This window comes from Rhinoderma darwinii, chromosome 9, assembly GCF_050947455.1.
Source record: "Rhinoderma darwinii isolate aRhiDar2 chromosome 9, aRhiDar2.hap1, whole genome shotgun sequence".
NCBI lineage: Eukaryota > Metazoa > Chordata > Amphibia > Anura > Rhinodermatidae > Rhinoderma > Rhinoderma darwinii.
This window is the reverse complement of record NC_134695.1, coordinates 78,904,280-78,976,368: the sequence shown is the minus strand read 5'-3', so window position 1 is coordinate 78,976,368 and position 72,089 is coordinate 78,904,280. Positions and strand designations below refer to the sequence as shown.

The following is a 72,089-nucleotide window of genomic DNA, read 5'->3' as shown; positions in this document are numbered from 1 at the left end:
GGTCAGCGGCTCTGCGGGGTCGGCTGTGGTGGGTGATCACGTGGTCGTGGCTCTGTGGGGGCGGCTGTGGTGGGTGGTCGTGGCTCTGCGGCGGCGGATGTGGTGGGTGATCACATGGTCAGCGGCTCTGCGGGGGTGGGTGGGTGATCACATGGTTAGCGACTCTGTGGGGTCGGCTGTGGTGGGTGATCACGTGGTCGTGGCTCTTCGGGGGCGGCTGTGGTGGGTGATCACGTGGTCGTGGCTCTGCGGGGGTGGCTGTGGTGGGTGATCGCAGGGTCGGCTGTAGTGGGTGGTCGTGGCTCTGCGGGGGCGGCTGTGGTGGGTGGTCGTGGCTCTGCGGCGGCGGATGTGGTGGGTGATCGCATGGTTAGCGGCTCTGCGGGGGTGGGTGGGTGATCACATGGTTAGCGACACTGTGGGGTCGGCTGTGGTGGGTGATCACGTGGTCGTGGCTCTGCGGGGGCGGCTGTGGTGGGTGGTCGTGGCTCTGCGGTGGTGGATGATCACATGGTCAGCGGCTCTGCGGGGGTTGGTGATCACATGGTTAGCGACTCTGTGGGGTCGGCTGTGGTGGGTGATCACGTGGTCGTGGCTCTGCGGGGGCGGCTGTGGTGGGTGATCACGTGGTCGTGGCTCTGCGGGGGTGGCTGTGGTGGGTGGTCGTGGCTCTGCGGAGGCGGATGTGGTGGGTGACCGCATGGTTAGCGGCTCTGCGGGGGTGGCTGGGCTGTGGTGGGTGATCGCATGGTTAGCGGCTCTGCGGGGGTGGCTGGGCTGTGATGGGTGATCACATGGTTTGCAGCGATCTCGTGATGTCACAGTAGCGTCTGCAGGTGATTGGTCAGTGTCCCTCTTGTCTCCTCAGCGCATTGGTTACTGGTTTAAGAAGGAGGAGATTGAATTTGTCATCTTACAGAGAATTCATGAGCTTTTTAGTCGCGCCACCAACAAATGGAAGGTGAGTGTTTCTGAGCGGAGGATGCTGGGAGTTGTAGTCTAGTTGGCGGGGTCCTGACACTCTGCCCTTGTCTTGTAGGAGGATCTCCAGCTGTGGATGTCTCATGTGGCTTTCTGTAAGAAGTGGGTGAGTGTCCTCCATCTTGGCGGCTGGTTTGGGGTCACCGCGTTCTAGGCTCTGAATGTGACGTTTCTCTTCTAGAACTGTAAACTGCAACTCAGCCGCATCTTCTCCTCCCTCTTGGCAGTGCAGCCGGATAAAGCAGGTATGACCCGGGGCCCCCGGTACTGCCTCCAGGGCCCGCGCTGCCTCTAAACTCTCTCTCTTCCCTTCCAGCCTTGTGGATAATGGCAGCTAAGTGGGAATTTGAGGATCAACTGTCGGCTGAGAGTGCAAGACTTCTCTTCCTGCGCGCCCTGCGCTTCCACCCGGACTCCGCCAAACTGTACCAGGAAGTGAGTCTGTGCCCCGGGGGGATATCACCCGCTAAAGAGCCAGCCCTCCCCTACTCAGTACATAGGGGGCAGTATTATAGTAGTTATATTCTTGTATATAGGGAGCAGTATTATAGTAGTTATATTCTGGTATATAGGGGGCAGTATTATAGTAATTATATTCTTGTATATAGGAGTAGTATTATAGTAGTTATATTATTGTATATAGGAGCAGTATTATAGTAGTTATATTCTTGTATATAGGAGGCAGTATTATAGTAGTTATATTCTTGTATATAGGGGCAGTATTATAGTAGTTATATTCTTGTATATAGGGAGCAGTATTATAGTAGTTATATTCTTGTATATAGGGAGCAGTATTATAGTAGTTATATTCCTGTATATAGGGAGCAGTATTATAGTAGTTATATTCTTGTATATAGGGGGCAGTATTATAGTAGTTATATTCTTGTATATAGGAGCAGTATTATAGTAGTTATATTCTTGTATATAGGGGCAGTATTATAGTAGTTATATTCTTGTATATAGGAGCAGTATTATAGTAGTTATATTCTTGTATGTAGGGGCAGTATTATAGTAGTTATATTCTTGTATGTAGGAGCAGTATTATAGTAGTTATATTCTTGTATATAGGGGGCAGTATTATAGTAGTCATATTCTTGTATATAGGGGGCAGTATTATAGTAGTTATATTCTTGTATATAGGGAGCAGTATTATAGTAGTTATATTCTTGTATATAGGGAGCAGTATTATAGTAGTTATATTCTTGTATATAGGGAGCAGTATTATAGTAGTTATATTCTTGTATATAGGGAGCAGTATTATAGTAGTTATGTTCTTGTATATAGGGGTCAGTATTATAGTAGTTATATTCTTGTATATAGGGAGCAGTATTATAGTAGTTATATTCTTGTATATAGGATGCAGTATTATAGTAGTTATATTCTTGTATATAGGGAGCAGTATTATAGTAGTTATATTCTTGTATATAGGAGGCAGTATTATAGTAGTTATATTCTTGTATATAGGGGCAGTATTATAGTAGTTATATTCTTGTATATAGGGGCAGTATTATAGTAGTTATATTCTTGTATATAGGAGGCAGTATTATAGTAGTTATATTCTTGTATATAGGGGCAGTATTATAGTAGTTATATTCTTGTATATAGGAGCAGTATTATAGTAGTTATATTCTTGTATATAGGAGCAGTATTATAGTAGTTATATTCTTGTATATAGGAGCAGTATTATAGTAGTTATATTCTTGTATATAGGGGACAGTATTATAGTAGTTATATTCTTGTATATAGGGGGCAGTATTATAGTAGCTATATTCTTGTATATAGGGGGCAGTATTATAGTAGTTATATTCTTGTATATAGGGGGCAGTATTATAGTAGTTATATTCTTGTATATAGGGGGCAGTATTCTAGTAGTTATATTCCTGTATATAGGGGCAGTATTATAGTAGATATATTCTTGTATATAGGGGGCAGTATTATAGTAGTTATATTCTTGTATATAGGGGCAGTATTATAGTAGTTATATTCCTGTATATAGAGGCAGTATTATAGTAGTTATATTCTTGTATATAGGGGCAGTATTATAGTAGTTATATTCTTGTATATAGGAGCAGTATTATAGTAGTTATATTCTTGTATATAGGAGCAGTATTATAGTAGTTATATTCTTGTATATAGGAGCAATATTATAGTAGTTATATTCTTGTATATAGGAGCAGTATTATAGTAGTTATATTCTTGTATATAGGGACAGTATTATAGTAGTTATATTCTTGTATATAGGAGGCAGTATTATAGTAGTTATATTCTTGTATATAGGAGCAGTATTATAGTAGTTATATTATTGTATATAGGGGCAGTATTATAGTAGTTATATTCTTGTATATAGGGACAGTATTATAGTAGTTATATTCTTGTATATAGGGAGCAGTATTATAGTAGTTATATTCTTGTATATAGGGGCAGTATTATAGTAGTTATATTATTGTATATAGCGGCAGTATTATAGTAGTTATATTCCTGTATATAGGGGCAGTATTATAGTAGTTATATTCTTGTATATAGGGAGCAGTATTATAGTAGTTATATTCTTGTACATAGGAGCAGTATTATAGTAGTTATATTCTTGTATATAGGAGGCAGTATTATAGTAGTTATATTCTTGTATATAGGAGCAGTATTATAGTAGTTATATTCTTGTATATAGGAGGCAGTATTATAGTAGTTATATTCTTGTATATAAGAGCAGTATTATAGTAGTTATATTCTTGTATATAGGAGGCAGTATTATAGTAGTTATATTCTTGTATATAGGGAGCAGTATTATAGTAGTTATATTCTTGTATATAGGAGCAGTATTATAGTAGTTATATTCTTGTATATAGGGGGCAGTATTATAGTAGTTATATTCTTGTATATAGGGGGCAGTATTATAGTAGTTATATTCCTGTATATAGGAGCAGTATTATAGTAGTTATATTCTTGTATATAGGGGGCAGTATTCTAGTAGTTATATTCTTGTATATAGGGGGCAGTATTATAGTAGTTATATTCCTGTATATAGGAGCAGTATTATAGTAGTTATATTCTTGTATATAGGGGGCAGTATTCTAGTACTGAGTCACTGCTGACCATGGCTGTTTCTCTGCAGTATTTCCGGATGGAGTTGATGAATGTTGAGAAGCAGAGAAGAGAGCGGGACGATTTAGAACAAGCCGAGATGGACATTGTAAGCTCCGCCTCCTTCTCGCTGTATCGGGACAGTAAAGCAGATGTCCAGTCCCTGATATAAGTTTTCCATATGGCGGCAGTGAGTGGCTGGCGGTCTTCGTACACACGGTCCGGTACTGACGCTCTGTCTCTTCACAGGGAGAGGTCTCGTATTGTGATGAGATTCTTGATGGCGGACTGGTCCGCGTGGTGTATAGAGCCGCCGTGCAGAAGATTAAAGGTGAGCGCCGTGCTGTCCGTCTGCGGCGGCGGCAGCGCAGGGAGCGTCATGTGACCGGTGTCTCCTCCTCATTACAGGGGCCGAGTTCCATCTTTCACTTCTCTCCATCGCTAAGAAGTTTTGTTTCGCTGGAGATTTGCAGAAGGAGATTTTGGCTGAGTGAGTTCCCGCTCTCCGGATTGTGACGTCGTCTGTGCGCAGGGCGATCACAGGGTTAATGTGCCGTTATCTTGGGGTGGGCGATGAGGGGTGAGGGTTTCTGGTAGACCATGCAGGGGATGGATCATCTCTTCTATCAGCACTACTGGTGGAGAAGGGTTTGTTGTAGATCTGATGATCGCTTTTAGGTATTTGTTGTAATATGAGGTTTTCGCCGCATGAATGATGGGAGGAGTTGTCCCCTTTACTATTAGATGATCCCATCACCGTTCATTCGAGATATCCCAATTATCGTTACTTATCAGAATGCCCCTGGGTGGAATCGGCAATGTTGTATAGAGTGGGGGCAGGGGATGATGATGATGTGTCTGGTTCAGCTTGCAGACCCTCCATGCGGCGGACCCTCTCACCTGGGACTTTTTAGCACGTCAGGAGTTGTCAGCCAAACCCCTACCGTCAGCCAAGTCCCCCTCCAAACAGACGAAGGCGCAAGAGGTGGCGCAGCAGGAGGAGCAGTGCAGCCGTGTGTATGAGAAGGCGCTGAGCTCTCTGCAGACAGGTGATGATGGGGGTAGTAGTTGTGTAACCTGGTCCAGTCACAGCCGTGTGTAACGCGCCACCTTCCCGTTTCAGAGTCCATGTGGGATCTGTATGTTTCCTTCTGTCTGGAGAGATACAAACGTCAAACTAACAGCAAAGCGATGAAGCAGCAGGTACGTCCTGGGGTCCCGGGGGCTAAAAATCCCCTCAAATGGCGTCTGTGTCGCTCCTCGAGCTCCAGGCCCCAATCAGGCGGGAAAGTCGCAGCCCATAGACGTGAGGGAGGGGACCGTGCCTGCAGTTAGGAGGGAGCGCGCGGCGCCCGCCATCTTTGGGGTGACCTCCCCCGGCGCGGTCACACGGCGGTGCGCCTGTCCACAGTGGTCCGGGGGCTTCTACGGGTTCATGTGTCAGGAAATTTGGGTAAAGACAAATAGGAGACGGGTCTGGATAAAGCAGGAGGTCTGAGTGTAAGTTCTTGTGGTTTCAGCGGCAGGACCGGCTGCGGTCAGCGCTACAGGCGGCTCATGACGCTCACCGATTACCACAAGCCAAATACCGCGACTGGGTGAGTAACGGGGTGTGGGGGAGGGGAGGCTGTCGTCCTGGGCAGGTGATTGTGACGTCTTGTGCTCCGTCAGGTGGCTCTTCTCCTGGAGCTGCGGCAGGTGGAGGTGGCAGCGCAGGTATTGGCGGCAGCTACAGAGCGGTTCAGCGGGTCCGTGGACGTGTGGAAGATGAGACTGGAGACTCTGATGACTCTGAAAGCCGAGAACTTGCAGCGGGTGTTTGAGGAGGCGCTGGCCCTGGTGAAGATGCAGGTACGGGGTCGGGCCGTGCCGCTGCGTCCCTCGCTGCGTCCCTCGCTGTGTCCCTCGCTGGCTGATGGCCTTTGTTCTCGTTTGCAGGACAGTTTGCCGTTGTGGACGTTGATGGTGGACTGGAGTGAGGAGGGGAACGAGGGGGCCACAGAGTCCCTATACCAGGTAAGTGCAGCCCCGCCACCTCCCGCCAGGAAAAGCTGCCAATTGTGACCTGTGACCCTCCACAGAAACTGGTCATCACCCCGGCTGCCACCAAGACCATGAAGGTGAAGTACCTGGACTGGGCCTACAGGACGCAGGGCTACAAGCGAGCGAGGAAGGTGTTCAGCAGGTGAGTGGGGGGCCGTGTCCCCCAGCTGCCCCCTCCTTCGTGACCCCCCCCCCCTCCTGTGTGACACGCCCCCCCTCACTCGCCTGTTCCCCTCTTTTAGCTTAGAAGAGAATCGGCCTTTCTCTGAGGATTTCTTCCAGAAGATGATTGAAATCGAGAAGACTCAGGTAGAATGATGATGTTTGTGGAGGTCTCGCGGCGCTGGGATTTCAGCTCTGGAGCGAGTTCTTCATCTTTTTCCTTTTTGCACGCAGGAGAAGAGCAAGATGGTGAATATAAGAGAATACTATGAGCGGGCGCTGCGGGAGTTTGGGGCTACACAGCCAGGTCAGTGCCTGATGATGTCACCGCAGGGGGTATATTGTGCCGCTAAACTTCCCACTTGTCAGAGGTTGTGATCTGTGAGCGTCTGAGCACAGGGACCCCCGGCGATCGCTAAAACGAGGCGGCGCACGGGCCCCCCAGAGATGCTGCTGCTGAGTTTCCGCTATCGCCGGGGCCCCTCGTTAGACACTTGTGCCGGGGTAACGCTGTTCTGAATGTTTAGATGGGGGGGGTCACCGGGTCCAGGCTGAGTTTGTCTTTTATCCTCAGATCTCTGGATCTCTTATATCAAAGAAGAGCTGAGCCATGTAGAGGGGAAACCGGAGAACTGTGGCGCCCTCCACTGGAGAGCCATGAAAGTGCTGCAGGGAGAGGACGTGGAGGAGTTTGTGAATAAATACACGCTGCTCCAGAGTGGCCACCTCTGACCCCCAAATAGGAGGCAGCGCTTACTGGACAATCATTACACTGTCACTGGTTCAAGATCTCTACTTGCTGCCAGTGAATGGAAAGGCTCATTGTTTATATTCAGAGGCTGTAAACGCCTCCTGGCCAAGACTTCCACAGCTGATGGTGTGTTACAATGTAGCCATTTAGATCTGGTCAGCCAAGCATAGCTGCGGCATAAGTCTCCATTTTAACAAGCTGTGGAAGACTAGTTCAGTGTGTCCAAGCTTGCAGTCAGTGAATAGAAGCATTCACTGGTTTCATTCAGAGATCTTGACAATGCCGAGGAGTTAAAACAATTTCTATTAGAAAGTTACAGAACAAGGATTAAAGGCCGGCCGCGTTCTCCCAGACACAGCACCACACCGGGCCGCAGGTTGTGTGTGGTACTGCAGCTCAGTCCATCACCTGAGAGATCCGGCATTACAGGTGCGGTCTCTAGGAGGAAGCGGCCATCATCATCATCATCATCATCTTCTTCTGTCAGGACGACCCTTTACGTGTTATTTCCGCATCTTGTTCCGGGGGGGAGAAGACACTGTAATTCCACCGCACCCCCTCCCGTTATGGTGGAAATGACTTTATAATAAAGAATCTATAAATCGGCGCTCCGGAACGTTTTTAACCCCTTCAGGACGCCGCCTAGTTTGGGCCTTAAGGCTCAGAGCCCATTTATCAAATCTGACATATTTCACTTTGTGTTAATAACTCCGGAATGCTTAAACCTCTCCAAGCGACTGTTTTCTTGTGACACATTGGGCTTCATGTTCGTGGTAAAATTTGGTCGACATATTCAGTGTTTATTGGTGAACAATTGCAAAATTTAGAGAATTTATAAAAAATAGCATTTTTCAGAATGGAAATGCATGTGCTTGTAAGACAGACGGTTCTACCCCCCACCATAGTCACTAGTTACCATCCCCCACATGTCTACTTTAGATTGGCAGCGTTTTTTGAACGTTCTCTTATTTTTCTTGGACGTTACGAGGCTTAGAACATAAACAGTATTAGAAGGTTTTGCAAATACTCTCACTTTTTATATTATACCAGTGAGTGTTGGAACCAAAAAGGTGTATACCACCAGTGTTATATAAATTTGTATTGAGGAAAGGACAAGTAGGACAAGAGTAATGGTTCCTTTGAAGAAATGTGAAAAATAAAAAAACTTTATTAGAGATTTTTAAAAATAAATAATTTTTAATATTAAAAAATATATTCCAATGTTGGTCTATTATGTTGTGGTGAGGATGACCCCTGTCAAACACCAAGGGCAAAATAAGCCTAAGAGTTAATTATCTATCGTATATTCCTGTAATACACTATTATAATCAGACTTGCTTGTAGTATATTACTTTATAACAAGCTTAATTGTTGCTCTATTTTGAGCTAGGTCTATTATATCAGAGTTAAGTAACCATAGGGCAGTGATTTTTCAGTATGCTGTATTCACATATTCTCAATGTATCAATGCTTTGTATTTGTATACTTTGAGTGTATCAATGTTGTGCTGTATTCACATGCACTGATTGTATCAATGTTGGCTGTGAGTAAGTGTCTTGTCGTTCTCACCATGTGAAGGATGACAGGCAAAACCGCAATAGATATATTGCTGGGAAATTTGAATTCACCGTTGGTTACACTTATTGTGATGTGCCAGTTGATCAGCCTGGCAATCTAGATCGAGATGATATAGGTCAATCACCAGCGCTATATTTTTCTGCCAGTGGTGAAGTGCACTATATGAGGTACACTTGTAGTTGGATGCTAATAGTAGGTTAGACACCAGTCAAGTGTCATGTGCATCGCTAACCATCGCTAGCACCTGCTTCTAGGATAAACAGTTTTAGTATAGTGCCCTACGTTAATATGCCTTGAATTTACTATGTCAGCGGCTAGAGCGTAAGCACCGCTGGATTCGGAGAGCGCAGGGCAGAATTGTCTAAAGTATTAGAACTGAGCAATCTCTGTGTGCCGTTATGATGTTACAGTGGACGCTAGCAGTGATTTCATCTGTCAGCGTTCGGCGAGATTGCCGGGTGAGCTGTCTCATGTACCGCTGTGAGAGCTATGTGGACGCCGCTGTCAGTGAATTAACTCGGCAGCGTTCGCCAGAAATCCTCGATCTCCCACTGGGACAGGCAAGAGAAAATAGCTGGGCTCAAAGTTAGATTGACTATTGGATTGTATTACAGATTAAGATAGATGCTAGACCTTATACATTGGTATCGTACATTCGTATGGCTAGACACCCGACGCGCGTTTCGCCGGCATTCCGGCTTCCTCTTGGGGTGTGACCCGCCGGTTTTGGCGCCCTTAAATACGGTAAGTGCTGATTGACAGCTAAAAGGGCCAGTAGTATTTTGAATTGTGACAGTGTGTAATTGACAGGTGGATTGATTCCAAATGTCTGTCAGAAATGCTCAGTGTTGTGTATTTTCAAAAAGACCATTTATCAAAAATCTTTTGTCAGAAATGATTATTATGCCTATTATATTATTGTTTAAACTAATCAATATCTATTTTTATTTTTATGTTTTTCGTATAGATTACATATACTATAGAGTTCCTATTTCACGAATTTGCAAAAATAGTCTCTTGTATATATTTCTCAAATGCACGAAAATACATAAACAAATGCACATATATTCTTTGTATTTTTCTTTGACAAGATATAGGGCAGAAAGGTGTTTGTAAATTATCCATGAACCTGTAATGGAATATCCAAGGGGGTGTTTTGACAAAATTCTTAATATTGAAGGACAGTTTATTAATAAAGAGAATGCTCTAGGTGGTAAATTCGAGTCTCTTTAAATGTACAGGGCGATTTCTTAAAATATTTTATGAAAATTTATTTCATTTGATAGGATATCCAAAGAGATCAAATAATTTTTGGTCTAATTTGTAGACTTCAGTTATATAAGGTATATCAGATTTCTTTCATGATGCAAAATATAAAGATATCTATAAAAAACAGCCAAAGTTGAAATTTTCATTTAGACCATGTGGATTGACAGAGTTCATTTGAAAAATCCACTGACTTTCTCTTTTCAAAAGGGCTTCATCAAGATTGCCCCCTCTGATGCCCAATTTCAGTTGACAGATTGCCCAACCTTTTAGGTTTGTCCAATCCAAATTGTGATATTCTTTATAGTGTTTTGCAATTGGGGTTGGGGTGAATGGCTTGTTCTGTGTCTGACTGTCTTCCTTATTTTTTTCATAGTTTAGGATGGAGCTGATATGTTCTCTAATTCTAACTCTCAGTTCTCTTTTAGTTTTGCCCACATATCTGAGACCACATGGGCACTCCAAACAATAAATCACGCCTACTGATGTACATTTGATATGTTCCCTGATAATATAGCTTTTACCCGAACCATCCAAAAAGGACTTAGTACTCTTGAGAATTCTGCATGCTTTGCATAGCTTGCATGGGTAAAATCCTGGTGTGGCAGTTTTTTGTTTATTGTTTGTGCGGGAGAAATGACTTGAGACAAGCAAATTGGAGATGCTTTTACCTTTACGGTAACCTGAGGGAATTTTATCTCCTAAGATTTTTCTTAAATCAGTGTCTGTTTTTAGAACATGCCAGTGTTTATTTAAAATGTCCAACATTATATTCCAATCCTCATGGTAATCCGTGATGAATCTTGGTTGAAGAGGAAAGACAGTTTCTTTTTTCTTTTTTGGGGTTAGGAGATCAGTTCTGTTCGTTCTCAGCGCTATATTGTAGCCTTCTTTTATACTCCTATTCGAGTAGTTTCTCATCTGCAGTCTTGATTTTAATTCTGCAGCTCTCTGTTTGAAAATTCCAAAAGTTGAACAATTTCGTCTTAGACGTAGGAATTCTCCTCTTGGAATTCCCCTAATGGTACCATGAGAGTGTGCACTCTCAGCATCCAGTAGGCTGTTGGTGGCTGTTTCTTTCCTAAATAGATCTGTATTGAGTTCTCCATCTTCATCCTTGTATATTTTAATATCCAAAAATGAAATTGAGCTATAACTAAAATCTAGTGTCAGTCTAAGATTGAAATCATTGTCATTAAGTTGGCGTATGAATTCCTGAAGGTTAGACTCAGTATCACTCCAAACTATCAAAATGTCGTCTATAAATCGCCGCCATAGACTGACATGATTGGTAAATTCACTCATCTTATCATCAAAAACAATCATTTCTTCCCACCAACCCAAATAGATGTTCGCAAAGGTTGGAGCAACTGCCGCTCCCATTGCAGTTCCACGTACCTGCAGGTAGAAACGATCGTCAAACAGAAAGTAATTCCGTGTTAGAATAAATTTGAGGGCGCGAAGGACAAAGTTCTTCCGTATAGGGTTATAGTTAGAGTCTTTTGAAAGGAAAAATTCTACCGCTCTACATCCCCTGGAGTGGTCTATGCTCGTGTAAAGGCTTTCCACATCACAGGTCACTAGGATTTCATCTGGGTTTAAATTTATCCCTTCTATTTCCTTCAAAACCTGCATTGTGTCTCTGGTGTAGGAAGGCAACTGATATACAATTTCTCTAAGTTCATTATCTAACCAGATACTACATTTTTCAGTTAGGAAGACCTATTGTCTCTGGTGTGGGAAATTTAACTGAAAAATGTAGTATCTGGTTAGATAATGAACTTAGAGAAATTGTATATCAGTTGCCTTCCTACACCAGAGACACAATGCAGGTTTTGAAGGAAATAGAAGGGATAAATTTAAACCCAGATGAAATCCTAGTGACCTGTGATGTGGAAAGCCTTTACACGAGCATAGACCACTCCAGGGGATGTAGAGCGGTAGAATTTTTCCTTTCAAAAGACTCTAACTATAACCCTATACGGAAGAACTTTGTCCTTCGCGCCCTCAAATTTATTCTAACACGGAATTACTTTCTGTTTGACGATCGTTTCTACCTGCAGGTACGTGGAACTGCAATGGGAGCGGCAGTTGCTCCAACCTTTGCGAACATCTATTTGGGTTGGTGGGAAGAAATGATTGTTTTTGATGATAAGATGAGTGAATTTACCAATCATGTCAGTCTATGGCGGCGATTTATAGACGACATTTTGATAGTTTGGAGTGATACTGAGTCTAACCTTCAGGAATTCATACGCCAACTTAATGACAATGATTTCAATCTTAGACTGACACTAGATTTTAGTTATAGCTCAATTTCATTTTTGGATATTAAAATATACAAGGATGAAGATGGAGAACTCAATACAGATCTATTTAGGAAAGAAACAGCCACCAACAGCCTACTGGATGCTGAGAGTGCACACTCTCATGGTACCATTAGGGGAATTCCAAGAGGAGAATTCCTACGTCTAAGACGAAATTGTTCAACTTTTGGAATTTTCAAACAGAGAGCTGCAGAATTAAAATCAAGACTGCAGATGAGAAACTACTCGAATAGGAGTATAAAAGAAGGCTACAATATAGCGCTGAGAACGAACAGAACTGATCTCCTAACCCCAAAAAAGAAAAAAGAAACTGTCTTTCCTCTTCAACCAAGATTCATCACGGATTACCATGAGGATTGGAATATAATGTTGGACATTTTAAATAAACACTGGCATGTTCTAAAAACAGACACTGATTTAAGAAAAATCTTAGGAGATAAAATTCCCTCAGGTTACCGTAAAGGTAAAAGCATCTCCAATTTGCTTGTCTCAAGTCATTTCTCCCGCACAAACAATAAACAAAAAACTGCCACACCAGGATTTTACCCATGCAAGCTATGCAAAGCATGCAGAATTCTCAAGAGTACTAAGTCCTTTTTGGATGGTTCGGGTAAAAGCTATATTATCAGGGAACATATCAAATGTACATCAGTAGGCGTGATTTATTGTTTGGAGTGCCCATGTGGTCTCAGATATGTGGGCAAAACTAAAAGAGAACTGAGAGTTAGAATTAGAGAACATATCAGCTCCATCCTAAACTATGAAAAAAATAAGGAAGACAGTCAGACACAGAACAAGCCATTCACCCCAACCCCAATTGCAAAACACTATAAAGAATATCACAATTTGGATTGGACAAACCTAAAAGGTTGGGCAATCTGTCAACTGAAATTGGGCATCAGAGGGGGCAATCTTGATGAAGCCCTTTTGAAAAGAGAAAGTCAGTGGATTTTTCAAATGAACTCTGTCAATCCACATGGTCTAAATGAAAATTTCAACTTTGGCTGTTTTTTATAGATATCTTTATATTTTGCATCATGAAAGAAATCTGATATACCTTATATAACTGAAGTCTACAAATTAGACCAAAAATTATTTGATCTCTTTGGATATCCTATCAAATGAAATAAATTTTCATAAAATATTTTAAGAAATTGCCCTGTACATTTAAAGAGACTCGAATTTACCACCTAGAGCATTCTCTTTATTAATAAACTGTCCTTCAATATTAAGAATTTTGTCAAAACACCCCCTTGGATATTCCATTACAGGTTCATGGATAATTTACAAACACCTTTCTGCCCTATATCTTGTCAAAGAAAAATACAAAGAATATATGTGCATTTGTTTATGTATTTTCGTGCATTTGAGAAATATATACAAGAGACTATTTTTGCAAATTCGTGAAATAGGAACTCTATAGTATATGTAATCTATACGAAAAACATAAAAATAAAAATAGATATTGATTAGTTTAAACAATAATATAATAGGCATAATAATCATTTCTGACAAAAGATTTTTGATAAATGGTCTTTTTGAAAATACACAACACTGAGCATTTCTGACAGACATTTGGAATCAATCCACCTGTCAATTACACACTGTCACAATTCAAAATACTACTGGCCCTTTTAGCTGTCAATCAGCACTTACCGTATTTAAGGGCGCCAAAACCGGCGGGTCACACCCCAAGAGGAAGCCGGAATGCCGGCGAAACGCGCGTCGGGTGTCTAGCCATACGAATGTACGATACCAATGTATAAGGTCTAGCATCTATCTTAATCTGTAATACAATCCAATAGTCAATCTAACTTTGAGCCCAGCTATTTTCTCTTGCCTGTCCCAGTGGGAGATCGAGGATTTCTGGCGAACGCTGCCGAGTTAATTCACTGACAGCGGCGTCCACATAGCTCTCACAGCGGTACATGAGACAGCTCACCCGGCAATCTCGCCGAACGCTGACAGATGAAATCACTGCTAGCGTCCACTGTAACATCATAACGGCACACAGAGATTGCTCAGTTCTAATACTTTAGACAATTCTGCCCTGCGCTCTCCGAATCCAGCGGTGCTTACGCTCTAGCCGCTGACATAGTAAATTCAAGGCATATTAACGTAGGGCACTATACTAAAACTGTTTATCCTAGAAGCAGGTGCTAGCGATGGTTAGCGATGCACATGACACTTGACTGGTGTCTAACCTACTATTAGCATCCAACTACAAGTGTACCTCATATAGTGCACTTCACCACTGGCAGAAAAATATAGCGCTGGTGATTGACCTATATCATCTCGATCTAGATTGCCAGGCTGATCAACTGGCACATCACAATAAGTGTAACCAACGGTGAATTCAAATTTCCCAGCAATATATCTATTGCGGTTTTGCCTGTCATCCTTCACATGGTGAGAACGACAAGACACTTACTCACAGCCAACATTGATACAATCAGTGCATGTGAATACAGCACAACATTGATACACTCAAAGTATACAAATACAAAGCATTGATACATTGAGAATATGTGAATACAGCATACTGAAAAATCACTGCCCTATGGTTACTTAACTCTGATATAATAGACCTAGCTCAAAATAGAGCAACAATTAAGCTTGTTATAAAGTAATATACTACAAGCAAGTCTGATTATAATAGTGTATTACAGGAATATACGATAGATAATTAACTCTTAGGCTTATTTTGCCCTTGGTGTTTGACAGGGGTCATCCTCACCACAACATAATAGACCAACATTGGAATATATTTTTTAATATTAAAAATTATTTATTTTTAAAAATCTCTAATAAAGTTTTTTTATTTTTCACATTTCTTCAAAGGAACCATTACTCTTGTCCTTTCCTCAATACAAATTTAGAACATAAACAGCAATTTCTCATATTTGTAAGAAAATTTCAAGCCTTTTTTTTTTGAAGGTGCCAGTTCAGTTCTGACGTGGCTTTGAGGGGCCTATGTATTAGAAACCCCCATAAAACACCCCATTTTAAAAACTAGACCCCTCAAAGTATTCAAAACAGCAGTTAGAAAGTTTTTTTTAACCCTTCAGGCATTTCACAGGAATTAAAGCAAAGTGGAGGTGAAATTTGCACATTTCCTTTTTCTTGCTGAATTTCTATTTTATTCATTTTTTTTTTCTGTAACAAAGAAGGTTTTACCAGAGAAACAACTATATATGTATTGTCCAGATTCTGCAGCGTTTAGAAATGTCCCACATGTGGCCCTACTGCGCTCGTGGACTAAAACACAAGCCCCAGAAGCAAAGAAGTACCCGGTGCATTGTGGGGGCCACTTTTTTATTAGAATATATTTTCGGCACAGGCCGGGTGTAAAGAGGTGTTGAGGTGACAAAACAGTGGGAATCCCCCAATAGTGACCCCATTTCTGCGCCCCTCAAGGAATTCATTTATTGTTGTTGTGACCATTTTGACGGCAGTTTTTTCACGGCACGTATTTGAATTGGGCTCCGAAATGAAAAAAATATTATTTTTTTTTAATAAGATGTCATGTTTGATAACAAGTTCTTATTTTCACAAGACATAAAATCCCCCATTCTGTTGCCCCATTTGTGGTGATAAACTGCGGTTTGGGCCCATGGGGGGCTCAGAAGGGAAAGACCACCATTTGGCCTACTGGGGATTTTCTGGCATGAAGTCATGTGTGCAGAAGCCCCTGAGGTACCAGAAGTGACCCCGTTTTAAAAACGACACCCTTAAGGCATTCATCTAGAGGTGTAGGGAGCATTGTAACCGGAGACATTCACCCCATAAACTGTAATGTGGGGTCTCCCGGGTACGGCAATCCCCTCCATGTGGCTGTTATCAGTGGCCCGGGCACACGGCAGGGCTCAGAGGGGGAGAAGCTGTGCGGGGGGCATCAGGGTAAGTGACTGGGGAGATTATAAACCAAGGGCTGTCTGATACATTTTGAAGCTCTTTCACGCGGAGTCTTAGTTTTTCGGGACACGGGTCTCATCGGTATATCGTGTCCTCCCTTATCCCCCTCTTATAGCAGACGCTGCACCTCTTTTGACTTTTTCCCTTCTTGCCAGTTTGGGGAACTTCTCCTGGAAAGTGTTATCTGGTACGATGTGTGTGGGCTCGCCTTCAGAAGTACTGGGTGTCCCGCCGTCCTGGTCCCTAAAAATTAGTTCCCGTCTGGCCTGCACATGGACGTAGCGCGTACACATTGTATAATGCCATCTGTATGAGGTGCCCGGCCGGCTTCTTATGGCGCTGACAAGTCCACGCCTCCCATGTACCTAGTGTAGTCCAGGATGCAGTCCGGTGTGGGGGGTCCCTGTACAGGTACTGTTGGGACATCTCTCTTGTCTTGTACGTGACACACAATATGTTGCTGCTGGATTGTGCCCGGCTCTCACCCCTGCAGAGTCTTAGGGAGGCCTCTCAGATTTCTTCTAGCGGCGCCGCAGGACTCCTTCATATAACCTGTAGGTACCCGGATGCCCCCTCGCAGCTCATACATCTTCACGCCACACCTTGCCCCCTTACCCGGCAGGTACTCGCGGAATTGAACCCTCCCTTTAAAATGTACCAAGGACTCATCAATAGAAATACACTTCTCGGGGGTGAATGCTGGGAAAACCGGGCACTGGAACGGTCTAATAGGGGTCTCCGTTTATACAAACGGTCAAAACTGGGGTCACCTCGGGGGGGGGGGGGGCACTTCTCGGGGTGAGGGGTTGGGGCACTTCTCGGGGGGGGGGGGGGGCGCGGCGGCACGGCTCATCTGTATAATGGAAGAAGCCAAGTATTGCCTCATTTAGTTATTTTTTCAGTTCTGAAGTTGCTTTGAGGGGCCCAGATATTAGACACCCCCATCAAACACCCCATTTTAGAAACTAAACCCCTCAAAGTATTCACACCAGCGAGTAGAAAGTTTATTAACCCTTTAGGAGTTCCACAGGAATTTAGAGCGAAGACGAGGTGAAATTTACAGATTTATTTTTGTCAGAAAATCCTTTTTATACCATTTTTTTTTATAACACAAAAGGATTTATCAGAGAAACGCAACGTCATACGTATCGCCCGGACCCTGCGGATCTGAGAAATATCCCCCACGTGGCCCTCGCGGGCGGTGATGACTGAAGCGGAGGAGCACCTGGGGAGGGGGGTGATGAGGCCTCATTATTAGGCCCCATGTCCGGTCTGAAGAGTCTTGTGGGGCCAAAACAGTGGAAACCCCCAAAAGTGACAGCGTTGTGGAAACGACCCCTGGAGGAATCCATTGCCGTTTTCTTGGGGTGCAGGCGGTTCTGATCAGCGTCCCCGTGCGCTATAAATGACATTCACGTTACTCTGCGGGCGATACGATTACGGCGATACCGGAGGTTTATAGGTTTTTTTGTCTTTGGCGTTTGCAGAATAAAATACGTTTTGTAATAAATCGCTCGCTTTTTGCGTTACTTTTCTTCTAAGCGCCAGAACTTTGTTATTTTTCCATCAATAACGCCGTGCGAGGACTTGTTTTTTGCGTAACGAGCGGCAGTTTCCATCGGGACCATTTTCCGGTACACGCGACTTTCTGATCTCTTTATTCCATTTTTTGGGCGGTGAAGTGACAAACAATTGTGATTCTGGGGCGGTTTGTTATTTTCTTTTACGGCGTTCACCGCGCGGGAGAAATAATTTTCTAGTTCAGGCCGTTCCGGACGCGGCGACAGAAAATGATGTAAAGTTTATTTCTTTTTATTAATAATAAAGGACTGATGAGGGAAAAGGGGGATTTTTACTTTTATTTTCTTATTTTTACACAACGAGGGGGGGGGAGGGGCCCGGGCCATGACCCGCCGTTAGCAGAAGGAGCGCTACTATTCCTGATAATGTGGGGTCTTCGGGGATCGGCTGTTTCTCTGGAGCGGTGAATATAAGGAGGTCACTGGATACAATCACTGGACGCGTCTGCGGTGAACACACGTCTAATGTATGGGGGAGGGGCAGCTCCTCACCAACGCTGGTTCAGTCCCGTCAGGTTCTTTAACTGGAAAAGAGGGAAATAATGTGATCAGTGGTGAGGTGAGCCGTCGTCCCCCCACATTATCCCTGCCCTCCACACGTCCCGTCCTCCCCCCCCCCCCCCATTACCCCTGCCCTCCACACGTCCCGTCCTTCCCCCCCCCCCCCCCCCCATTACCCCTGCCCTCCACACGTCCCGTCCTCCCCCCCATTACCCCTGCCCTCCACACGTCCCGTCCTCCCCCCCATTACCCCTGCCCTCCACACGTCCCACACGCCCCCCCCCCCCATTACCCCTGCCCTCCACACGTCCCACACGCCCCCCCCCCCCCATTACCCCTGCCCTCCACACGCGCCCCCCCCATTACCCCTGCCCTCCACACGTCCCGTCCCCCCCCATTACCCCTGCCCTCCACACGTCCCGTCCCGTCCCCCCCCATTACCCCTGCCCTCCACACGTCCCGTCCCGTCCCCCCCATTACCCCTGCCCTCCACACGTCCCGTCCCGTCCCCCCCCATTACCCCTGCCCTCCACACGTCCCGTCCCGTCCCCATTATCCCTGCCCTCCACACGTCCCGTCCCCCCCCATTACCCCTGCCCTCCACACGTCCCGTCCCCCCCCATTACCCCTGCCCTCCACACGTCCCGTCCCCCCCCCCATTACCCCTGCCCTCCACACGTCCCGTCCCCCCCCCCATTACCCCTGCCCTCCACACGTCCCGTCCCCCCCCCATTACCCCTGCCCTCCACACGTCCCGTCCCCCCCCCATTACCCCTGCCCTCCACACGTCCCGTCCCCCCCCCCCCATTACCCCTGCCCTCCACACGTCCCGTCCCCCCCCCCCCATTACCCCTGCCCTCCACACGTCCCGTCCCCCCCCCCCATTACCCCTGCCCTCCACACGTCCCGTCCCCCCCCCCCATTACCCCTGCCCTCCACACGTCCCGTCCTCCCCCCCCCCCATTACCCCTGCCCTCCACACGTCCCGTCCTCCCCCCCCCCCCCATTACCCCTGCCCTCCACATGCCCCGTCGCCCCCCCCCCATTACCCCTCCACACGTCCCGTCCCCCCCCATTACCCCTGCCCTCCACACGTCCCGTCCCCCCCCATTACCCCTGCCCTCCACACGTCCCGTCCCCCCCCATTACCCCTGCCCTCCACACGTCCCGTCCCCCCCCATTACCCCTGCCCTCCACACGTCCCGTCCCCCCCCATTACCCCTGCCCTCCACACGTCCCGTCCCCCCCCATTACCCCTGCCCTCCACACGTCCCGTCCCCCCCCCCATTATCCCTGCCCTCCACACGTCCCGTCCCCCCCCCCCATTACCCCTGCCCTCCACACGTCCCGTCCCCCCCCCCCATTACCCCTGCCCTCCACACGTCCCGTCCTCCCCCCCCCATTACCCCTGCCCTCCACACGTCCCGTCCCCCCCCCCATTACCCCTGCCCTCCACACGTCCCGTCCCCCCCCCCCATTATCCCTGCCCTCCACACGTCCCGTCCCCCCCCCCCATTACCCCTGCCCTCCACACGTCCCGTCCTCCCCCCCCCATTACCCCTGCCCTCCACACGTCCCGTCCTCCCCCCCCCCCCCCCCATTACCCCTGCCCTCCACACGTCCCGTCCTCCCCCCCCCCCCCCCCCATTACCCCTGCCCTCCACACGTCCCGTCCTCCCCCCCCCCCCCCATTACCCCTGCCCTCCACACGTCCCGTCCTCCCCCCCCCCCCCCCCATTACCCCTGCCCTCCACACGTCCCGTCCTCCCCCCCCCCCCCCATTACCCCTGCCCTCCACACGTCCCGTCCCCCCCATTACCCCGTCGCCCCCCCCCCCCATTACCCCTCCACACGTCCCGTCCCCCTCCATTACCCCCTATCCTCCACACGTCCCATCCCCCCCATTACCACTGCCCTCCACACGCCCCATCCCGTCCCCCATTACCCCTCCACACGTCCCGTCCCCCTCCATTACCGCTGTCCTCCACGTCCCGTCCCCCCCATTACCCGTCCTCCACACGTCCCATCCCCCCCATTACCGCTGTCCTCCACACGTGTCTCCCCCCCCCCCCCCCCCCATTACCGCTGTCCTCCACACGTCCCCCCCCCATTACCGCTGTCCTCCACACGTCCCATCCCCCCCATTACCCCTGTCCTCCACACGTCGTCGTCCGTCTCCCCCCATCCTCCACACGTTTCTCCCCCCCCCCCATTACCCGTCGGGGTGGATACTCACAGTAACTGCCGCCCCCATCAGGCCATGGATCACGGCTTCTCCAGTGGCGGTCGCCTATGAGAGAGACAACGTGTAAAGGTTGAATGTTCCCGGGGTTCAGCGGCGGCTCGGAGGGGTCTGTACCTGCGTCACAGAATCTCCCAACGTCGTGGCCTCTGAGATCCGATTGTGCAGGAAGTTCCAGGTGTCCTCAAAGTCTGGGGACTGGTCCTGCATCATGACGAGCTCGGTGGTGTTATAAATCCCCGCCAGCACTGCCCTCCGCGTGTACCAACCGACCTGCAGACATGACAGAAGATCAGACTCCAGCCGCCACCACCAGAGGGCGCTGTCCCGGCACACACTCACATCTGTAGACCGATCATGGCCGTGATGCCAGATGTCATCCACCAACTCCGACAGAAGATTCAGGCTGGAGGGAAGATTAGGCGGCAAAAGAAGAATCCCCATCGCCTGGAAGAAAACAAAGTTACTATAATAAGTCAGAGCTGAGCGCTGGAGCTATAATTACACCGCCGAGTCACCGGCGCCTCATACCCAGACTAAGGGCCTGTTCACATCAGCGTTGGCTTTCCGTTCCGGGGTTCCATCGGGTGAACCCCGCAACGGAGAGTCAAACTGAAGCCACAGCTTCCGTTTCTGTCACCATTAATATCAATGACGAAAACATCGCTAATGGTTTCCATTTGTCACCGTTCCGGCAGATTTACGACACAATCAATAGTGGAGTCGCCTTGGCTAAACAGGAAAAGTAAGAGAGAGTGTGTGGTTTTTTTTGTTCGTTTGTGGAGGTTATATCTGGAGAGTAGTGACATCACCGCCCTCCAGATATCAGTTATACAGCAGTGACATCACCGCCCTCCAGATATCAGTTATACAGCAGTGACATCACCGCCCTCCAGATATATTATACAGCAGTGACATCACCGCTCTCCAGATATAAGTTATATTATACAGCAGTGACATCACCACTCTCCAGATATCAGTTATATTATACAGCAGTGACATCACCGCTCTCCAGATATCAGTTATATTATACAGCAGTGACATCACCGCTCTCCAGATATCAGTTATATTATACAGCAGTGACATCACCGCTCTCCAGATATCAGTTATATTATACAGCAGTGACATCACCGCTCTCCAGATATATAATATTATACAGCAGTGACATCACCGCCCTCCAGATATCAGTTATATTATACAGCAGTGACATCACCGCTCTCCAGATATCAGTTATATTATACAGCAGTGACATCACCGCCCTCCAGATATCAGTTATATTATACAGCAGTGACATCACCGCTCTCCAGATATCAGTTATATTATACAGCAGTGACATCACCGCTCTCCAGATATATTATATTATACAGCAGTGAAATCACCGCCCTCCAGAAATATATTATACAGCAGTGACATCACCGCCCTCCAGATATATATTATATTATACAGCAGTGACATCACCGCTCTCCAGATATCAGTTATATTATACAGCAGTGACATCACCGCTCTCCAGATATATTATATTATACAGCAGTGACATCACCGCCCTCCAGATATATATTATATTATACAGCAGTGACATCACCGCCCTCCAGATATATATTATATTATACAGCAGTGACATCACCGCCCTCCAGATATCAGTTATATTATACAGCAGTGACATCACCGCCCTCCAGATATAAGTTATATTATACAGCAGTGACATCACCACTCTCCAGATATCAGTTATATTATACAGCAGTGACATCACCACTCTCCAGATATCAGTTATATTATACAGCAGTGACATCACCGCTCTCCAGATATCAGTTATATTATACAGCAGTGACATCACCGCTCTCCAGATATCAGTTATATTATACAGCAGTGACATCACCGCTCTCCAGATATATTATATTATACAGCAGTGACATCACCGCTCTCCAGATATCAGTTCTATTATACAGCAGTGACATCACCACTCTCCAGATATCAGTTCTATTATACAGCAGTGACATCACCGCTCTCCAGATTTCAGTTATATTATACAGCAGTGACATCACCGCTCTCCAGATATCAGTTATATTATACAGCAGTGACATCACCGCTCTCCAGATATATTATACAGCAGTGACATCACCGCTCTCCAGATATCAGTTATATTATACAGCAGTGACATCACCGCTCTCCAGATATCAGTTATATTATACAGCAGTGACATCACCACTCTCCAGATATATTATACAGCAGTGACATCACCGCTCTCCAGATATCAGTTATATTATACAGCAGTGACATCACCGCTCTCCAGATATCAGTTATATTATACAGCAGTGACATTACCGCTCTCCAGATATCAGTTATATTATACAGCAGTGACATCACCGCCCTCCAGATATATTATATTATACAGCAGTGACATCACCGCTCTCCAGATATCAGTTATATTATACAGCAGTGACATCACCGCTCTCCAGATATCAGTTATATTATACAGCAGTGACATCACCGCTCTCCAGATATCAGTTATATTATACAGCAGTGACATCACCACCCTCCAGATATCAGTTATATTATACAGCAGTGACATCACCGCTCTCCAGATATCAGTTATATTATACAGCAGTGACATCACCTCTCTCCAGATATCAGTTATATTATACAGCAGTGACATCACCGCTCTCCAGATATAAGATATATTATACAGCAGTGACATCACCGCTCTCCAGATATATTATATTATACAGCAGTGACATCACCGCTCTCCAGATATCAGTTATATTATACAGCAGTGACATCACCGCTCTTCAGATATAATACAGTTCATTCAGTAGCCTCTACATCTGGCTAGTACAGTCATGCTGCGGCTACCTGTGGCCACTGTCCAATGTACGGGACGAGCATCCTCAGCCGAGCCTCCACTGCATCTCTTAGGAACTGCGCCGTCGGTTTCTTCCTGCCATAAAACACAGAGTTTATGAGTGAATCTAATAATGTCCTCTTTTCCGCAACAACATGACTGCCCCAGCGCCTGCCATTATGCGGAGGACGGCGCCCCCTGCCATTATACGGAGGACGGCGCCCCCTGCCATTATGCGGAGGACGGCGCCCCCTGCCATTATGCGGAGGACGGCGCCCCCTGCCATTATGCGGAGGACGGCGCCCCGGTACTCACTCGGAGCTGCCCACTTGCACCAGTTTCTGCTCTTGCTCCAACAGTTCAGTCAAGTTCCTGTTACACTGAGAGACAAAGTGCAGGACGAGCTCGCTGCCGCCGTTCTCCACCATTCCTGCTGCGGCCGCAGACAGATCCAGAGACTGCGGAGAAAGGAAAGCGGTGACAACGCCAGCCCCAGCCCTGGGACTAACCGCACCGAACCAGAACCTACCCGTGCCCCTGCAGCAATGGCCTCGGAGCTCCAGCCGTACTCCGGCACAAACGGCAGGGCAGCGGAGAGGATGCGGTGCTGGAGCTGCTCCTCGCTCTCGTAGCCCTCGGACTCATCTCCTCCCTGGTCCGTGTACCTGCGGCCACAGCTCTGATCAGACCGGGACTCCAGGAACGGGCAACGTGACAGTGAAGAGCTCCGTCCTACCTGGGGGGTGAAGCCACTCGCTCCTCTGGCGGGTCGGACCGGCTCACATCTATGAAAGGTGGGGGGGGTTTCTGATCTCCAGATCTCACAGGGGAGGTCACCCACAAGGCTCGAGCAGAGCACCAGGCCGGACGCGTCAGCGCTGAAAACAAAGAAGAGGCCGGATGACCCTGTACTGACCCTATGGAAAAGGGGAAAACTGCACCAGGACCCCCGAAAAGTAAAGCTGCGCAACCCTCCCCCCCCCTCCACCGACAAGCGAGGTCACCGGAAGGTCATATCCGATTACATGGGGGCATATCGGGGGTCCAGAATCCACACCCGTTACATTGACCCCCAACTCAGCAGTCACACACCAGTGATAACCCGCCATACATTAATGATGTCACACACCTGTGATAATCCGTCATACATTAGTGATGTCACACACCAGTGATAATCCGTCATACATTAGTGATGTCACACACCAGTGATAATCCGCCATACATTAGTGATGTCACACACCAGTGATAATCCGTCATACATTAGTGATGTCACACACCGGTGATAATACGTCATACATTAGTGATGTCACACACCGGTGATAATCCGCCATACATTAGTGATGTCACACACCAGTGATAATCCGCCATACATTAGTGATGTCACACACCGGTGATAATCCGTCATACATTAGTGAAGTCACACACCGGTGATAATCCACCATACATTAGTGATGTCACACTCCAGTGATAATCCGTCATACATTAGTGATGTCACACACCGGTGATAATACGTCATACATTAATGATGTCACACACCTGTGATAATCCGTCATACATTAGTGATGTCACACACCAGTGATAATCCGTCATACATTAGTGATGTCACACACCAGTGATAATCCGCCATACATTAGTGATGTCACACACCAGTGATAATCCGCCATACATTAGTGATGTCACACACCAGTGATAATCCGTCATACATTAGTGATGTCACACACCGGTGATAATCCGTCATACATTAGTGATGTCACACACCGGTGATAATCCGTCATACATTAGTGATGTCACACACCAGTGATAACCCGCCATACATTAATGATGTCACACACAGGTGATAATACGTCATAGATTAGAGATGTCACACACCGGTGATAATACGTCATACATTAGTGATGTCACACACCGGTGATAATCCGCCATACATTAGTGATGTCACACACCAGTGATAATCCGCCATACATTAGTGATGTCACACACCGGTGATAATCCGTCATACATTAGTGAAGTCACACACCGGTGATAATCCACCATACATTAGTGATGTCACACTCCAGTGATAATCCGTCATACATTAGTGATGTCACACTCCAGTGATAATCCGTCATACATTAATGATGTCACACACCTGTGATAATCCGTCATACATTAGTGATGTCACACACCAGTGATAACCCGCCATACATTAATGATGTCACACACCTGTGATAATCCGTCATACATTAGTGATGTCACACACCAGTGATAATCCGCCATACATTAGTGATGTCACACACCAGTGATAATCCGCCATACATTAGTGATGTCACACACCAGTGATAATCCGTCATACATTAGTGATGTCACACACCAGTGATAATCCGTCATACATTAGTGATGTCACACACCGGTGATAATACGTCATACATTAGTGATGTCACACACCGGTGATAATCCGTCATACATTAGTGATGTCACACACCGGTGATAATACGTCATACAGTAGTGATGTCACACACCGGTGATAATACGTCATACATTAGTGATGTCACACACCAGTGATAATACGTCATACATTAGTGATGTCACACACCGGTGATAATACGTCATACATTAGTGATGTCACACACCGGTGATAATCCGTCATACATTAGTGATGTCACACACCGGTGATAATCCGTCATACATTAGTGATGTCACACACCAGTGATAATACGTCATACATTAGTGATGTCACACACCGGTGATAATCCGCCATACATTAGTGATGTCACACACCAGTGATAACCCGTCATACATTAGTGATGTCACACACCGGTGATAATCCGCCATACATTAGTGATGTCACACACCAGTGATAACCCGTCATACATTAGTGATGTCACACACCGGTGATAATCCGTCATACATTAGTGATGTCACACACCAGTGATAATACGTCATACATTAGTGATGTCACACACCAGTGATAATACGTCATACATTAGTGATGTCACACACCGGTGATAATACGACATACATTAGTGATGTCACACACCGGTGATAATACGTCATACATTAGTGATGTCACACACCGGTGATAATCCGTCATACATTAGTGAAGTCACACACCGGTGATAAGCCGTCATACATTAGTGATGTCACACACCAGTGATAACCCGTCATACATTAGTGATGTCACACACCAGTGATAATACGTCATACATTAGTGATGTCACACACCGGTGATAATACGACATACATTAGTGATGTCACACACCGGTGATAATACGTCATACATTAGTGATGTCACACACCGGTAATCCGTCATACATTAGTGATGTCACACACCGGTGATAATACGACATACATTAGTGATGTCACACACCGGTGATAATACGTCATACATTAGTGATGTCACACACCGGTAATCCGTCATACATTAGTGATGTCACACACCGGTGATAATACGTCATACATTAGTGATGTCACACACCGGTGATAATCCGTCATACATTAGTGATGTCACACACCGGTGATAATCCGTCATACATTAGTGATGTCACACACCAGTGATAATCCGCCATACATTAGAGATGTCACACACCGGTAATCCGTCATACATTAGTGATGTCACACACCGGTGATAATCCACCATACATTAGTGATGTCACACACCAGTGATAATCCGCCATACATTAGTGATGTCACACCGGTGATAATCCGCCATACATTAGTGATGTCACACACCGGTAATACGTCATACAGTAGTGATATATCGCAGGTGTGACATCACTAATATATGACGGTTTATACGTCGGGGTGACAGCGGAGTTGGATGACCTTGGCCGTGCCCACACCCTCTCCAGCGCCCGCACCGCGCCGCCTTCTTACCGGCCTGCCGGCGCCCACACAGCAGAAATAACCTTCGCCCGCCCGCAGACACCAGACCTCTCACCGCGGCGGCCGCCATCTCCGAAGTTGGAGGCAGAGACCGGGCAAAAGTAATCTGCCAGGGAGTGGGCGTGCTCTTCCGGTCATAAATTACGGCACTTCCGGGGATAATTTGCGGAAGTGGGAAGCAAAGAGAAGCAGCACTAGCACCGGGGAGAGCGGGTAACGACAAGAACCGGCGGTGAAAGTGGCGTGATATAATAGACTGTGACGTCATATAATGGGGTGTAATATAATAGCCTGTGACGTCATATAATGGGGTGTCATATAATAGTCTGTGATGTCATATAATGGGGTGTAATATAATAGCCTGTGATGTCATATAATGGGGTGTAATATAATAGCCTGTGATGTCATATAATGGGGTGTAATATAATAGCCTGTGATGTCATATAATGGGGTGTCATATAATAGCCTGTGACGTCATATAATGGGGTGTCATATAATAGCCTGTGACGTCATATAATGGGGTGTCATATAATAGTCTGTGATGTCATATAATGGGGTGTAATATAATAGCCTGTGATGTCATATAATGGGGTGTAATATAATAGCCTGTGATGTCATATAATGGGGTGTAATATAATAGCCTGTGATGTCATATAATGGGGTGTCATATAATAGCCTGTGACGTCATATAATGGGGTGTCATATAATAGCCTGTGACGTCATATAATGGGGTGTAATATAATAGCCTGTGACGTCATATAATGGGGTGTGATGTCATATAATGGGGTGTAATATAATAGCCTGTGATGTCATATAATGGGGTGTAATATAATAGACTGTGATGTCATATAATGGGGTGTAATATAATAGACTGTGATGTCATATAATGGGGTGTAATATAATAGACTGTGATGTCATATAATGGGGTGTCATATAATAGTCTGTGACGTCATATAATGGGGTGTAATATAATAGTCTGTGATGTCATATAATGAGGTGTAATATAATGGCCTGTGACGTCATATAATGGGGTGTAATATAATAGCCTGTGACGTCATATAATGGGGTGTAATATAATAGTCTGTGATGTCATATAATGGGGTGTAATATAATAGCCTGTGATGTCATATAATGGGGTGTAATATAATAGACTGTGATGTCATATAATGGGGTGTAATATAATAGCCTGTGACGTCATATAATGGGGTGTAATATAATAGCCTGTGACGTCATATAATGGGGTGTCATATAATAGTCTGTGATGTCATATAATGGGGTGTGATGTCATATAATGGGGTGTAATATAATAGCCTGTGATGTCATATAATGGGGTGTAATATAATAGACTGTGATGTCATATAATGGGGTGTCATATAATAGTCTGTGACGTCATATAATGGGGTGTAATATAATAGACTGTGACGTCATATAATGGGGTGTAATATAATAGTCTGTGATGTCATATAATGGGGTGTAATATAATAGTCTGTGATGTCATATAATGGGGTGTAATATAATAGTCTGTGATGTCATATAATGGGGTGTAATATAATAGACTGTGATGTCATATAATGGGGTGTAATATAATAGCCTGTGACGTCATATAATGGGGTGTCATATAATAGTCTGTGATGTCATATAATGGGGTGTGATGTCATATAATGGGGTGTAATATAATAGCCTGTGATGTCATATAATGGGGTGTAATATAATAGACTGTGATGTCATATAATGGGGTGTCATATAATAGTCTGTGACGTCATATAATGGGGTGTAATATAATAGACTGTGACGTCATATAATGGGGTGTAATATAATAGTCTGTGATGTCATATAATGGGGTGTAATATAATAGTCTGTGATGTCATATAATGGGGTGTAATATAATAGTCTGTGATGTCATATAATGGGGTGTAATATAATAGTCTGTGATGTCATATAATGGGGTGTAATATAATAGCCTGTGATGTCATATAATGGGGTGTAATATAATAGCCTGTGATGTCATATAATGGGGTGTCATATAATAGTCTGTGATGTCATATAATGGGGTGTAATATAATAGCCTGTGACGTCATATAATGGGGTGTAATATAATAGCCTGTGATGTCATATAATGGGGTGTAATATAATAGCCTGTGATGTCATATAATGGGGTGTAATATAATAGCCTGTGATGTCATATAATGGGGTGTAATATAATAGCCTGTGATGTCATATAATGAGGTGTAATATAATAGCCTGTGATGTCATATAATGGGGTTTCATATAATAGCCTGTGACGTCATATAATGGGGTGTAATATAATAGACTGTGACGTCATATAATGGGGTGTCATATAATAGTCTGTGATGTCATATAATGGGGTGTAATATAATAGTCTGTGATGTCATATAATGGGGTGTAATATAATAGACTGTGACGTCATATAATGGGGTGTAATATAATAGACTGTGACGTCATATAATGGGGTGTAATATAATAGTCTGTGATGTCATATAATGGGGTGTAATATAATAGACTGTGATGTCATATAATGGGGTGTCATATAATAGTCTGTGACGTCATATAATGGGGTGTAATATAATAGTCTGTGATGTCATATAATGAGGTGTAATATAATGGCCTGTGACGTCATATAATGGGGTGTAATATAATAGCCTGTGACGTCATATAATGGGGTGTAATATAATAGTCTGTGATGTCATATAATGGGGTGTAATATAATAGCCTGTGATGTCATATAATGGGGTGTAATATAATAGACTGTGATGTCATATAATGGGGTGTAATATAATAGCCTGTGACGTCATATAATGGGGTGTAATATAATAGCCTGTGACGTCATATAATGGGGTGTCATATAATAGTCTGTGATGTCATATAATGGGGTGTGATGTCATATAATGGGGTGTAATATAATAGCCTGTGATGTCATATAATGGGGTGTAATATAATAGACTGTGATGTCATATAATGGGGTGTAATATAATAGACTGTGATGTCATATAATGGGGTGTAATATAATAGCCTGTGACGTCATATAATGGGGTGTCATATAATAGTCTGTGATGTCATATAATGGGGTGTGATGTCATATAATGGGGTGTAATATAATAGCCTGTGATGTCATATAATGGGGTGTAATATAATAGACTGTGATGTCATATAATGGGGTGTAATATAATAGACTGTGATGTCATATAATGGGGTGTAATATAATAGACTGTGATGTCATATAATGGGGTGTCATATAATAGTCTGTGACGTCATATAATGGGGTGTAATATAATAGACTGTGACGTCATATAATGGGGTGTAATATAATAGTCTGTGATGTCATATAATGGGGTGTAATATAATAGTCTGTGATGTCATATAATGGGGTGTAATATAATAGTCTGGGGTGTAATATAATAGTCTGTGATGTCATATAATGGGGTGTAATATAATAGCCTGTGATGTCATATAATGGGGTGTAATATAATAGCCTGTGATGTCATATAATGGGGTGTCATATAATAGTCTGTGATGTCATATAATGGGGTGTAATATAATAGCCTGTGACGTCATATAATGGGGTGTAATATAATAGCCTGTGATGTCATATAATGGGGTGTAATATAATAGCCTGTGATGTCATATAATGGGGTGTAATATAATAGCCTGTGATGTCATATAATGGGGTGTAATATAATAGCCTGTGATGTCATATAATGAGGTGTAATATAATAGCCTGTGATGTCATATAATGGGGTGTCATATAATAGCCTGTGACGTCATATAATGGGGTGTAATATAATAGACTGTGACGTCATATAATGGGGTGTAATATAATAGTCTGTGATGTCATATAATGGGGTGTAATATAATAGTCTGTGATGTCATATAATGGGGTGTAATATAATAGACTGTGACGTCATATAATGGGGTGTAATATAATAGACTGTGACGTCATATAATGGGGTGTAATATAATAGTCTGTGATGTCATATAATGGGGTGTCATATAATAGCCTGTGACGTCATATAATGGGGTGTAATATAATGGCCTGTGATGTCATATAATGGGGTATAATATAATAGTCTGTGACGTCATATAATGGGGTGTAATATAATGGCCTGTGATGTCATATAATGGGGTGTAATATAATGGCCTGTGATGTCATATAATGAGGTGTAATATAATAGCCTGTGATGTCATATAATGGGGTGTCATATAATAGACTGTGACGTCATATAATGGGGTGTAATATAATGGCCTGTGACGTCATATAATGGGGTGTAATATAATAGACTGTGACGTCATATAATGGGGTGTAATATAATAGTCTGTGATGTCATATAATGGGGTGTAATATAATAGACTGTGACGTCATATAATGGGGTGTCATATAATAGCCTGTGACGTCATATAATGAGGTGTAATATAATAGTCTGTGATGTCATATAATGGGGTGTAATATAATAGACTGTGACGTCATATAATGGGGTGTCATATAATAGCCTGTGACGTCATATAATGAGGTGTAATATAATGGCCTGTGATGTCATATAATGGGGTGTAATATAATGGCCTGTGATGTCATATAATGGGGTGTAATATAATAGCCTGTGATGTCATATAATGGGGTGTAATATAATAGCCTGTGATGTCATATAATGGGGTGTAATATAATGGCCTGTGACGTCATATAATGGCCTGTGACGTCATATAATGGGGTGTCATATAATAGACTGTGATGTCATATAATGGGGTGTCATATAATGGGGTGTAATATAATAGCCTGTGATGTCATATAATGGGGTGTAATATAATAGTCTGTGACGTCATATAATGGGGTGTAATATAATGGCCTGTGATGTCATATAATGAGGTGTCATATAATAGACTGTGACGTCATATAATGGGGTGTAATATAATGGCCTGTGACGTCATATAATGGGGTGTAATATAATAGACTGTGACGTCATATAATGGGGTGTAATATAATAGTCTGTGATGTCATATAATGGGGTGTAATATAATAGACTGTGACGTCATATAATGGGGTGTAATATAATAGCCTGTGACGTCATATAATGGGGTGTAATATAATGGCCTGTGACGTCATATAATGGGGTGTAATATAATGGCCTGTGATGTCATATAATGGGGTGTAATATAATGGCCTGTGATGTCATATAATGGGGTGTAATATAATAGACTGTGACGTCATATAATGGGGTGTAATATAATAGACTGTGACGTCATATAATGGGGTGTAATATAATAGCCTGTGACGTCATATAATGGGGTGTAATATAATGGCCTGTGACGTCATATAATGGGGTGTAATATAATGGCCTGTGATGTCATATAATGGGGTGTAATATAATGGCCTGTGATGTCATATAATGGGGTGTAATATAATAGACTGTGACGTCATATAATGGGGTGTAATATAATAGACTGTGACGTCATATAATGGGGTGTAATATAATAGACTGTGACGTCATATAATGGGGTGTGATATAATAGTCTGTGATGTCATATAATGGGGTGTGATATAATAGACTGTGACGTCATATAATGGGGTGTAATATAATAGACTGTGACGTCATATAATGGGGTGTAATATAATAGACTGTGACGTCATATAATGGGGTGTGATATAATAGTCTGTGATGTCATATAATGGGGTGTGATATAATAGCCTGTGATGTCATATAATGGGGTGTGATATAATAGCCTGTGATGTCATATAATGGGGTTTGATATAATAGTCTGTGATGTCATATAATGGGGTGTAATATAATAGCCTGTGATGTCATATAATGGGGTGTAATATAATAGACTGTGACGTCATATAATGGGGTGTAATATAATAGCCTGTGATGTCATATAATGGGGTGTGATATAATAGCCTGTGATGTCATATAATGGGGTGTCATATAATAGCCTGTGATGTCATATAATGGGGTGTAATATAATAGCCTGTGATGTCATATAATGAGGTGTAATATAATAGCCTGTGATGTCATATAATGAGGTGTCATATAATAGCCTGTGATGTCATATAATGAGGTGTAATATAATAGCCTGTGATGTCATATAATGAGGTGTAATATAATAGCCTGTGATGTCATATAATGGGGTGTCATAGCCTGTGATGTCATATAATGAGGTGTAATATAATAGCCTGTGATGTCATATAATGAGGTGTCATATAATAGCCTGTGATGTCATATAATGGGGTGTAATATAATAGCCTGTGATGTCATATAATGGGGTGTCATATAATAGTCTGTGATGTCATATAATGGGGTGTAATATAATAGACTGTGACGTCATATAATGGGGTGTAATATAATAGTCTGTGATGTCATATAATGGGGTGTAATATAATAGCCTGTGATGTCATATAATGGGGTGTAATATAATAGCCTGTGATGTCATATAATGGGGTGTCATATAATGGGGTGTAATATAATAGCCTGTGACGTCATATAATGGGGTGTAATATAATAGCCTGTGATGTCATATAATGGGGTGTAATATAATAGCCTGTGATGTCATATAATGGGGTGTAATATAATAGACTGTGATGTCATATAATGGGGTGTCATATAATAGCCTGTGACGTCATATAATGGGGTGTAATATAATGGCCTGTGATGTCATATAATGGGGTATAATATAATAGTCTGTGACGTCATATAATGGGGTGTAATATAATGGCCTGTGATGTCATATAATGGGGTGTAATATAATGGCCTGTGATGTCATATAATGAGGTGTAATATAATAGCCTGTGATGTCATATAATGGGGTGTCATATAATAGACTGTGACGTCATATAATGGGGTGTAATATAATGGCCTGTGACGTCATATAATGGGGTGTAATATAATAGACTGTGACGTCATATAATGGGGTGTAATATAATAGTCTGTGATGTCATATAATGGGGTGTAATATAATAGACTGTGACGTCATATAATGGGGTGTCATATAATAGCCTGTGACGTCATATAATGAGGTGTAATATAATGGCCTGTGATGTCATATAATGGGGTGTAATATAATAGCCTGTGATGTCATATAATGGGGTGTAATATAATAGCCTGTGATGTCATATAATGGGGTGTAATATAATAGCCTGTGACGTCATATAATGGGGTGTAATATAATAGCCTGTGACGTCATATAATGGGGTGTAATATAATGGCCTGTGATGTCATATAATGAGGTGTAATATAATAGCCTGTGATGTCATATAATGGGGTGTAATATAATAGCCTGTGATGTCATATAATGGGGTGTAATATAATGGCCTGTGACGTCATATAATGGGGTGCAATATAATAGCCTGTGACGTCATATAATGGGGTGTAATATAATAGCCTGTGATGTCATATAATGGGGTGTAATATAATAGTCTGTGATGTCATATAATGGGGTGTAATATAATAGACTGTGACGTCATATAATGGGGTGTAATATAATAGTCTGTGACGTCATATAATGGGGTGTAATATAATAGTCTGTGATGTCATATAATGGGGTGTAATATAATAGACTGTCATATAATGGGGTGTAATATAATAGTCTGTGATGTCATATAATGGGGTATAATATAATAGTCTGTGATGTCATATAATGGGGTGTAATATAATAGCCTGTGATGTCATATAATGGGGTGTCATATAATAGCCTGTGATGTCATATAATGGGGTGTAATATAATAGACTGTGACGTCATATAATGGGGTGTAATATAATAGCCTGTGACGTCATATAATGGGGTGTAATATAATAGCCTGTGATGTCATATAATGGGGTGTCATATAATAGCCTGTGATGTCATATAATGGGGTGTAATATAATGGGGTGTAATATAATGGGGTGTAATATAATAGACTGTCATATAATGGGGTGTAATATAATAGTCTGTGATGTCATATAATGAGGTGTAATATAATAGCCTGTGATGTCATATAATGGGGTGTCATATAATAGCCTGTGATGTCATATAATGGGGTGTCATATAATAGCCTGTGATGTCATATAATGGGGTGTAATATAATGGGGTGTGATGTCATATAATGGGGTGTAATATAATAGTCTGTGATGTCATATAATGGGGTGTCATATAATAGCCTGTGATGTCATATAATGGGGTGTAATATAATAGTCTGTGATGTCATATAATGGGGTGTCATATAATAGCCTGTGACGTCATATAATGAGGTGTAATATAATAGCCTGTGACGTCATATAATGGGGTGTAATATAATAGCCTGTGATGTCATATAATGGGGTGTAATATAATAGACTGTGACGTCATATAATGGGGTGTCATATAATAGTCTGTGATGTCATATAATGGGGTGTAATATAATAGCCTGTGATGTCATATAATGGGGTGTAATATAATGGGGTGTGATGTCATATAATGGGGTGTAATATAATAGACTGTGACGTCATATAATGGGGTGTCATATAATAGTCTGTGATGTCATATAATGGGGTGTAATATAAAAGCCTGTGACGTCATATAATGGGGTGTAATATAATAGCCTGTGATGTCATATAATGAGGTGTAATATAATGGCCTGTGATGTCATGTAATGGGGTGTAATATAATGGCCTGTAATGTCATATAATGGGGTGTAATATAATAGCCTGTGATGTCATATAATGAGGTGTAATATAATAGCCTGTGATGTCATATGAGGTGTAATATAATAGCCTGTGATGTCATATGATGGGGTGTAATATAATAGCCTGTGATGTCATATAATGAGGTGTAATATAATGGCCTGTGATGTCATATAATGGGGTGTCATATAATAGTCTGTGACGTCATATAATGGGGTGTAATATAATAGCCTGTGATGTCATATAATGGGGTGTAATATAATGGCCTGTGATGTCATATAATGGGGTGTAATATAATAGCCTGTGATGTCATATGATGGGGTGTAATATAATGGCCTGTGATGTCATATAATGGGGTGTCATATAATAGCCTGTGATGTCATATAATGGGGTGTAATATAATAGCCTGTGATGTCATATAATGGGGTGTAATATAATAGCCTGTGATGTCATATAATGGGGTGTAATATAATGGCCTGTGATGTCATATAATGGGGTGTCATATAATAGTCTGTGATGTCATATAATGGGGTGTAATATAATAGCCTGTGATGTCATATAATGGGGTGTCATATAATAGTCTGTGATGTCATATAATGAGGTGTAATATAATAGTCTGTGATGTCATATAATGGGGTGTAATATAATAGCCTGTGACGTCATATAATGAGGTGTAATATAATAGCCTGTGATGTCATATAATGGGGTGTAATATAATAGCCTGTGATGTCATATAATGGGGTGTAATATAATAGTCTGTGATGTCATATAATGGGGTGTAATATAATAGACTGTCATATAATGGGGTGTAATATAATGGGGTGTAATATAATGGGGTGTAATATAATGGGGTGTAATATCATCTTGGAGATGAGAAGAGTTGGTCTTAGAACACCCTGAATGACCCCGGCATTAGGGACCCCCATCTTGTAGCATGTTGGACCTGCTTTGGTCTTCAGAACGGCGTTTTTCGTAGACTCCACCCGGTGATGTTTTGCGCGTGGACGCGATCGCTTCTTGTAGTAAAGGGTCTTCTACTGTCGGGCGAACAGTCGCCATGAAGGGGGGAACGAGGTCGGACACAACGCTTAGGTAAACCCGACTGTCCAGAGGCCCGGCTACAGGTGTTAGAGGTGTCGGGAAAAGACCCCTCCCCCACGGTCGCTGCCCCTCCCCCACGGTCGCTGCCCCTCCCCCACGGTCGCTGCCCCTCCCCCACGGTCGCTGCCCCTCCCCCACGGTCGCTGCCCCACCCCCACGGTCGTGTCCACCCCACTCATACACGAGAGTCATTATACACAGTCCCGATACCTCACTGACCTACGTAACGTCACCGGCCCATACACGAGAGTCATTATACACAGTCCCGATACCTCACTGACCTACGTAACGACATCGGCTCATACACGAGAGTCACTATACACAGTCCTGATACATCACTGACCTAGGTAACGACACCGGCTCATACACGAGAGTCACTATACACAGTCCTGATACCTCACTGACCTACGTAACGACACCGGCTCATACACGAGAGTCACTATACACAGTCCTGATACCTCACTGACCTACGTAACGTCACCGGCTCATACACGAGAGTCATTATACACAGTCCTGATACCTCACTGACCTACGTAACGTCACCGGCTCATACACGAGAGTCATTATACACAGTCCTGATACCTCACTGACCTACGTAACGACACCGGCCCATACACGAGAGTCATTATACACAGTCCTGATACCTCACTGACCTACGTAACGTCACCGGCTCATACACGAGAGTCATTATACACAGTCCTGATACCTCACTGACCTACGTAACGTCACCGGCTCATACACGAGAGTCATTATACACAGTCCCGATACCTCACTGACCTACGTAACGTCACCGGCTCATACACGAGAGTCACTATACACAGTCCCGATACCTCACTGACCTACGTAACGTCACCGGCTCATACACGAGAGTCATTATACACAGTCCTGATACCTCACTGACCTACGTAACGTCACCGGCTCATACACGAGAGTCATTATACAGTCCTGATACCTCACTGACCTACGTAACGACACCGGCTCATACACGAGAGTCATTATACAGTCCTGATACCTCACTGACCTACGTAACGTCACCGGCCCATACACGAGAGTCATTATACACAGTCCTGATACCTCACTGACCTACGTAACGTCACCGGCCCATACACGAGAGTCATTATACACAGTCCTGATACCTCACTGACCTACGTAACGTCACCGGCTCATACACGAGAGTCATTATACACAGTCCCGATACCTCACTGACCTACGTAACGTCACCGGCTCATACACGAGAGTCACTATACACAGTCCCGATACCTCACTGACCTACGTAACGTCACCGGCTCATACACGAGAGTCATTATACAGTCCTGATACCTCACTGACCTACGTAACGTCACCGGCTCATACACAAGAGTCATTATACAGTCCTGATACCTCACTGACCTACGTAACGACACCGACTCATACACGAGAGTCATTATACACAGTCCTGATACTTCACTGACCTACGTAAAGACACCGACTCATACACGAGAGTCATTATACAGTCCCGATACCTCACTGACCTACGTAACGTCACCGGCTCATACACGAGAGTCATTATACACAGTCCCGATACCTCACTGACCTACGTAACGTCACCGGCTCATACACGAGAGTCATTATACACAGTCCTGATACCTCACTGACCTACGTAACGTCACCGACTCATACACGAGAGTCATTATACACAGTCCCGATACATCACTGACCTACGTAACGTCACCGGCTCATACACGAGAGTCATTATACACAGTCCTGATACCTCACTGACCTACGTAACGACACCGGCTCATACACGAGAGTCATTATACACAGTCCCGATACATCACTGACCTACGTAATGACAGCGGCTCATACACGTGTCATTATACACAGTCCTGATACCTCACTGACCTACGTAACGACACCGGCTCATACACGAGAGTCATTATACACAGTCCTGATACCTCACTGACCTACGTAACGACACCGGCTCATACACGAGAGTCATTATACACAGTCCTGATACCTCACTGACCTACATTACGACACCGGCTCATACACGAGAGTCATTATACACAGTCCTGATACCTCACTGACCTACGTAACGTCACCGGCTCATACACGAGAGTCATTATACACAGTCCTGATACCTCACTGACCTACGTAACGTCACCGGCTCATACACGAGAGTCATTATACACAGTCCTGATACCTCACTGACCTACGTAACGTCATCGGCTCATACACGAGAGTCATTATACACAGTCCTGATACCTCAGTGACCTACGTAACGACACCGGCTCATACACGAGAGTCATTATACACAGTCTTGATACCTCACTGACCTACGTAACGACACCGGCTCATACACGAGAGTCATTATACACAGTCCTGATACCTCACTGACCTACGTAACGTCACCGGCTCATACACGTGTCATCATACACAGTCCTGATACCTCACTGACCTACGTAACGACACCGGCTCATACACGAGAGTCATTATACACAGTCCTGATACCTCACTGACCTACGTAACGACACCGGCTCATACACGAGAGTCATTATACACAGTCCTGATACCTCACTGACCTACATTACGACACCGGCTCATACACGAGAGTCATTATACACAGTCCTGATACCTCACTGACCTACATTACGACACCGGCTCATACACGAGAGTCATTATACACAGTCCTGATACCTCACTGACCTACGTAACGTCACCGGCTCATACACGAGAGTCATTATACACAGTCCTGATACCTCACTGACCTACGTAACATCACCGGCTCATACACGAGAGTCATTATACACAGTCCTGATACCTCACTGACCTACGTAACGCCACCGGCTCATACACGAGAGTCATTATACACGGTCCTGATACCTCACTGACCTACGTAACGCCACCGGCTCATACACGAGAGTCATTATACACAGTCCCGATACCTCACTGACCTACGTAACGACACCGGCTCATACACGAGAGTCATTATACACAGTCCTGATACCTCACTGACCTACGTAACGTCACCGGCTCATACACGTGTCATTATACACAGTCCTGATACCTCACTGACCTACGTAACGACACCGGCTCATACACGAGAGTCATTATACACAGTCCTGATACCTCACTGACCTACGTAACGTCACCGGCTCATACACGAGAGTCATTATACACAGTCCTGATACCTCACTGACCTACGTAACGTCACCGGCTCATACACGAGAGTCACTATACACAGTCCTGATACCTCACTGACCTACATAACGACACCGGCTCATACACGAGAGTCATTATACACAGTCCTGATACCTCACTGACCTACGTAACGACACCGACTCATACACGAGAGTCATTATACACAGTCCTGATACCTCACTGACCTACGTAACGTCACCGGCTCATACACGAGAGTCATTATACACAGTCCTGATACCTCACTGACCTACGTAACGTCACCGGCTCATACACGAGAGTCATTATACACAGTCCTGATACATCACTGACCTACGTAACGACAGCGGCTCATACACGTGTCATTATACACAGTCCTGATACCTCACTGACCTACGTAACGTCACCGGCTCATACACAAGAGTCATTATACACAGTCCTGATACATCACTGACCTACGTAACGTCACCGGCTCATACACGTGTCATTATACACAGTCCTGATACCTCACTGACCTACGTAACGACACCGGCTCATACACGAGAGTCATTATACACAGTCCTGATACCTCACTGACCTACGTAACGTCACCGGCTCATACACGAGAGTCATTATACACAGTCCTGATACCTCACTGACCTACGTAACGTCACCGGCTCATACACGAGAGTCATTATACACAGTCCTGATACATCACTGACCTACGTAATGACAGCGGCTCATACACGTGTCATTATACACAGTCCTGATACCTCACTGACCTACGTAACGTCACCGGCTCATACACAAGAGTCATTATACACAGTCCTGATACCTCACTGACCTACGTAACGTCACCGGCTCATACACGTGTCATTATACACAGTCCTGATACCTCACTGACCTACGTAACGACACCGGCTCATACACGAGAGTCATTATACACGGTCCTGATACCTCACTGACCTACGTAACATCACCGGCTCATACACGAGAGTCATTATACACAGTCCTGATACCTCACTGACCTACGTAACATCACCGGCTCATACACGAGAGTCATTATACACAGTCCTGATACCTCACTGACCTACGTAACGACATCGGCTCATACACGAGAGTCATTATACACAGTCCTGATACCTCACTGACCTACGTAACGTCACCGGCTCATACACGTGTCATTATACACAGTCCTGATACCTCACTGACCTACGTAACGACACCGGCTCATACACGAGAGCCATTATACACAGTCCTGATACCTCACTGACCTACGTAACGTCACCGGCTCATACACTAGTCATTATACACAGTCCTGATACCTCACTGACCTACGTAACGACACCGGCTCATACACGAGAGTCATTATACACAGTTCTGATACCTCACTGACCTACGTAACGTCACCGGCTCATACACGAGAGTCATTATACAGTCCTGATACCTCACTGACCTACGTAACGTCACCGGCTCATACACGAGAGTCATTATACACAGTCCTGATACCTCAGTGACCTACGTAACGACACCGGCTCATACACGAGAGTCATTATACACAGTCCTGATACCTCACTGACCTACGTAACATCACCGGCTCATACACTAGTCATTATACACAGTCCTGATACCTCACTGACCTACGTAACGTCACCGGCTCATACACGAGAGTCATTATACACAGTCCTGGTACCTCACTGACCTACGTAACGTCACCGGCTCATACACGAGAGTCATTATACACAGTCCTGATACCTCACTGACCTACGTAACGTCACCGGCTCATACACGAGAGTCATTATACACAGTCCTGATACCTCACTGACCTACGTAACGTCACCGGCTCATACACGAGAGTCATTATACACAGTCCTGATACCTCACTGACCTACGTAACGTCACCGGCTCATACACGAGAGTCATTATACACAGTCCTGATACCTCACTGACCTACGTAACGCCACCGGCTCATACACGAGTCATTATACACAGTCCTGATACCTCACTGACCTACGTAACGTCACCGGCTCATACACTAGTCATTATACACAGTCCTGATACCTCACTGACCTACGTAACGACACCGGCTCATACACGAGAGTCATTATACACAGTCCTGATACCTCACTGACCTACGTAACGTCACCGGCTCATACACGAGAGTCATTATACACAGTCCTGATACCTCACTGACCTACGTAACGTCACCGGCTCATACACGAGAGTCATTATACACAGTCCTGATACCTCACTGACCTACGTAACGTCACCGGCTCATACACGAGTGTCATTATACACAGTCCTGATACCTCACTGACCTACGTAACGACACCGGCTCATACACGAGAGTCATTATACACAGTCCTGATACCTCACTGACCTACGTAACGTCACCGGCTCATACACGAGAGTCATTATACACAGTCCTGATACCTCACTGACCTACGTAACGTCACCGGCTCATACACGAGAGTCATTATACACAGTCCTGATACCTCAGTGACCTACGTAACGTCACCGGCTCATACACGAGAGTCATTATACACAGTCCTGATACCTCACTGACCTACGTAACGTCACCGGCTCATACACGAGAGTCATTATACACAGTCCTGATACCTCACTGACCTACGTAACGTCACCGGCTCATACACGAGAGTCATTATACACAGTCCTGATACCTCAGTGACCTACGTAACGTCACCGGCTCATACACGAGAGTCATTATACACAGTCCTGATACCTCACTGACCTACGTAACGTCACCGGCTCATACACGAGAGTCATTATACAGTCCTGATACCTCACTGACCTACGTAACGACACCGGCTCATACACGAGAGTCATTATACACAGTCCTGATACCTCACTGACCTACGTAACGACACCGGCTCATACACGAGAGTCATTATACAGTCATGATACCTCACTGACCTACGTAACGCCACCGGCTCATACACGAGAGTCATTATACACAGTCCTGATACCTCACTGACCTACGTAACGTCACCGGCTCATACACGAGAGTCATTATACACAGTCCTGATACCTCACTGACCTACGTAACGTCACCGGCTCATACACGAGAGTCATTATACACAGTCCTGATACCTCACTGACCTACGTAACGCCACCGGCTCATACACGAGAGTCATTATACACAGTCCTGATACCTCACTGACCTACGTAACGACACCGGCTCATACACGAGAGTCATTATACACAGTCCTGATACCTCACTGACCTACGTAACGTCACCGGCTCATACACGAGAGTCATTATACACAGTCCTGATACCTCACTGACCTACGTAACCACTCAGGGCTGTTCTTTACTATTTATTCCGCCTTCCCACTAGTTCTCCCTTCCCTTGTAGTTTATCCCGCACACCTCCTCATACTCCTTCACCTGAGAATCTCAGAATCCTGTGACCGCACTTCAGATATCTAATGTAATCCCCATCATAACTGGATATAAATTGGTTTTGCTATTGAAGTAGAAGCAAAGAGTGATCGGAGTGAACATTCAGGAGGCTGTGGACCAGTCGGATGCCTCAAACCCGGGACTTCTGACATGTACCCGGGGCTACTGACATGTACCCGGGGCTACTGACATGTACCCGGGGCTACTGACATGTACCCGGGGCTTCTGACATGTACCCGGGGCTTCTGACATGTACCCGGGGCTTCTGACATGTACCCGGGACTTCTGACATGTACCCGGGACTTCTGACATGTACCCGGGGCTTCTGACATGTACCCGGGTTTGAGGCATCCTATTGGTCCAGTCTTTTTAATGCCCGCCCCATTTGCCTATAAATAATAAATCTCCACCGTGCTCGTGCGTTGCGCGTCTGGAAGAAAATCGTGTCCCTAGAAAACCGCTTGAAAGTTAAAAAAAATATATAAAAGTTTCGTTAAATAAAAACAAAATCTGTAAAAAACTCGTTTTATTGAAAATAACAGTCAGTCAAACCGTCACCTACATCAGGATAACATTATACAACCGTCACCTACATCAGGATAACATTATACAACCGTCACCTACATCAGGATAACATTATACAATCGTCACCTACATCAGGATAACATTATACAACCGTCACCTACATCGGGATAACATTATACAATCGTCACCTACATCAGGATAACATTATACAACCGTCACCTACATCAGGATAACATTATACAATCGTCACCTACATCAGGATAACATTATACAACCGTCACCTACATCAGGATAACATTATACAACCGTCACCTACATCAGGATAACATTATACAATCGTCACCTACATCAGGATAACATTATACAACCGTCACCTACATCAGGATAACATTATACAACCGTCGCCTACATCAGGATAACATTATACAACCGTCACCTACATCAGGATAACATTATACAACCGTCACCTACATCAGGATAACATTATACAACCGTCACCTACATCAGGATAACATTATACAATCGTCGCCTACATCAGGATAACATTATACAACCGTCACCTACATCAGGATAACATTATACAATCGTCACCTACATCAGGATAACATTATACAACCGTCACCTACATCAGGATAACATTATACAACCGTCACCTACATCAGGATAACATTATACAACCGTCACCTACATCAGGATAACATTATACAACCGTCACCTACATCGGGATAACATTATACAACCGTCACCTACATCAGGATAACATTATACAACCGTCACCTACATCAGGATAACATTATACAATCGTCACCTACATCAGGATAACATTATACAACCGTCACCTACATCAGGATAACATTATACAATCGTCACCTACATCAGGATAACATTATACAATCGTCGCCTACATCAGGATAACATTATACAACCGTCACCTACATCAGGATAACATTATACAATCGTCGCCTACATCAGGATAACATTATACAATCGTCGCCTACATCGGGATAACATTATACAATCGTCACCTACATCAGGATAACATTATACAACCGTCACCTACATCAGGATAACATTATACAACCGTCACCTACATCAGGATAACATTATACAACCGTCACCTACATCAGGATAACATTATACAACCGTCACCTACATCAGGATAACATTATACAACCGTCACCTACATCAGGATAACATTATACAACCGTCACCTACATCAGGATAACATTATACAACCGTCACCTACATCAGGATAACATTATACAACCGTCACCTACATCAGGATAACATTATACAACCGTCACCTACATCAGGATAACATTATACAACCGTCACCTACATCAGGATAACATTATACAACCGTCACCTACATCAGGATAGCATTATACAATCGTCAGTACATCAGGATAACATTATACAATCGTCACCTACATCAGGATAACATTATACAACCGTCACCTACATCAGGATAACATTATACAATCGTCAGTACATCAGGATAACATTATACAATCGTCACCTACATCAGGATAACATTATACAACCGTCACCTACATCAGGATAACATTATACAATCGTCAGTACATCAGGATAACATTATACAATCGTCACCTACATCAGGATAACATTATACAATCGTCACCTACATCAGGATAACATTATACAATCGTCACCTACATCGGGATAACATTATACAATCGTCACCTACATCAGGATAACATTATACAATCGTCACCTACATCGGGATAACATTATACAACCGTCACCTACATCAGGATAGCATTATACAATCGTCAGTACATCAGGATAACATTATACAATCGTCACCTACATCAGGATAACATTATACAATCGTCACCTACATCAGGATAACATTATACAATCGTCACCTACATCAGGATAACATTATACAATCGTCACCTACATCAGGATAACATTATACAATCGTCACCTACATCAGGATAACATTATACAATCGTCACCTACATCGGGATAACATTATACAATCGTCACCTACATCGGGATAACATTATACAACCGTCACCTACATCGGGATAACATTATACAACCGTCACCTACATCAGGATAACATTATACAACCGTCGCCTACATCAGGATAACATTATACAATCGTCACCTACATCAGGATAACATTATACAATCGTCAGTACATCAGGATAACATTATACAACCGTCCCCTACATCAGGATAACATTATACAACCGTCAGTACATCAGGATAACATTATACAATCGTCACCTACATCAGGATAACATTATACAACCGTCACCTACATCAGGATAACATTATACAATCGTCACCTACATCAGGATAACATTATACAACCGTCACCTACATCAGGATAACATTATACAATCGTCACCTACATCAGGATAACATTATACAACCGTCACCTACATCGGGATAACATTATACAACCGTCACCTACATCAGGATAACATTATACAACAGTCACCTACATCAGGATAACATTATACAACCGTCACCTACATCAGGATAACATTATACAATCGTCACCTACATCAGGATAACATTATTCAATCGTCACCTACATCAGGATAACATTATACAACCGTCACCTACATCAGGATAACATTATACAACAGTCACCTACATCAGGATAACATTATACAACAGTCACCTACATCAGGATAACATTATACAACAGTCACCTACATCAGGATAACATTATACAACCGTCGCCTACATCAGGATAACATTATACAATCGTCAGTACATCAGGATAACATTATACAATCGTCACCTACATCAGGATAACATTATACAATCGTCACCTACATCAGGATAACATTATACAATCGTCACCTACATCAGGATAACATTATACAACCGTCACCTACATCAGGATAACATTATACAACCGTCACCTACATCGGGATAACATTATACAACCGTCACCTACATCGGGATAACATTATACAATCGTCACCTACATCGGGATAACATTATACAATCGTCGCCTACATCAGAAGAATCCATACATACAAGGGAATACTCGCGGGTCTCCACGGCGTCAGACTGTAGTTCGCTGACCACTTATACATAATACAAATTGATAAAAACATTGTAATAAAACTTTTAATCCAGTACAGCCCGAAAACCGTAATAATGTGGCCACATTCCAATATTCTGCAGTAACGCACCCACCATCTCGTACGGCAAAGAAAAGAGCACTTGGATGTGCCGTCCACCCGATTCCTTTACCCGCTCCCACCCCCCGCTTGAATCCGAGCCGCCGATAGTCCTTGGACTGCAGTGAGTGAGATTCCATGAGCACCAACCACTCCAGATCAGATCGAGTTTGGCCGGCTTCCCCCGGTGTTTCTATTTTCTCAGATGGAAGTATGTCATTGACCAATTTACGCCATTGCGCTACTGTCGGTGCCCTGTCCGCCATCCATCTCATGGCCATAAATAGTGATTCTCTGAGGAGTCCCCTCATATATTGCCCATCGCTCCTCAGAAAGCAGTCCCAGCAAACACAACAGTACATTTTATTAGACTTTAAGTCCCAATGTATAAAATAATAGACACATTTGGCATCGCCGCGACCGTAATAACCTGTACAACCAACGTCTAGCGCCCCCTGCTGTACAACAAGAATAGAAAATGGTTTTTGTTTTTTTTTCTACAGTTTTGACAAAATAAAGATTTCTATAAATTAAACAATGTAAATGTATGAAAAAAAGGTACGTAAATGAAGCCGAACTCGTCCCGCAAAAAACCGTCTCACAGCGACGTCGAGCAAAAAATAATAAAGTTATGAGCGCCGAATGCAAAGAGGACAAAAAAATTGTTCTGTCCCTAAAGGGTTAACCCCAATGTTGTCCTTATGTGAGGGGAAGGATGGGGTGACGGGTTAATGAGGCGCCAGGTGTCGTCAACCTCATGGATCTCACACATTAACCCAATGTCGCCCATTAGGACTGCGGTACGTGATGGGCTTAAAGGGGATTTCCAGCCGCTAAAAACTGATGGGTTTCCTCCGGATTGGCCGTCGGTAGTGGAGGGGTCAGGGCCTGACTCCTGGGACCCCCGTCGATCAGCTGTCCTGGGAGTGCAGCGCTGCTTCCCCGTCGTTTCTTTTGTTCGCTGTGAATCGTTGACCCGTATTTCACGGCGATCCACCGGTATTTCAGTCTCCGTCAACCATTGAAGTGAATAGGAAAAGGCTCCAATACCGGTGGATCGCCGCGAGCAAAAGAGACTGCACTCCCAAAACAGCTGATCGGCGGGGGTCCCGGGAGTCCGACCCCTCCACTATTCTTGGCTTGTCCTGAGCAAAGGCCGTCAGTTTTTAGTGGCTGGAAAACCCCTGTAATTACTGTTAATGGGAGGCGCCGCAGTAATAACGCCTCGCGCCTCGCGCCTCGCATCAGGAAATGGAAGGACTCGTTATGTTTGTGGTTTTTTATTGTTGGTAAAGTCTCGTTTTGGTATCGAAGTCCAAATTCTGGTCTGGTGACGAGGCTGCTGGAGTCTCGTCTTTGTGTTTCCTGGGACCGCTCGTCTGATCTCTCTCCATCCGTGCTGAGGAACGGCGAGTTGTGCGTTGGACACGTTATTTGGAGCGCCAGCGTTTTATTCGGCTGCTGTGCTCCACCTGTACCTCACGCCCTCTGACCCCCGATCACACCGGGACGTGGGAGACCCCACAAGGTTGTCAGTTCTTGAAATCCTGGCCCCGGCTAGTCTAGCGCCAAGGACCACGCCACGTTGGATGTCCCTTCCACCTCCCATTCTAATGTAGGTTCACACTGAAACTGATCCGCAGAAAACGGCTTGCGTGATTTTATGCTGCGTCCGGGGTCTCATTTCCATACAGGACGCACCGGTCACAAAACGTCCGGTGTCCAATAAAGTGGCCATTCAGTGTATGACTTCTGAGATCTGTCTGGAGGAGCGGGGGAGGGAAGGGTTCCCTGCGGTAAGAGCAGTCACACAAGCGGTAGTAATGGTGGACGCACTGACCGCGTTTATAACCGGTACGATGTGATGGTTACAAATAACGCAGCGGTGAAGGCCTGGACGGAGAGCGGAGCGCCACTTATCACCTATGTAACGATGTAGAGATCTGACAGTACAATAGTCGGTGGCATGACGTCAGGTTTTTCTTTGCAGGATGGCTGCTTTGAGGGACCGTCTGTCGCGCTCTCGTCACGCGCTCGTCACCTGGGATGGCGGCTGCGCTCAGGACGCTCTGCTGAAGTTTGTGTCTCAGGTGCAGGCGGCGGTAGCTCCAGGGGGGAGGGTCAGCGTGGAGAACGTGGAGCGCTTGATGTTGTGTAAGTTGTTGATCTGGCGGTCTCTTGGGGGCGGAGTCACGTGATTGACGCTCTCTTCCCCCGCAGCCGCTCACACGGACTCCAGCTTTGATGCCGTCCTCCTTGGTTTGGTCCCGGGCAGCGTTGCTGTTCATGGTCTAGACGTTTTGGCAGAAGTCGCTCGGATCCTGAGTCCTGGAGGAAGTGTACTGCTCCAGGAGCCCGTGGACCCTCAGACAGGTGAGATGGAACGTTCCAAATACAGAGGACGCAGAGGGGGTATCAGTCTGACCCATTGGCTCTCACTGGACGCCCCTGAAGTCTTCATCCATATTAATATCTCGCAGGGAGCGGGGTCTTCTGCTGCGGGAAGTTGTCGATTTCCTCTGAATCCCTCTAATCCGCTGTGACCCCCGTCTACTAACCCCCCCTCCCTCAGACCATTTGACTAAAAGCTGCCCCTCCCCCGCACTGACCATGTTGTGTACGTTTGATGTTAGGGACCAGGCCTTCAGCCGACGTCGCTTGGTTCCGGTCTTCGGCTCGTCTCTCCTCCGCTCTCACATTGTCTGGATTTACGGAAGTGACTCAGGTGAGTGCGTCCTGGGGGGTGGTGAGCGGAGGCCCCTGGGTGCGGAGTCTGGTCTTTGGGGGTGTGGTTGTGAATTACATTTGCCCGGGGGAGGGGTTGTGCTGCCCTGTGATTGGACGTCGTCCTCATAACTCTTCTCCTTTTGTAGATTCTTGAAGAGCCGGTGTCCTCGCAGCAGGCGGACGGGGTCAGGGAGCTTGTGGGACCCTCCGGCAGTCACGTGGCCTCTCTTACAATAGCAGCTAAAAAACCAAACTATGAAGTGGGATCCTCCACGCAGCTGTTACTCTCCAGGCGTCCAGTGACCGGTGAGGGGACAGTGAGATGACATCATAGATGCGCTATGGGAGGAGTTAGTTACCTCGGTGGGCGGGGCCACGTTCTTTAATTTGGTGCTTTGTGTTTCAGGGAAGCCCACTGCGGATCCGGCTGCCGTGAAGCTCTGGACATTGTCGGCCAATGACATGAATGACGAGGACGTGGTCAGTTGTTTCTCCGTCTCGCATATGGGGGGGGGGGGGAATCTGTTAATGGATGGAGGCCATAATGGGAGAGCGAGGGTCAGATTTGGAGCTTGTTTGGTCTTCTGGATGGAGGGGTCGGCACAGTAACGTGTGCTGCGTCATGTTCAAGTAGCTTTGTCAAACGCAAATAACGCAGTCGGAAATGAAACCTGTAAAAGATGGGGCACGCAGTGTTTTTGAGAAGGTGGGTTGGGTTGCTGGATTGGCGGGCTGGGGCAGAGGTCAGTGAGCTGGGATTGGTGGGTTGGGGGCTGGGATTGGCGGGCTGGGGCAGAGGTCGGTGGGCTGGGGCTGGGATTGGCGGGCTGGGGCAGAGGTCGGTGGGCTGGTGCCGGGGACTGGGATTGGCGGGCTGGGCAGAGGTCGGTGGGCTGGAGCCGGGGGCTGGGATTGGCGGGCTGGGGCAGAGGTCGGTGGGCTGGAGCCGGGGGCTGGGATTGGCGGCTGGGGCAGAGGTCAGTGGGCTGGAGCTGGGATTGGTGGGTTGGGGGCTGGGATTGGCGGGCTGGGGCAGAGGTCGATGGGCTGGAGCCGGGGGCTGGGGCAGAGGTCGGTGGGCTGGAGCCGGGGACTGGGATTGGCGGGCTGGGGCAGAGGTCGGTGGGCTGGAGCCGGGGGCTGGGATTGGTGGGCTGGAGCTGGGTTTGGCGGGCCGGGGGCAGAGGTCGGTGGGCTGGAGCCGGGGGCAGAGGTCGGTGGGCTGGAGCCGGGGGCAGAGGTCGGTGGGCTGGAGCCGGGGGCAGAGGTCGGTGGGCTGGAGCCGGGGGCAGAGGTCGGTGGGCTGGAGCCGGGGGCAGAGGTCGGTGGGCTGGAGCCGGGGGCAGAGGTCGGTGGGCTGGAGCCGGGGGCAGAGGTCGGTGGGCTGGAGCCGGGGGCAGAGGTCGGTGGGCTGGAGCCGGGGGCAGAGGTCGGTGGGCTGGAGCCGGGGGCAGAGGTCGGTGGGCTGGAGCCGGGGTCGGTGGGCTGGAGCCGGGGGCTGGGATTGGCGGGCTGGGGCAGAGGTCGGTGGGCTGGAGCCGGGGGCTGGGATTGGCGGGCTGGGGCAGAGGTCGGTGGGCTGGAGCCGGGGGCTGGGATTGGCGGGCTGGGGCAGAGGTCGGTGGGCTGGAGCTGGGGCAGAGGTCGGTGGGCTGGAGCCGGGGGCTGGGGCAGAGGTTGGGGGGAGGTCGGTGGTGTCTGTGCTGCTTTCATTGAACTGAAGGAAATGTTTTTGGTTTTCTCGTCAGGATCTCCTGGATTCAGATGAGCTCCTGGACCAGGACGACCTAGAGAAGCCCCCTCCCCCTTCTTCTCTGCGAGGAGGTGGCTGTGGGGAAGGGAGTGAAAAGAAACGCAAAGCCTGCAAGAACTGGTGAGCGCTGCGTCCTGTAGCATGGATCCCCCATCCCCCGCGCTGCATCCCGTCCTGGTGCCATGTCTTCTGTTATCTCCACAGCACGTGTGGACTGGCGGAGGATCTGGAGGAAAAGAAGAGCGCTGCCCCCGCCTCCGCATGTGGTAATGTGAGTACGCGATTTGTAGGGAGTATCCGGGCTTGTTTATGCAGCTGGAGTCATGGACTGTGTCCCCAAAAACCAGGATGGGACCCTACAAAGCTCCCCTGCCACTGGTTGTGCTTCTGGAGGGACCAGTCATGTAGAGGGGAGGGAGACTGCAGGGACTGTGAGGGGTGGACTGATGATGTGCCGGCGTGGTACGCGCTGACGGATCTGACGTGTTGTCAGCGCTCTGTCTTTGTCTTTCAGTGCTACCTGGGAGACGCGTTTCGCTGCGCCAGCTGCCCGTATCTTGGAATGCCGGCATTTAAACCAGGAGAGAAGGTTGTGCTGAGTCCGGGTCAGCTGCAGGACTAGTGAGGGCCGTGTCTATACAATGTACAATAAAATGGATGTGCTGCTGACCACTGACTGCTCTATGACGCCGGCCTCCCGCTCAGGGATCGCTGCTGGGAGTTGCGCTCTGTAGAATAGCGGGGGCTGCAGGTACCAGGCGAGAGGTCACACGGGACGAGCTGCTGCAACCAGGGGCAGGGTCCAGATGTATTATCAGAGGAGTGACCCAGGTGTCAGCCTTGTTTACAGCTGAGTTTCTGGCACAGGATCCCTCTGTAGAAGACTTGGTGAAGGCCTGGTCCAGACGGGGTAAAGAACATCTGCAGTTTGAAGACTTTTCATGGTGTTTTTTTTTTATGTACACACATTTTTGAAGTAATATTGAAAATCTATCGGCCCAGGGCTCGAGCGCCCTCCCTTATTTGTGGCTGCAGGTTATAGGGGTGTCCCTGGGTTCCTGTATCCCCTACATTTGTGGCTGCAGGTTATAGGGGTGCCCATGGGTTCCTGTATCCCCTACATTTGTGGCTGCAGGTTATAGGGGTGCCCCTGGGTTCCTGTATCCCCTACATTTGTGGCTGCAGTTTATAGGGGTGCCCCTGGGTTCCTGTATCCCCTACATTTGTGGCTGCAGGTTATAGGGGTGCCCATGGGTTCCTGTATCCCCTACATTTGTGGCTGCAGTTTATAGGGGTGCTCCTGGGTTCCTGTATCCTCTACATTTGTGGCTGTAGGTTATAGGGGTGCTCCTGTATCCCCCTACATTTGTGGCTGCAGTTTATAGGGGTGCTCCTGTATCCCCTACATTTGTGGCTGCAGTTTATAGGGGTGCTCTTGTATCCCCTACATTTGTGGCTGCAGGTTATAGGGGTGTCCTTGGGTTCCTGTATCCCCTACATTTGTGACTGTAGGTTATAGGGGTGCCCCTGGTTTCCTGTATCCCCTACATTTGTGGCTGCAGGTTATAGGGGTGTCCTTGGGTTCCTGTATCCCCTACATTTGTGGCTGCAGGTTATAGGGGTGCCCCTGGTTTCCTGTATCCCCTACATTTGTGGCTGCAGGTTATAGGGGTGCCCCTGGGTTCCTGTATCCCCTACATTTGTGGCTGCAGGTTATAGGGGTGTTCCTGTATCCCCTACATTTGTGGCTGTAGGTTTTAGGGGTGTTCCTGTATCCCCTACATTTGTGGCTGTAGGTTGTAGGGGTGTCCCTGGGTTCCTGTATCCCCTACATTTGTGGCTGCAGGTTATAGGGGTGTCCCTGGGTTCCTGTATCCCCTACATTTGTGGCTGCAGGTTATAGGGGTGTCCTTGGGTTCCTGTATCCCCTACATTTGTGACTGTAGGTTATAGGAGTGTTCCTGTATCCCCTACATTTGTGGCTGCAGGTTATAGGGGTGTCCCTGGGTTCCTGTATCCCCTACATTTGTGGCTGTAAGTTATAGGGGTGTTCCTGTATCCCCTACATTTGTGGCTGTAGGTTATAGGGGTGTTCCTGTATCCCCTACATTTGTGGCTGAAAGTTATAGGGGTGTCCCTGGGTTCCTGTATCCCCTACATTTGTGGCTGCAGGTTATAGGGGTGCCCCTGGGTTCCTGTATCCCCTACATTTGTGGCTGTAGGTTATAGGGGTGTTCCTGTATCCCCTACATTTGTGGCTGCAGGTTATAGGGGTGTCCCTGGTTCCTGTAGCCCCTACATTTGTGGCTGCAGTTTATAGGGGTGTCCCTGGGTTCTGGTGTCCCCTACATTTGTGGCTGCAGGTTATTGGGGTGTTCCTGTATCCCCTACATTTGTGGCTGCAGGTTATAGGGGTGCTCCTGGGTTCCTGTAGCCCCTACATTTGTGGCTGTAGGTTATAGGGGTGTTCCTGTATCCCCTACATTTGTGGCTGCAGGTTATAGGGGTGCCCCTGGGTTCCTGTATCCCCTACATTTGTGGCTGCAGGTTATAGGGGTGCTCCTGTATCCCCCTACATTTGTGGCTGTAGGTTATAGGGGTGCTCCTGTATCCCCCTACATTTGTGGCTGCAGTTTATAGGGGTGCTCCTGTATCCCCTACATTTGTGGCTGTAGGTTATAGGGGTGTTCCTGGGTTCCTGTATCCCCTACATTTGTGGCTGCAGGTTATAGGGGTGTCCTTGGGTTCCTGTATCCCCTACATTTGTGACTGTAGGTTATAGGGGTGCCCCTGGGTTCCTGTATCCCCTACATTTGTGGCTGCAGGTTATAGGGGTGCCCCTGGGTTCCTGTATCCCCTACATTTGTGGCTGCAGGTTATAGGTGTGCCCCTGGGTTCCTGTATCCCCTACATTTGTGGCTGCAGGTTATAGGGGTGCCCCTGGGTTCCTGTATCCCCTACATTTGTGGCTGCAGGTTATAGGGGTGTCCCTGGTTCCTGTATCCCCTACATTTGTGGCTGCAGGTTATAGGGGTGTCCTTGGGTTCCTGTATCCCCTACATTTGTGACTGTAGGTTATAGGGGTGCCCCTGGGTTCCTGTATCCCCTACATTTGTGGCTGCAGGTTATAGGGGTGTCCTTGGGTTCCTGTATCCCCTACATTTGTGGCTGCAGGTTATAGGGGTGCCCCTGGGTTCCTGTATCCCTTACATTTGTGGCTGCAGGTTATAGGGGTGCCCCTGGGTTCCTGTATCCCCTACATTTGTGGCTGCAGGTTATAGGGGTGTCCTTGGGTTCCTGTATCCCCTACATTTGTGACTATAGGTTATAGGGGTGTTCCTGTATCCCCTACATTTGTGGCTGCAGGTTATAGGGGTGTCCCTGGGTTCCTGTATCCCCTACATTTGTGGCTGTAGGTTATAGGGGTGTTCCTGTATCCCCTACATTTGTGGCTGTAGGTTATAGGGGTGTTCCTGTATCCCCTACATTTGTGGCTGCAGGTTATAGGGGTGTCCCTGGGTTCCTGTGTCCCCTACATTTGTGGCTGCAGGTTATAGGGGTGCCCCTGGGTTCCTGTATCCCCTACATTTGTGGCTGCAGGTTATAGGGGTGTACCTGGGTTCCTGTATCCCCTACATTTGTGGCTGCAGGTTATAGGGGTGCCCCTGGGTTCCTGTATCCCCTACATTTGTGGCTGCAGGTTATAGGGGTGTCCCTGGGTTCCTGTATCCCCTACATTTGTGGCTGCAGGTTATAGGGGTGCCCCTGGGTTCCTGTATCCCCTACATTTGTGGCTGTAGGTTATAGGGGTGTCCCTGGGTTCCTGTATCCCCTACATTTGTGGCTGTAGGTTATAGGGGTGTTCCTGTATCCCCTACATTTGTGGCTGCAGGTTATAGGGGTGTCCCTGGGTTCCTGTAGCCCCTACATTTGTGGCTGCAGGTTATAGGGGTGTCCCTGGGTTCCTTTATTCTCTACATTTGTGGCTGCAGGTTATAGGGGTGTCCCTGGGTTCCGGTGTCCCCTACATTTGTGGCTGCAGGTTATTGGGGTGCCCCTGTGTTCCTGTATCCCCTACATTTGTGGCTGCAGGTTATAGGGGTGCTCCTGGGTTCCTGTATCCCCTACATTTGTGGCTGTAGGTTATAGGGGTGTTCCTGTATCCCCTACATTTGTGGCTGCAGGTTATAGGGGTGCTCCTGGGTTCCTGTATCCCCTACATTTGTGGCTGTAGGTTATAGGGGTGTTCCTGTATCCCCTACATTTGTGTCTGCAGGTTATAGGGGTGCCCCTGGGTTCCTGTATCCTCTACATTTGTGGCTGCAGGTTATAGGGGTGCCCCTGGTTTCCTGTATCCCCTACATTTGTGGCTGCAGTTTATAGGGGTGTCCCTGGGTTCCTGTAGCCTCTACATTTGTGGCTGCAGGTTATAGGGGTGCCCATGGGTTCCTGTATCCCCTACATTTGTGGCTGCAGGTTATAGGGGTGTCCCTGGGTTCCTGTATCCCCTACATTTGTGGCTGCAGGTTATAGGGGTGCCCCTGGGTTCCTGTATCCTCTACATTTGTGGCTGTAGGTTATAGGGGTGCTCCTGTATCCCCCTACATTTGTGGCTGCAGTTTATAGGGGTGCTCCTGTATCCCCTACATTTGTGGCTGTAGGTTATAGGGGTGTTCCTGTATCCCCTACATTTGTGGCTGCAGTTTATAGGGGTGTCCCTGGGTTCCTGTATCCTCTACATTTGTGGCTGTAGGTTATAGGGGTGCCCCTGGGTTCCTGTATCCCCTACATTTGTGGCTGCAGATTATAGGGGTGCCCCTGGGTTCCTGTATCCCCTTCATTTGTGGCTGCAGGTTATAGGGGTGCCCCTGGGTTCCTGTATCCCCTACATTTGTGACTGCAGGTTATAGGGGTGTCCTTGGGTTCCTTTATCCCCTACATTTGTGACTGTAGGTTATAGGGGTGTTCCTGTATCCCCTACATTTGTGGCTGTAGGTTATAGGGGTGTTCCTGTATCCCCTACATTTGTGGCTGTAGGTTATAGGGGTGTCCCTGGGTTCCTGTATCCCCTACATTTGTGGCTGCAGGTTATAGGGGTGTCCCTGGGTTCCTGTATCCCCTACATTTGTGGCTGCAGGTTATAGGGGTGCCCCTGGGTTCCTTTATTCTCTACATTTGTGGCTGCAGGTTATAGGGGTGCTCCTGGGTTCCGGTGTCCCCTACATTTGTGGCTGCAGGTTATTGGGGTGTTCCTGTATCCCCTACATTTGTGGCTGCAGGTTATAGGGGTGCTCCTGGGTTCCTGTAGCCCCTACATTTGTGGCTGTAGGTTATAGGGGTGTTCCTGTATCCCCTACATTTGTGGCTGCAGGTTATAGGGGTGCTCCTGGGTTCCTGTATCCCCTACATTTGTGGCTGTAGGTTATAGGGGTGTTCCTGTATCCCCTACATTTGTGGCTGCAGGTTATAGGGGTGCCCCTGGGTTCCTGTATCCCCTACATTTGTGGCTGCAGGTTATAGGGGTGTCCCTGGGTTCCTGTATCCCCTACATTTGTGGCTGCAGGTTATAGGGGTGCCCCTGGGTTCCTGTATCCCCTACATTTGTGGCTGCAGGTTATAGGGGTGCTCCTGTATCTCCTACATTTGTGGCTGCAGTTTATAGGGGTGCTCCTGTATCCCCTACATTTGTGGCTGTAGGTTATAGGGGTGTTCCTGGGTTCCTATATCCCCTACATTTGTGGCTGCAGGTTATAGGGGTGTCCTTGGGTTCCTGTATCCCCTACATTTGTGGCTGTAGGTTATAGGGGTGTTCCTGGGTTCCTATATCCCCTACATTTGTGGCTGCAGGTTATAGGGGTGTCCTTGGGTTCCTGTATCCCCTACATTTGTGACTGTAGGTTATCGGGGTGCCCCTGGGTTCCTGTATCCCCTACATTTGTGGCTGCAGGTTATAGGGGTGCTCCTGGGTTCCTGTATCCCCTACATTTGTGGCTGTAGGTTATAGGGGTGTTCCTGTATCCCCTACATTTGTGGCTGCAGGTTATAGGGCTGCTCCTGGGTTCCTGTATCCCCTACATTTGTGGCTGTAGGTTATAGGGGTGTTCCTGTATCCCCTACATTTGTGTCTGCAGGTTATAGGGGTGCCCCTGGGTTCCTGTATCCTCTACATTTGTGGCTGCAGGTTATAGGGGTGCCCCTGGTTTCCTGTATCCCCTACATTTGTGGCTGCAGTTTATAGGGGTGTCCCTGGGTTCCTGTAGCCTCTACATTTGTGGCTGCAGGTTATAGGGGTGCCCATGGGTTCCTGTATCCCCTACATTTGTGGCTGCAGGTTATAGGGGTGTCCCTGGGTTCCTGTATCCCCTACATTTGTGGCTGCAGGTTATAGGGGTGCCCCTGGGTTCCTGTATCCTCTACATTTGTGGCTGTAGGTTATAGGGGTGCTCCTGTATCCCCCTACATTTGTGGCTGCAGTTTATAGGGGTGCTCCTGTATCCCCTACATTTGTGGCTGTAGGTTATAGGGGTGTTCCTGTATCCCCTACATTTGTGGCTGCAGTTTATAGGGGTGTCCCTGGGTTCCTGTATCCTCTACATTTGTGGCTGTAGGTTATAGGGGTGCCCCTGGGTTCCTGTATCCCCTACATTTGTGGCTGCAGGTTATAGGGGTGTACCTGGGTTCCTGTATCCCCTACATTTGTGGCTGCAGGTTATAGGGGTGCCCCTGGGTTCCTGTATCCCCTACATTTGTGGCTGCAGGTTATAGGGGTGTCCCTGGGTTCCTGTATCCCCTACATTTGTGGCTGCAGGTTATAGGGGTGCCCCTGGGTTCCTGTATCCCCTACATTTGTGGTTGCAGGTTATAGGGGTGTCCCTGGGTTCCTGTATCCCCTACATTTGTGGCTGTAGGTTATAGGGGTGTTCCTGTATCCCCTACATTTGTGGCTGCAGGTTATAGGGGTGTCCCTGGGTTCCTGTAGCCCCTACATTTGTGGCTGCAGGTTATAGGGGTGTCCCTGGGTTCCTTTATTCTCTACATTTGTGGCTGCAGGTTATAGGGGTGTCCCTGGGTTCCGGTGTCCCCTACATTTGTGGCTGCAGGTTATTGGGGTGCCCCTGTGTTCCTGTATCCCCTACATTTGTGGCTGCAGGTTATAGGGGTGCTCCTGGGTTCCTGTATCCCCTACATTTGTGGCTGTAGGTTATAGGGGTGTTCCTGTATCCCCTACATTTGTGGCTGCAGGTTATAGGGGTGCTCCTGGGTTCCTGTATCCCCTACATTTGTGGCTGTAGGTTATAGGGGTGTTCCTGTATCCCCTACATTTGTGTCTGCAGGTTATAGGGGTGCCCCTGGGTTCCTGTATCCTCTACATTTGTGGCTGCAGGTTATAGGGGTGCCCCTGGTTTCCTGTATCCCCTACATTTGTGGCTGCAGTTTATAGGGGTGTCCCTGGGTTCCTGTAGCCTCTACATTTGTGGCTGCAGGTTATAGGGGTGCCCATGGGTTCCTGTATGCCCTACATTTGTGGCTGCAGGTTATAGGGGTGTCCCTGGGTTCCTGTATCTCCTACATTTGTGGCTGCAGGTTATAGGGGTGCCCCTGGGTTCCTGTATCCTCTACATTTGTGGCTGTAGGTTATAGGGGTGCTCCTGTATCCCCCTACATTTGTGGCTGCAGTTTATAGGGGTGCTCCTGTATCCCCTACATTTGTGGCTGTAGGTTATAGGGGTGTTCCTGTATCCCCTACATTTGTGGCTGCAGTTTATAGGGGTGTCCCTGGGTTCCTGTATCCTCTACATTTGTGGCTGTAGGTTATAGGGGTGCCCCTGGGTTCCTGTATCCCCTACATTTGTGGCTGCAGATTATAGGGGTGCCCCTGGGTTCCTGTATCCTCTACATTTGTGGCTGTAGGTTATAGGGGTGCTCCTGTATCCCCCTACATTTGTGGCTGCAGTTTATAGGGGTGCTCCTGTATCCCCTACATTTGTGGCTGTAGGTTATAGGGGTGTTCCTGGGTTCCTGTATCCCCTACATTTGTGGCTGCAGGTTATAGGGGTGTCCTTGGGTTCCTGTATCCCCTACATTTGTGACTGTAGGTTATAGGGGTGCCCCTGGGTTCCTGTATCCCCTTCATTTGTGGCTGCAGGTTATAGGGGTGCCCCTGGGTTCCTGTATCCCCTACATTTGTGACTGCAGGTTATAGGGGTGTCCTTGGGTTCCTTTATCCCCTACATTTGTGACTGTAGGTTATAGGGGTGTTCCTGTATCCCCTACATTTGTGGCTGTAGGTTATAGGGGTGTTCCTGTATCCCCTACATTTGTGGCTGTAGGTTATAGGGGTGTCCCTGGGTTCCTGTATCCCCTACATTTGTGGCTGCAGGTTATAGGGGTGTCCCTGGGTTCCTGTATCCCCTACATTTGTGGCTGCAGGTTATAGGGGTGCCCCTGGGTTCCTTTATTCTCTACATTTGTGGCTGCAGGTTATAGGGGTGCTCCTGGGTTCCGGTGTCCCCTACATTTGTGGCTGCAGGTTATTGGGGTGTTCCTGTATCCCCTACATTTGTGGCTGCAGGTTATAGGGGTGCTCCTGGGTTCCTGTAGCCCCTACATTTGTGGCTGTAGGTTATAGGGGTGTTCCTGTATCCCCTACATTTGTGGCTGCAGGTTATAGGGGTGCTCCTGGGTTCCTGTATCCCCTACATTTGTGGCTGTAGGTTATAGGGGTGTTCCTGTATCCCCTACATTTGTGGCTGCAGGTTATAGGGGTGCCCCTGGGTTCCTGTATCCCCTACATTTGTGGCTGCAGGTTATAGGGGTGTCCCTGGGTTCCTGTATCCCCTACATTTGTGGCTGCAGGTTATAGGGGTGCCCCTGGGTTCCTGTATCCCCTACATTTGTGGCTGCAGGTTATAGGGGTGCTCCTGTATCCCCCTACATTTGTGGCTGCAGTTTATAGGGGTGCTCCTGTATCTCCTACATTTGTGGCTGCAGTTTATAGGGGTGCTCCTGTATCCCCTACATTTGTGGCTGTAGGTTATAGGGGTGTTCCTGGGTTCCTATATCCCCTACATTTGTGGCTGCAGGTTATAGGGGTGTCCTTGGGTTCCTGTATCCCCTACATTTGTGACTGTAGGTTATCGGGGTGCCCCTGGGTTCCTGTATCCCCTACATTTGTGGCTGCAGGTTATAGGGGTGTCCTTGGGTTCCTGTATCCCCTACATTTGTGGCTGCAGGTCATAGGGGTGCCCCTGGGTTCCTGTATCCCCTACATTTGTGGCTGCAGGTTATAGGGGTGCCCCTGGGTTCCTGTATCCCCTACATTTGTGGCTGCAGGTTATAGGGGTGTCCTTGGGTTCCTGTATCCCCTACATTTGTGACTAGGTTATAGGGGTGTTCCTGTATCCCCTACATTTGTGGCTGCAGGTTATAGGGGTGTCCCTGGGTTCCTGTATCCCCTACATTTGTGGCTGTAGGTTATAGGGGTGTTCCTGTATCCCCTACATTTGTGGCTGCAGGTTATAGGGGTGTCCCTGGGTTCCTGTATCCCCTACATTTGTGGCTGCAGGTTATAGGGGTGCCCCTGGGTTCCTGTATCCCCTACATTTGTGGCTGCAGGTTATAGGGGTGTCCCTGGGTTCCTGTATCCCCTACATTTGTGGCTGCAGGTTATAGGGGTGCCCCTGGGTTCCTGTATCCCCTACATTTGTGGCTGCAGGTTATAGGGGTGTCCCTGGGTTCCTGTATCCCCTACATTTGTGGCTGCAGGTTATAGGGGTGCCCCTGGGTTCCTGTATCCCCTACATTTGTGGTTGCAGGTTATAGGGGTGTCCCTGGGTTCCTGTATCCCCTACATTTGTGGCTGTAGGTTATAGGGGTGTTCCTGTATCCCCTACATTTGTGGCTGCAGGTTATAGGGGTGTCCCTGGGTTCCTGTAGCCCCTACATTTGTGGCTGCAGGTTATAGGGGTGTCCCTGGGTTCCTTTATTCTCTACATTTGTGGCTGCAGGTTATAGGGGTGCCCCTGTGTTCCTGTATCCCCTACATTTGTGGCTGCAGGTTATTGGGGTGCCCCTGTGTTCCTGTATCCCCTACATTTGTGGCTGCAGGTTATAGGGGTGCTCCTGGGTTCCTGTATCCCCTACATTTGTGGCTGTAGGTTATAGGGGTGTTCCTGTATCCCCTACATTTGTGGCTGCAGTTTATAGGGGTGCTCCTGGGTTCCTGTATCCCCTTCATTTGTGGCTGTAGGTTATAGGGGTGTTCCTGTATCCCCTACATTTGTGGCTGCAGGTTATAGGGGTGCCCCTGGGTTCCTGTATCCTCTACATTTGTGGCTGCAGGTTATAGGGGTGCCCCTGGGTTCCTGTATCCCCTACATTTGTGGCTGCAGTTTATAGGGGTGTCCCTGGGTTCCTGTAGCCTCTACATTTGTGGCTGTAGGTTATAGGGGTGCTCCTGTATCCCCCTACATTTGTGGCTGCAGTTTATAGGGGTGTCCCTGGGTTCCTGTATCCCCTACATTTGTGGCTGCAGGTTATAGGGGTGTCCCTGGGTTCCTGTATCCCCTACATTTGTGGCTGCAGGTTATAGGGGTGTCCCTGGGTTCCTGTATCCCCTACATTTGTGGCTGTAGGTTATAGGGGTGTTCCTGTATCCCCTACATTTGTGGCTGCAGGTTATAGGGGTGTCCCTGGGTTCCTGTATCCCCTACATTTGTGGCTGCAGGTTATAGGGGTGCCCCTGGGTTCCTGTATCCCCTACATTTGTGGCTGCAGGTTATAGGGGTGTCCCTGGGTTCCTGTATCCCCTACATTTGTGGCTGCAGGTTATAGGGGTGCCCCTGGGTTCCTGTATCCCCTACATTTGTGGCTGCAGGTTATAGGGGTGTCCCTGGGTTCCTGTATCCCCTACATTTGTGGCTGCAGGTTATAGGGGTGCCCCTGGGTTCCTGTATCCCCTACATTTGTGGTTGCAGGTTATAGGGGTGTCCCTGGGTTCCTGTATCCCCTACATTTGTGGCTGTAGGTTATAGGGGTGTTCCTGTATCCCCTACATTTGTGGCTGCAGGTTATAGGGGTGTCCCTGGGTTCCTGTAGCCCCTACATTTGTGGCTGCAGGTTATAGGGGTGTCCCTGGGTTCCTTTATTCTCTACATTTGTGGCTGCAGGTTATAGGGGTGCCCCTGTGTTCCTGTATCCCCTACATTTGTGGCTGCAGGTTATTGGGGTGTTCCTGTATCCCCTACATTTGTGGCTGCAGGTTATAGGGGTGCTCCTGGGTTCCTGTATCCCCTACATTTGTGGCTGTAGGTTATAGGGGTGTTCCTGTATCCCCTACATTTGTGGCTGCAGGTTATAGGGGTGCTCCTGGGTTCCTGTATCCCCTTCATTTGTGGCTGTAGGTTATAGGGGTGTTCCTGTATCCCCTACATTTGTGGCTGCAGGTTATAGGGGTGCCCCTGGGTTCCTGTATCCTCTACATTTGTGGCTGCAGGTTATAGGGGTGCCCCTGGGTTCCTGTATCCCCTACATTTGTGGCTGCAGTTTATAGGGGTGTCCCTGGGTTCCTGTAGCCTCTACATTTGTGGCTGCAGGTTATAGGGGTGCCCCTGGGTTCCTGTATCCCCTACATTTGTGACTGTAGGTTATAGGGGTGTCCCTGGGTTCCTGTATCCCCTACATTTGTGGCTGCAGGTTATAGGGGTGCCCCTGGGTTCCTGTATCCTCTACATTTGTGGCTGTAGGTTATAGGGGTGCTCCTGTATCCCCCTACATTTGTGGCTGCAGTTTATAGGGGTGTCCCTGGGTTCCTGTATCCCCTACATTTGTGGCTGCAGGTTATAGGGGTGTCCCTGGGTTCCTGTATCCCCTACATTTGTGGCTGCAGGTTATAGGGGTGCCCCTGGGTTCCTGTATCCTCTACATTTGTGGCTGTAGGTTATAGGGGTGCTCCTGTATCCCCCTACATTTGTGGCTGCAGTTTATATGGGTGCTTCTGTATCCCCTACATTTGTGGCTGTAGGTTATAGGGGTGTTCCTGTATCCCCTACATTTGTGGCTGCAGTTTATAGGGGTGTCCCTGGGTTCCTGTAGCCTCTACATTTGTGGCTGCAGGTTATATGGGTGCCCCTGGGTTCCTGTATCCCCTACATTTGTGGCTGCAGGTTATAGGGGTGCCCCTGGGTTCCTGTATCCTCTACATTTGTGGCTGTAGGTTATAGGGGTGCTCCTGTATCCCCCTACATTTGTGGCTGCAGTTTATAGGGGTGCTCCTGTATCCCCTACATTTGTGGCTGTAGGTTATAGGGGTGTTCCTGGGTTCCTGTATCCCCTACATTTGTGGCTGCAGGTTATAGGGGTGCCCCTGGGTTCCTGTATCCCCTTCATTTGTGGCTGCAGGTTATAGGGGTGCCCCTGGGTTCCTGTATCCCCTACATTTGTGACTGCAGGTTATAGGGGTGTCCTTGGGTTCCTTTATCCCCTACATTTGTGACTGTAGGTTATAGGGGTGTTCCTGTATCCCCTACATTTGTGGCTGTAGGTTATAGGGGTGTTCCTGTATCCCCTACATTTGTGGCTGTAGGTTATAGGGGTGTCCCTGGGTTCCTGTATCCCCTACATTTGTGGCTGCAGGTTATAGGGGTGTCCCTGGGTTCCTGTATCCCCTACATTTGTGGCTGCAGGTTATAGGGGTGCCCCTGGGTTCCTGTATCCTCTACATTTGTGGCTGCAGGTTATAGGGGTGCCCCTGGGTTCCTGTATCCCCTACATTTGTGGCTGCAGGTTATAGGGGTGTCCCTGGGTTCCTGTATCCCCTACATTTGTGGCTGTAGGTTATAGGGGTGTCTCTGGGTTCCTGTATCCCCTACATTTGTGGCTGTAGGTTATAGGGGTGTCCCTGGGTTCCTGTATCCCCTACATTTGTGGCTGCAGGTTATAGGGGTGCCCCTGGGTTCCTGTATCCCCTACATTTGTGGCTGCAGGTTATAGGGGTGTCCCTGGGTTCCTGTATCCCCTACATTTGTGGCTGCAGGTTATAGTGGTGTCCCTGGGTACCTGTATCCCCTACATTTGTGGCTGTAGGTTATAGGGGTGTTCCTGTATCCCCTACATTTGTGGCTGCAGGTTATAGGGGTGTCCCTGGTTCCTGTAGCCCCTACATTTGTGGCTGCAGTTTATAGGGGTGTCCCTGGGTTCCGGTGTCCCCTACATTTGTGGCTGCAGGTTATTGGGGTGTTCCTGTATCCCCTACATTTGTGGCTGCAGGTTATAGGGGTGCTTCTGGGTTCCTGTATCCCCTACATTTGTGGCTGTAGGTTATAGGGGTGTTCCTGTATCCCCTACGTTTGTGGCTGCAGGTTATAGGGGTGCCCCTGGGTTCCTGTATCCTCTACATTTGTGGCTGTAGGTTATAGGGGTGCCCCTGGGTTCCTGTATCCCCTACATTTGTGGCTGCAGGTTATAGGCGTGTTCTTGGGTTCCTGTATCCTCTACGTTTGTGGCTGCAGGTTATAGGGGTGTCCCTGGGTTCCTGTATCCCCTACATTTGTGGCTGCAGGTTATAGGCGTGTCCTTGGGTTCCTGTATCCCCTACATTTGTGGCTGCAGGTTATAGGCGTGTTCTTGGGTTCCTGTATCCCCTACATTTGTGGCTGCAGGTTATAGGGGTGTCCCTGGGTTCCTGTATCCCCTACATTTGTGGCTGCAGGTTATAGGGGTGCCCCTGGGTTCCTGTATCCCCTACATTTGTGGCTGCAGGTTATAGGGGTGTCCTTGGGTTCCTGTATCCCCTACATTTGTGACTGTAGTTTATAGGGGTGTTCCTGTATCCCCTACATTTGTGGCTGCAGGTTATAGGGGTGTCCCTGGGTTCCTGTATCCCCTACATTTGTACCTGTAGGTTATAGGGGTGTTCCTGTATCCCCTACATTTGTGGCTGTAGGTTATAGGGGTGTTCCTGTATCCCCTACATTTGTGGCTGTAGGTTATAGGGGTGTCCCTGGGTTCCTGTATCCCCTACATTTGTGGCTGCAGGTTATAGGGGTGTCCCTGGGTTCCTGTATCCCCTACATTTGTGGCTGCAGGTTATAGGGGTGTCCCTGGGTTCCTGTATCCCCTACATTTGTGGCTGCAGGTTATAGGGGTGCCCCTGGGTTCCTGTATCCTCTACATTTGTGGCTGCAGGTTATAGGGGTGCCCCTGGGTTCCTGTGTCCCCTACATTTGTGGCTTCAGGTTATAGGGGTGCCCCTGGGTTCCTGTATCCCATACATTTGTGGCTGTAGGTTATATGGGTGTTCCTGTATCCCCTACATTTGTGGCTGCAGGTTATAGGGGTGTCCCTGGTTCCTGTAGCCCCTACATTTGTGGCTGCAGTTTATAGGGGTGTCCCTGGGTTCTGGTGTCCCCTACATTTGTGGCTGCAGGTTATAGGGGTGTCCCTGGGTTCCTTTATTCTCTACATTTGTGGCTGCAGGTTATAGGGGTGCCCCTGGGTTCCGGTGTCCCCTACATTTGTGGCTGCAGGTTATTGGGGTGTCCTTGGGTTCCTGTGTTCGGGTACTAATCAGTCTCAACCGGCAGGGATAATACGCTGAGTTCGTACGAAAGGAATCACACCACACAGAGTCTGGTACAAAGCTCCTCACTCAGCATCAGGCGTCACTGACTTATTTATTAGACACATTTGTTCTATATATCCCCTTTCTCCTGGGGGTGGGTACATGTTATCACACTTTTATAAAAGCACGTATCACTGTAAGCCTCTTGATACTTGTGTCATCCATGGATAGGTTCACCCTTATCTGGTCCTTTAGATATGTCTTCCTAGTTCATAGTTCGTTCATACCAGGAAGTGACTTGTTATTTTATTAGTGCGTAGTCCCTGTTCAGGGGCCATCTTGCCACGTATACTTATCTAATCCTATTACTATTGCTTCATCACAATTATGTACACAACTCTATAGTCTATATTTTATTAAAGAAAGAAAATTATTATAAACATTAACTTCTGTCCACTCCATCCTTCACACCTGTATCCCCTACATTTGTGGCTGCAGGTTATAGGGGTGCTCCTGGGTTCCTGTAGCCCCTACATTTGTGGCTGTAGGTTATAGGGGTGTTCCTGTATCCCCTACATTTGTGGCTGCAGGTTATAGGGGTGCTCCTGGGTTCCTGTATCCCCTACATTTGTGGCTGTAGGTTATAGGGGTGTTCCTGTATCCCCTACATTTGTGGCTGCAGGTTATAGGGGTGCCCCTGGGTTCCTGTATCCTCTACATTTGTGGCTGCAGGTCATAGGGGTGCCCCTGGGTTCCTGTATCCCCTACATTTGTGGCTGCAGTTTATAGGGGTGCTCCTGGGTTCCTGTAGCCCCTACATTTGTGGCTGTAGGTTATAGGGGTGCTCCTGTATCCCCCTACATTTGTGGCTGCAGTTTATAGGGGTGCTCCTGTATCCCCTACATTTGTGGCTGCAGTTTATAGGGGTGCTCCTGTATCCCCTACATTTGTGGCTGTAGGTTATAGGGGTGTTCCTGGGTTCCTGTATCCCCTACATATGTGGCTGCAGGTTATAGGGGTGTCCTTGGGTTCCTGTATCCCCTACATTTGTGACTGTAGGTTATAGGGGTGCCCCTGGGTTCCTGTATCCCCTACATTTGTGGCTGCAGGTTATAGGGGTGTCCTTGGGTTCCTGTATCCCCTACATTTGTGGCTGCAGGTTATAGGGGTGCCCCTGGGTTCTTGTATCCCCTACATTTGTGGCTGCAGGTTATAGGGGTGCCCCTGGGTTCCTGTATCCCCTACATTTGTGGCTGCAGGTTATAGGGGTGTCCTTGGGTTCCTGTATCCCCTACATTTGTGACTGTAGGTTATAGGGGTGTTCCTGTATCCCCTACATTTGTGGCTGCAGGTTATAGGGGTGTCCCTGGGTTCCTGTATCCCCTACATTTGTGGCTGTAGGTTATAGGGGTGTTCCTGTATCCCCTACATTTGTGGCTGTAGGTTATAGGGGTGTTCCTGTATCCCCTACGTTTGTGGCTGCAGGTTATAGGGGTGTCCCTGGGTTCCTGTATCCCTACATTTGTGGCTGCAGGTTATAGGGGTGCCCCTGGGTTCCTGTATCCCCTACATTTGTGGCTGCAGGTTATAGGGGTGTCCCTGGGTTCCTGTATCCCCTACATTTGTGGCTGCAGGTTATAGGGGTGCCCCTGGGTTCCTGTATCCCCTACATTTGTGGCTGCAGGTTATAGGGGTGTCCCTGGGTTCCTGTATCCCCTACATTTGTGGCTGCAGGTTATAGGGGTGCCCTTGGGTTCCTGTATCCCCTACATTTGTGGTTGCAGGTTAAAGGGGTGTCCCTGGGTTCCTGTATCCCCTACATTTGTGGCTGTAGGTTATAGGGGTGTTCCTGTATCCCCTACATTTGTGGCTGCAGGTTATAGGGGTGTCCCTGGGTTCCTGTAGCCCCTACATTTGTGGCTGCAGGTTATAGGGGTGTCCCTGGGTTCCTGTATCCCCTACATTTGTGGCTGCAGGTTATTGGGGTGCCCCTGTTTTCCTGTATCCCCTACATTTGTGGCTGCAGGTTATAGGGGTGCTCCTGGGTTCCTGTATCACCTACATTTGTGGCTGTAGGTTATAGGGGTGTTCCTGTATCCCCTACATTTGTGGCTGCAGGTTATAGGGGTGCTCCTGGGTTCCTGTATCCCCTACATTTGTGGCTGTAGGTTATAGGGGTGTTCCTGTATCCCCTACATTTGTGGCTGCAGGTTATAGGGGTGCCCCTGGGTTCCTGTATCCTCTACATTTGTGGCTGCAGGTTATAGGGGTGCCCCTGGGTTCCTGTATCCCCTACATTTGTGGCTGCAGTTTATAGGGGTGTCCCTGGGTTCCTGTAGCCTCTACATTTGTGGCTGCAGGTTATAGGGGTGCCCATGGGTTCCTGTATCCCCTACATTTGTGGCTGCAGGTTATAGGGGTGTCCCTGGGTTCCTGTATCCCCTACATTTGTGGCTGCAGGTTATAGGGGTGCCCCTGGGTTCCTGTGTCCTCTACATTTGTGGCTGTAGGTTATAGGGGTGCTCCTGTATCCCCCTACATTTGTGGCTGCAGTTTATAGGGGTGCTCCTGTATCCCCTACATTTGTGGCTGTAGGTTATAGGGGTGTTCCTGTATCCCCTACATTTGTGGCTGCAGTTTATAGGGGTGTCCCTGGGTTCCTGTAGCCTCTACATTTGTGGCTGCAGTTTATAGGGGTGCCCCTGGGTTCCTGTATCCCCTACATTTGTGGCTGCAGGTTATAGGGGTGCCCCTGGGTTCCTGTATCCTCTACATTTGTGGCTGTAGGTTATAGGGGTGCTCCTGTATCCCCCTACATTTGTGGCTGCAGTTTATAGGGGTGCTCCTGTATCCCCTACATTTGTGGCTGTAGGTTATAGGGGTGTTCCTGGGTTCCTGTATCCCCTACATTTGTGACTGCAGGTTATAGGGGTGTCCTTGGGTTCCTTTATCCCCTACATTTGTGACTGTAGGTTATAGGGGTGTTCCTGTATCCCCTACATTTGTGGCTGTAGGTTATAGGGGTGTTCCTGTATCCCCTACAATTGTGGCTGTAGGTTATAGGGGTGTCCCTGGGTTCCTGTATCCCCTACATTTGTGGCTGCAGGTTATAGGGGTGTCCCTGGGTTCCTGTATCCCCTACATTTGTGGCTGCAGGTTATAGGGGTGCCCCTGGGTTCCTGTATCCTCTACATTTGTGGCTGCAGGTTATAGGGGTGCACCTGGGTTCCTGTATCCCCTACATTTGTGGCTGCAGGTTATAGGGGTGTCCCTGGGTTCCTGTATCCCCTACATTTGTGGCTGTAGGTTATAGGGGTGTCTCTGGGTTCCTGTATCCCCTACATTTGTGGCTGTAGGTTATAGGGGTGTCCCTGGGTTCCTGTATCCCCTACATTTGTGGCTGCAGGTTATAGGGGTGCCCCTGGGTTCCTGTATCCCCTACATTTGTGGCTGCAGGTTATAGGGGTGTCCCTGGGTTCCTGTATCCCCTACATTTGTGGCTGCAGGTTATAGGGGTGTCCCTGGGTTCCTGTATCCCCTACATTTGTGGCTGCAGGTTATAGTGGTGTCCCTGGGTACCTGTATCCCCTACATTTGTGGCTGTAGGTTATAGGGGTGTTCCTGTATCCCCTACATTTGTGGCTGCAGGTTATAGGGGTGTCCCTGGTTCCTGTAGCCCCTACATTTGTGGCTGCAGTTTATAGGGGTGTCCCTGGGTTCCGGTGTCCCCTACATTTGTGGCTGCAGGTTATTGGGGTGTTCCTGTATCCCCTACATTTGTGGCTGCAGGTTATAGGGGTGCTTCTGGGTTCCTGTATCCCCTACATTTGTGGCTGTAGGTTATAGGGGTGTTCCTGTATCCCCTACATTTGTGGCTGCAGGTTATAGGGGTGCCCCTGGGTTCCTGTATCCTCTACATTTGTGGCTGTAGGTTATAGGGGTGCCCCTGGGTTCCTGTATCCCCTACATTTGTGGCTGTAGGTTATAGGGGTGCCCCTGGGTTCCTGTATCCCCTATATTTGTGGCTGCAGGTTATAGGGGTGTCCTTGGGTTCCTGTATCTCCTACATTTGTGGCTGCAGGTTATAGGGGTGTCCTTGGGTTCCTGTATCCCCTACATTTGTGGCTGCAGTTTATAGGGGTGCTCCTGGGTTCCTGTATCCTCTACATTTGTGGCTGTAGGTTATAGGGGTGCTCCTGGGTACCTGTATCCCCTACATTTGTGGCTGTAGGTTATAGGGGTGTTCCTGTATCCCCTACATTTGTGGCTGCAGGTTATAGGGGTGTCCCTGGGTTCCGGTGTCCACTACATTTGTGGCTGCAGGTTATAGGGGTGCCCCTGGGTTCCGGTGTCCCCTACATTTGTGGCTGCAGGTTATTGGGGTGTTCCTGTATCCCCTACATTTGTGGCTGCAGGTTATAGGGGTGCTCCTGGGTTCCTGTATCCCCTACATTTGTGGCTGCAGGTTATAGGGGTGTCCTTGGGTTCCTGTATCCCCTACATTTGTGACTGTAGGTTATAGGGGTGCCTCTGGGTTCCTGTATACCCTACATTTGTGGCTGCAAGTTATAGGGGTGTCCTTGGGTTCCTGTATCCCCTACATTTGTGGCTGCAGGTTATTGGGGTGCCCCTGGGTTCCTGTATCCTCTACATTTGTGGCTGCAGGATATAGGGGTGTCCCTGGGTTCCTGTATCCCCTACATTTGTGGCTGCAGGTTATTGGGGTGCCCCTGGGTTCCTGTATCCTCTACATTTGTGGCTGCAGGTTATAGGGGTGTCCCTGGGTTCCTGTATCCCCTACATTTGTGGCTGCAGGTTATTGGGGTGGCCCTGGGTTCCTGTATCCTCTACATTTGTGGCTGCAGGTTATAGGGGTGTCCCTGGGTTCCTGTATCCCCTACATTTGTGGCTGCAGGTTATTGGGGTGGCCCTGGGTTCCTGTATCCTCTACATTTGTGGCTGCAGGTTATAGGGGTGTCCCTGGGTTCCTGTATCCCCTACATTTGTGGCTGCAGGTTATAGGCGTGTTCTTGGGTTCCTGTATCCTCTACGTTTGTGGCTGCAGGTTATAGGGGTGTCCCTGGGTTCCTGTATCCCCTACATTTGTGGCTGCAGGTTATTGGGGTGCCCCTGGGTTCCTGTATCCTCTACATTTGTGGCTGCAGGTTATAGGGGTGTCCCTGGGTTCCTGTATCCCCTACATTTGTGGCTGCAGGTTTATTGGGGTGGCCCTGGGTTCCTGTATCCTCTACATTTGTGGCTGCAGGTTATAGGCGTGTCCTTGGGTTCCTGTATCCCCTACATTTGTGACTGTAGGTTATAGGGGTGCCCCTGGGTTCCTGTATACCCTACATTTGTGGCTGCAAGTTATAGGGGTGTCCTTGGGTTCCTGTATCCCCTACATTTGTGGCTGCAGGTTATTGGGGTGCCCCTGGGTTCCTGTATCCTCTACATTTGTGGCTGCAGGATATAGGGGTGTCCCTGGGTTCCTGTATCCCCTACATTTGTGGCTGCAGGTTATTGGGGTGCCCCTGGGTTCCTGTATCCTCTACATTTGTGGCTGCAGGTTATAGGGGTGTCCCTGGGTTCCTGTATCCCCTACATTTGTGGCTGCAGGTTATTGGGGTGGCCCTGGGTTCCTGTATCCTCTACATTTGTGGCTGCAGGTTATAGGGGTGTCCCTGGGTTCCTGTATCCCCTACATTTGTGGCTGCAGGTTATTGGGGTGGCCCTGGGTTCCTGTATCCTCTACATTTGTGGCTGCAGGTTATAGGGGTGTCCCTGGGTTCCTGTATCCCCTACATTTGTGGCTGCAGGTTATAGGCGTGTTCTTGGGTTCCTGTATCCTCTACGTTTGTGGCTGCAGGTTATAGGGGTGTCCCTGGGTTCCTGTATCCCCTACATTTGTGGCTGCAGGTTATAGGCG

The 72,089-nt window shown here is 47.1% G+C and overlaps 3 protein-coding genes across 5 annotated transcripts in view; 2 read left to right on the top strand and 1 right to left on the bottom strand.

Moving 5' to 3' along the window:
- UTP6 (UTP6 small subunit processome component) overlaps positions 1-7,752 on the top strand; it is a 10,828-nt gene extending 3,076 nt beyond the window's left edge. The window contains exons 4-19 of one of the 2 annotated variants that reach the window (XM_075838235.1): positions 869-961; positions 1,040-1,087; positions 1,163-1,226; positions 1,298-1,416; positions 4,091-4,168; positions 4,309-4,390; positions 4,468-4,549; positions 4,927-5,108; positions 5,183-5,262; positions 5,580-5,657; positions 5,731-5,910; positions 5,998-6,075; positions 6,141-6,244; positions 6,345-6,411; positions 6,499-6,571; positions 6,839-7,752. In XM_075838235.1, coding sequence (XP_075694350.1) covers positions 869-961; positions 1,040-1,087; positions 1,163-1,226; positions 1,298-1,416; positions 4,091-4,168; positions 4,309-4,390; positions 4,468-4,549; positions 4,927-5,108; positions 5,183-5,262; positions 5,580-5,657; positions 5,731-5,910; positions 5,998-6,075; positions 6,141-6,244; positions 6,345-6,411; positions 6,499-6,571; positions 6,839-6,996 — 1,566 coding nt within the window. In that variant the 3' untranslated portion in view covers positions 6,997-7,752. The remainder of the gene's footprint in view (positions 1-868; positions 962-1,039; positions 1,088-1,162; positions 1,227-1,297; positions 1,417-4,090; positions 4,169-4,308; positions 4,391-4,467; positions 4,550-4,926; positions 5,109-5,182; positions 5,263-5,579; positions 5,658-5,730; positions 5,911-5,997; positions 6,076-6,140; positions 6,245-6,344; positions 6,412-6,498; positions 6,572-6,838) is intronic. The other variant, XR_012850620.1, reaches the window with a different exon arrangement.
- Positions 7,753-17,152: 9,400 nt separating this feature from the next.
- Positions 17,153-27,236, bottom strand: COQ9 (coenzyme Q9). 2 transcript variants are annotated; one of them, XM_075838232.1, is made up of 9 exons: positions 27,116-27,236; positions 24,000-24,180; positions 23,793-23,928; positions 23,579-23,721; positions 23,275-23,359; positions 20,767-20,871; positions 20,542-20,697; positions 20,419-20,472; positions 17,153-18,205 (listed from the first exon to the last, which is right to left on the bottom strand). In XM_075838232.1, exons 1-9 carry the CDS (start codon positions 27,192-27,194, stop codon positions 18,170-18,172), a joined length of 975 nt encoding a protein of 324 aa, XP_075694347.1. In that variant the 5' UTR covers positions 27,195-27,236; the 3' UTR covers positions 17,153-18,169. The 2 variants fall into 2 exon arrangements, with proteins under 2 accessions (XP_075694347.1, XP_075694348.1); XM_075838233.1 differs by having other exon boundaries at positions 24,000-24,141; positions 27,116-27,233.
- Positions 27,236-52,272, top strand: CIAPIN1 (cytokine induced apoptosis inhibitor 1). The gene is made up of 9 exons (XM_075838234.1): positions 27,236-27,337; positions 49,114-49,277; positions 49,344-49,496; positions 49,757-49,848; positions 49,997-50,156; positions 50,257-50,330; positions 51,599-51,723; positions 51,808-51,874; positions 52,118-52,272. Exons 2-9 carry the CDS (start codon positions 49,115-49,117, stop codon positions 52,223-52,225), a joined length of 942 nt encoding a protein of 313 aa, XP_075694349.1. The 5' UTR covers positions 27,236-27,337; position 49,114; the 3' UTR covers positions 52,226-52,272.
- The last annotated feature ends 19,817 nt before the right edge of the window (positions 52,273-72,089 follow it).

Bases quoted from the DNA above. Each gene is read 5' to 3' on its own strand.
- COQ9 (XM_075838232.1), bottom strand. From the start codon at position 27,194: ATGGCGGCCGCCGCGGTGAGAGGTCTGGTGTCTGCGGGCGGGCGAAGG. The intron at 23,929-23,999 runs GTAGGACGGAGC...CTGTGGCCGCAG, and splicing joins CGAGTGGCTTCACCCCCCAG to GTACACGGACCAGGGAGGAG. The intron at 23,360-23,578 runs GTGAGTACCGGG...GTTTTATGGCAG, and splicing joins GTGCAAGTGGGCAGCTCCGA to GAAGAAACCGACGGCGCAGT.
- CIAPIN1 (XM_075838234.1), top strand. From the start codon at position 49,115: ATGGCTGCTTTGAGGGACCGTCTGTCGCGCTCTCGTCACGCGCTCGTC. The intron at 49,278-49,343 runs GTAAGTTGTTGA...CTTCCCCCGCAG, and splicing joins CGTGGAGCGCTTGATGTTGT to CCGCTCACACGGACTCCAGC. The intron at 49,849-49,996 runs GTGAGTGCGTCC...CTCCTTTTGTAG, and splicing joins GATTTACGGAAGTGACTCAG to ATTCTTGAAGAGCCGGTGTC.